The 71,832-nt window shown below is 34.0% G+C and overlaps 6 protein-coding genes across 12 annotated transcripts; 1 reads left to right on the forward strand and 5 right to left on the reverse strand.

The window, feature by feature from the left end:
• The first annotated feature begins 10,975 nt into the window (after positions 1–10,975).
• On the forward strand, positions 10,976–14,371 carry LOC100254098 (phospholipase A1-IIgamma). Its single transcript, XM_059741270.1, has 2 exons — positions 10,976–12,011; positions 13,745–14,371. Exons 1-2 carry the CDS (start codon positions 11,378–11,380, stop codon positions 14,344–14,346), a joined length of 1,236 nt encoding a protein of 411 aa, XP_059597253.1. The 5' UTR covers positions 10,976–11,377; the 3' UTR covers positions 14,347–14,371.
• Positions 14,372–17,138: 2,767 nt separating this feature from the next.
• Positions 17,139–19,165, reverse strand: LOC100259214 (GDSL esterase/lipase At5g45910). The gene is made up of 5 exons (XM_003633205.4): positions 18,873–19,165; positions 18,564–18,785; positions 18,261–18,409; positions 17,872–18,148; positions 17,139–17,482 (listed from the first exon to the last, which is right to left on the reverse strand). The coding sequence occupies exons 1-5, from the start codon at positions 19,117–19,119 to the stop codon at positions 17,376–17,378; spliced, it is 1,002 nt and encodes a 333-aa protein (XP_003633253.3). The 5' UTR covers positions 19,120–19,165; the 3' UTR covers positions 17,139–17,375.
• A 6,719-nt stretch (positions 19,166–25,884) lies between these two features.
• Positions 25,885–26,771, reverse strand: LOC100260766 (signaling peptide TAXIMIN 1). The gene is made up of 2 exons (XM_002279545.5): positions 26,316–26,771; positions 25,885–26,230 (listed from the first exon to the last, which is right to left on the reverse strand). The coding sequence occupies exons 1-2, from the start codon at positions 26,420–26,422 to the stop codon at positions 26,107–26,109; spliced, it is 231 nt and encodes a 76-aa protein (XP_002279581.1). The 5' UTR covers positions 26,423–26,771; the 3' UTR covers positions 25,885–26,106.
• A 222-nt stretch (positions 26,772–26,993) lies between these two features.
• Positions 26,994–36,796, reverse strand: LOC100265975 (uncharacterized). Of its 4 annotated transcripts, none has more exons than XR_009467144.1 (9): positions 36,265–36,734; positions 35,402–35,643; positions 35,223–35,319; positions 28,085–28,268; positions 27,907–27,988; positions 27,688–27,745; positions 27,460–27,587; positions 27,297–27,349; positions 26,994–27,167 (listed from the first exon to the last, which is right to left on the reverse strand). XR_009467144.1 is itself a non-coding variant. In XM_002279501.5 (7 exons), the coding sequence occupies exons 1-7, from the start codon at positions 36,703–36,705 to the stop codon at positions 27,516–27,518; spliced, it is 1,176 nt and encodes a 391-aa protein (XP_002279537.2). In that variant the 5' UTR covers positions 36,706–36,796; the 3' UTR covers positions 26,994–27,515. The 4 variants fall into 4 exon arrangements, 1 of the variants encoding a protein (XP_002279537.2); XR_002031285.2 differs by having other exon boundaries at positions 26,994–27,170; XR_002031284.2 differs by having other exon boundaries at positions 26,994–27,349.
• Positions 36,797–37,459: 663 nt separating this feature from the next.
• LOC100264393 (transcription factor GTE4) lies at positions 37,460–44,323 on the reverse strand. Of its 4 annotated transcripts, XR_786952.3 has the most exons (6): positions 42,181–44,242; positions 42,041–42,086; positions 41,830–41,943; positions 41,595–41,671; positions 38,058–38,135; positions 37,460–37,867 (listed from the first exon to the last, which is right to left on the reverse strand). XR_786952.3 is itself a non-coding variant. In XM_002276159.5 (5 exons), exons 1-4 carry the CDS (start codon positions 43,921–43,923, stop codon positions 41,610–41,612), a joined length of 1,965 nt encoding a protein of 654 aa, XP_002276195.1. In that variant the 5' UTR covers positions 43,924–44,323; the 3' UTR covers positions 37,460–37,867; positions 41,595–41,609. The 4 variants fall into 4 exon arrangements, 3 of the variants coding, with proteins under 3 accessions (XP_002276195.1, XP_059597242.1, XP_010657026.1); XM_002276159.5 differs by lacking the exon at positions 38,058–38,135 and having other exon boundaries at positions 42,181–44,323; XM_059741259.1 differs by lacking the exon at positions 38,058–38,135 and having other exon boundaries at positions 37,460–37,886.
• Positions 44,324–58,972: 14,649 nt separating this feature from the next.
• On the reverse strand, positions 58,973–62,469 carry LOC100247242 (pentatricopeptide repeat-containing protein At3g58590). The gene is made up of 2 exons (XM_059741317.1): positions 59,401–62,469; positions 58,973–59,353 (listed from the first exon to the last, which is right to left on the reverse strand). Exon 1 carries the CDS (start codon positions 62,386–62,388, stop codon positions 60,019–60,021), a length of 2,370 nt encoding a protein of 789 aa, XP_059597300.1. The 5' UTR covers positions 62,389–62,469; the 3' UTR covers positions 58,973–59,353; positions 59,401–60,018.
• Between the last annotated feature and the right edge of the window lie 9,363 nt (positions 62,470–71,832).

Consider the following 71,832-nt stretch of genomic DNA (forward strand, 5'->3'; position numbering starts at 1 on the left):
TAATTATACAAGAAATTAATTGTATAATTATTAAACCTAAAAGAAATACATATTATAGGATATTTTCTTTATGATAATATATAGGAAAGATCTAACTTACAAGAATATATCTTAAAATATTCTTTTATAATAATAAGAAAGTTTTTTTTATATAAATATATCTTATTAGGAAAATGTAATGACTCACATATTAACTCAAAATAGAATTTTAGATACTTTCCGATGATCTTCATTTTTGCCCAAATTTCTAGATTCAAACGAACTCAAAAAGTTTTCTATGTTATTTTGTTCTTCACTTTTAAGGAACCTTCAAATTCCATTGTACCAATTAAGCTCATACAATCTTAAATTTAAAATATAGGAATAAATTGGGTAGTCACACCTATTGGACTCTCTAGTACAATGATATTTTTTTATTAGTATTTGTCATGTTAAGTGTGTAAGCAACAAAATTATTAGTCGCATACCCTTGAGGTGGTTCAATTTGCCTCCTCATTTTGTCCTTAATCAAATTGTATTTTTGCTCCAATGACACATTTTCTTTATCATGCGGTTGTTGTATCGTTTCCTTTTTTTATTTTATTGAAAACTTTTTTCTATGATTTTCAAAGTTTTAGGCTCAAACTCCACATTTTCTCTCACTAGTTTTTTTTTTTAATCAAAATAAATTAGCAAGAGAACCAAGTCATATTTCTTTAGGAGTCTTATAACTCATAAAAATTAAAGGAGATTTTCACAAGATAACAAAATGAATTAATTGCTTTAGCCCAAAATTCCTTTGAGAACTTTGGAAAACATCCACCATGTCCTCTCTAGAAAAGTCTTATTCATTCATTTTTTAATACTTCTGTTGTGGAATATGCCTACCTATGCAATGTCTCATTATACCTTAATTCTTTCAAGACTTATTGAACTTTTTCCCTTAAAACTCAATGTCATTGTTAGTTCTTGAGTGTTTGATCTGTTTCTTTGCCTACTTCTCAATCATAGCTTTCCATTCCAAAAATTATATGTATATATATATTATGTGACATAATTGGAGAAGCACCCCAAAGATATGAATGAATGTAATTCAAAGTACCTTTAATCTTATGAATCGTTGTAGTGAATTTAACCCTGCATTGTAGTAGTTATGTGTTATACAATGTTTTGTTATTATTATTTTAATTATTTTAATGTAAAACTGTCATTAAAATAATGATGATTAATAAAAAATCATAAAAAATAATTTAGTTCAAAGAAAATATAAGAACCAAATTATTACAACATTTAAAGACAAAAGAGTCTTACCACCAATGATATTTAGGGATAAAATCTCAATATTGAATATTTTTAATGACAAATTCATCAAAAAAAAGAAAAAAAAGAAAAAACACTTTTAGTGATGACATATTGTTGTGAAAACAAAAGTGATGAATTTTTGGTTTATTTGCTAATCAACAACATAAATTTTATATATTTAGCAACTTAATGTTTAGTCCTTAAAAGTTTGTGTTACCTTGATGATAAAAACAAAAGTATTATCAAGAAACATGTATTATTGATGATGATGTTTTCACTATTAGATTGTAATAAAAAATTTCTCATCATAAAATATATATAGGAATTAAATATTTAATCATTTTGGAAACAATATATTTTGTCCCTTATACTAGATTCCTTATGGAAAAATGACTCATCTATCTTGCATGAAGTAGAGTTTCGCACAATTTTTGGAAATTTGACATGTTACTCATACTTTATTTTCACTTAATTTGTTTGTGGAATAAACTATTAGGTTTAATCTATGAACTCATATAGTGAAACCAAGTACATTTTTAAATGGAAGCTTTAGGCCGATCTTGAGGCATCTCAATGTGATCTTGCCCTAGCAATGGAGGAGGCCATGGGGTTACAATCCAAGGTGTTGATTGTTGAGAAAGAGCTAACTAACCTTACACCTAAGTACATAGAAGAGGTTGATTGAATCTTTGAGATAACCTATGAAAATTGCATGAAGAAACACAAGATTGAAAACGATTGAGTTACAAGTGAAAAAAGTTACAAAGGTTGTTGAGGATGGCACAACTACTAGTGATAACGCTAAAGGGGTTACCCAACCCTATGTTATGGGCTTTTCTACTTTTTGGATAACTTGAGACTATTTTTTACGTTTTTGACTTTGTTGTTGCTTAGATGATTTGTTGTTTAAATTATCTATTCAAATTACCTGTCAAGTATTGTAAGGACATACCTTAGTTGAATGGGCTAAATGACCTTATAGGATGTTACGAGGGTACACCTTGGTTGGATAGGCTAAATAGCTTTGGCCAAGTACAAGAGCACACCTTGGTAGGATGCTACAAGGGCATACCTTGGCTAAATGGATTGAATGACCTTGTTGGGCACTATGGGAGCTTACTTAGCTAAATAAGCTAAATAGCCTAGGTTGAGTACTACAAGAACACACCTTGGCTAAATTGGTTGAATAGCCTTGGCCAAGTGCTACAAGGGCACAACTTGTCTAAATGGGCTAGAGAGCGTTACTTGGTGCTATTAGGGCATAACTTGAATAGGTTGAACCTTGGTTGAATGGATTGAATAGGCTTTGTTGAGTGTAGGGCATAACTTGGCAGAATGGGTTAGATAGCCTTGTTGGGTGCTAAAAAAACACACCTTGGCTGAATGGGTTTACCTTGGTCGAGTGCTACAAGGGCACAACTTGGTTGAATGGGTTGGAGAGCCTTGCTAGGTGCTATGAGGGCACACTTTGGTTGAATGGGCTTTATAGCCTTGATTGAGTGCTATGAGGTTACACCTTGGCTAAATGGGTTGAACCTTGCCAAGTGCTATGAGGGCATGCCTTGGTTGAATGGTTGAATAACCTTGTTGGGTGCTAAAAGGGTACATCTTGGCTGAATTGATTGAATAACCTAGGCTAAATGGGTTGGATAGCCTTATCAAGTGCTACAAAGGCACACCTTCACTAAATAGGCTAAATAGCCTTAGAAGGCACAACATGGTTGAATGTGTTGGCTAACCTTAGTTTTGAATATATTCAAGTTACCATGCAGTTTGGTTGCAAGAGATATATTATAGGTAAAATTTCTTTATGTGAAGTAGTTGAGCAAATTTGAGGCTAAGCTCCATGAACTGTGGGATTAATTAGTCATTCAGTTCGATCTTAGCCATTCAATTCGAGGTGTGACACTGGAGAAGTTGTTACTATTTGTTGTAATGTCACGTGCAAATCATCTTCAAGCATCGCATACTTATTGGCCCTATGGAAAAGGTCATCCATGATTTCCAAAGGTTTCTTAGAGATAGATTCAAAAAATGGAGTTCTTAAGATGATATTTCATTTGAAGGCTTGCATTATTGTGTCCATGGTACACAAATTCATTTAAATTGCCACCTTCTTGAATATTTTTGTAAAGTCGTAAGGAGATTTTGATTCCATCATCTTGAGATTGGTAAGGCTACTCATGTCTTGCTTTTGTTGAGTCAAGTAGATAGGTGATTATGTTGTTGTACATTGAGAACTTAGTAAAACTTGATAGGTGATTTTGTTACCTGAAGTGTATTGTTAATAGGGTGGAAAACATGTCATCTAATATCTAAGAGGCAATTCCAAATGGTGTTTGAATAGGGTGGTTGGGGAAGAATGCTCTAGTTGGCTTAGTGAATGTGTATGTTTGGACTATATATCTTAATTAGGCGACAATGCTTTGGTTTCTCCTAGGTGAGGCTAGTGCCTTCACTTAGTTTGCACACTTCTCACAAGGAGTTTGGGGCTTCCCTAGTTTCCCAAGGTTATGCAACATCGCATCTTGCACCGAGACCCTTAGAGTTGGGTCAACATGGCCTGCTCGAGATATTAGTGTACTAATGTTTCTTAACCAGCTTGTGTGATGCCCTGTCACCAACCGAGTGTGTCTGTGCTATTGCATTAAGTTAGATGACCATGATTTTATTCTCTCATCTAAGCTTATCAACGGTCCTTTTCATTTTGTCCAAGAGCTTAAGAACCTCCATACACCAATCATGAGCAGGCCGCAATAAAGCCTGTTTAAGGCCGTTGGGAATAGCGAAAATCCGCACCTTCCCAGCTGATCGTAGACCAACCTAAGGAGGACTAGAGAGCTTCTTTTATAAAGTGCTTACAGGTTTTTATTACTATATCAGACTGCTTTCACTCGCCTTAGAGAACTAACAGGGCATTAAGGGGAACCTCTTCCTACAGGAAAGAGAGTGCTAGATCTAAAAGATTCTAATGCATTCTATATTGTTAGAAAGCAGAGGACTATGTAAGAGGTAGATAGATTGATAGTACGATAGAGGAGAGTCTGGAAATCAAGAAATAACACCAGATAAGCAGCAGCGGCAACAGAATCTCCTCCAATTTCATTGTTATGTTGGATGCTAATTGGATTCAGGTTGGCTTCCTAGCTCTAAATCAAGGGAAGAAAGAAGCCGCGAACTCCTAATTCTCTTGCTTTAGCGCGAAAGAACGGCAGGGGAGTCAAAATAAGACTCAATTGTCAAGTTTGCCAACTGAAGGGAGGATTTAGAACAACAGGACGAGGGAAGAACCTTAGAGAACTGAAAAGGACTTAAGGAAGATCAAGGGAAGTCCTAAAGGAAAGACATTCTCTATCATAGCTTCATGCGCCTAGCAGCAAGATCGAATCTATTCTTAGGTGTCCTATCTTGATATAGTGCAACAGGATGATAGAATGATATTAACATTACCATTACTAGAATCGTCCGGTATAACCTTCAAAAGAACAACGGCAACTGATTCCCCTAGATATGCATTGACGATGCAGATGTTAGGTATTGTAATTCAATAGTTTGGAATCCTTACTATTGAATATAGGGGAGAAATCCAAGAGCAAGAAGGCTAACTCCTAGTAATGCTATAAGAGAAAGGACTGAATCTTTGACCTCCTAAAGAAAGGAGGACGGGAATGAACCAAATGATAAATTTATCTACTACCAACCTTGCTTCTTGCTTTCGAGCCGGAGTTTGCTTGTTTTAGTCCATACAACGCCTTCCTGAGTCGACTAACTAGATGTGAAGAAACTGATCACCCTGGCGAAGGTGGCATGTAAACCTCCTCATGTAGTTTTCCATTCAGAAAAGCATTCCCCACATCTCACTGGAACGAAGGCTACTTTATCACTGTGGCAACTGCAATCAAAGCCCGTACAAAAGTCACCTTTGGATTCTTAAGTAGGGGGAGGCAAAAGTCTTCTCAGAATCGATACCAATCTGAATTCCCTCAATAGTGGTCTTTCCGTCAGGAAGAGGTTTGGAACCCCTCTCTATCTGATAAGGTAATGAACGACGTCTTCTGTAAGACTGGAAATTCCTCAGACATGGCCTACTGCCCCATCCTAATAAAACGTGTTTATCAACCACCCCTGTCGACTTTGCACAAGCCAACACTGGCTCCTGCCCTATAATCTAAATCCATTAGGGAGGGGAGTCGAAACTCCCGGTAGATCCTCCGCATGAATGGGCACGTTCTCCTTTTATATGTAATAACCAAAGCTATCGTGGCTACTATGTTTGGGGCTATCGTGCTGACTATGATGCTCTGTGAGGCCAGTTCCCTGCAGTAAGATGGAATAGAAAGAAAGGGGCTGTTGCAAGAAACGAATACGAGCATGGAGTGAGCAAAGGTGCGATGTATTCCACCAGTTCAATGGGCAATTAGGAAAGTGGTCTAGTAGGAGGGCAAGAAGAATTTCTTGTTGTTGCTGACTCTTTTCTCCCGGTAAATTCTCTATATCTTCTCAGGCTTTTTCCTAAGAAGTGCAGCTATCTCCGCCTCACAGCATCAGGGAAGTTTTCCACACAACATTTTCTGTTAACTTCTAGGCACTCTCGATCAAAATAAAAAGGATATGGTTCAACCCCGGTCCACAGGCTCTCGATCTTTATCTACAGAGTGCTTTGGACTCTCCCTTTGCCTCTTTTGAATGCCTGGGATGGAAAAGCAAAGATCATATCTTGATGCGTGTACCGTACTGCTATCCAAACAAAGATGAATTACCTACCAACCATGTTCTCTGTCTTGGGCTATATTACGACGTTATCGATAGAGGAACTTGATATGCGAGATGCGATGCCACTGGTTGCAAAAGGAAGGGCCTGCTGATAGAGCAGGGCCGGGGAGAACCATTCAAGCGCAGAGATGGAAATGGCTCTGCTGCAATAGATGATGAAGGAGAATCCGTAGGCAACTGGTCGTTACTATAAGATGATAAAGATGTAGGCTGCTCTTTATTATTAGAAGAGGGAGGCTGGTTTCCAGCTGCTCAATAGAGGGCTGCGACCCTGATTCCCTTGGGATTCTGACTCCCCTGATGCACGGAAGGCGCAAGAAAAACCACTGGTGAAGAAAATCCAGAAGATGCTGATCCAATAGGCGTGCCTACTAAAATAAGGGGGAGTAGAAGAACTCGTGCTCATGGAAGGTAACATGTTGGGCCGGCGAGAACGAGAAGAAGGATCAAAACATCGAAAGCCTTTCTGAGCCAAGGCATGCCCCTTTAAAAAACATCTGTTTGCACAAGGTGAAGCTTTGGAATACAGATCGTCGAGCCGCCGACAACTCCCAGGGTTCACTAAAACAGGGGTACTCCGCGAAAGACTATTGAGTGACCCGTCGAGCTGGTCCGACACCAAGTGGGCCGCACCTCTGAGAACTCAATATGAAAGAGAAAGGTGTTCCTTTAACCCCGAAAGTCGTCCTGTAGATAGGTTTCTCACCGGTCGCAGAAAGTCTTTTAAGAAAAAGGCTTCCCGAGACGCCTAAAGTCAACCATCTGATGGTCTGAGAAGTGTCGGTTCCATAAAGTCTTTATACTCCAGGACGCACGACACCTTTCCCAGCTCTAGGTTGTTATAAACCACGAGCTGCTACCAAGTATTCTGTACCAGATGCACTACCAAGATCTTTCATGGCGAAGTGTGTACCCAGTCGCTGAATGAAAGATGCGGCTGCTTGAGAAGCTCTTGGGAGTTAGGAGGAATGCGCTCTTAAAGAAATGCCACTAGTAGTAATAAAGAGGCTTAGCAATCATTCGAAAGTTGGGATGGAGCGTGAACTAATAGACAGATGGGATTGTTTGCTTCAAAGTGTCTATATACCAAGGGCTCTTGAAACTATATCGAATAGAATAGGGGATGTAGACCCCAGAAACTCTTGTTTTAATGCCCAAAGATAGGCCTTATCGAGCCTTTGAGCGAACATCTAAGAAGATGCATAGAATTAGGGAGAAGCCTGAATATGCAACAGCAATCCAAGGGCGCATACCCAGACGGAAACTAAGTTCCCACTCACGACCCATGTAACAAGCTACACCAAGTAAGAAGTGTAGAACAATTAGCTCATAAGGACCACCATTGTATAACCATTCATCAACGGATGCTGCTTCCCATATTGTTAATTTTTTTTATCATTTAGGGATAATTTATATTTACATGGTTTCATAACCAATTATTCATGATTGGCTAGATCATTGATACAAATAATATCAAATACCAAAAACGTCCCCTATATAAGCTTCGTGAAGTAGAAGAAACTCTTGGTAAGATTAAAGAAAGAGCTTGTTCTTCCTCTGTAAGGAATTCTTCCAAAAATTCCGACCCTAATCTTTTCAAAAAAGCATGTACAGTACTTTTGTGTTTACGAGCCAAAGTTCGAGCACAAGAAAGTCGAAGTATATATTTGATTCGATACAAATTCTTTTTTTTTGAGGATCCACTATGATAATGAGAAATATTTCTACATATATGCACAAATCGGTCGATAATATCATAATCTGATGAATCGGCCCAGGACGGCTTACTAATGGGATGCCCTAAGGCATTACAAAATCTCGCTTTAGCCAACGATCCAATCATAGGAATAATTGGAACTATAGTATCGAACTTCTTAGTAGCATTATCTATTATAAATGCATTTTATAGCATTTGACTCCGTACCACTGAAGGATTTAGTCGCACACTTGAAAGATAGCCCAGAAAGTCGAGGGAATGCTTGGATAATTGGTTTATATGGATCCTTACTGGTTGAGACCACGGGTATCAACGTCTAAGCCCACAGTAAACATATGATGAGCCCAAACAAGAGATCCAAGAACACCTGTACTGATCATGGCATAAACCATGCCTAGATACCCGAAGACCGGTTTTCCCGAAAAAGTCGAAACGATATGACTTATGATACCAGATCCAAGCAGAATGGGAATATAAACCTCTGGATGACCGAAGAACCGAAAGAGATGCTGGTATAATATGGGGTCTCCCCCTCCAGCGGGATCAGAAAAGGTTGTATTAAAGTTTCGATCGGTTAATAACATGGTAATTGCCCCTGCCAGTACCGGAAGTGATAATAAAAGTGGGAATGCTGTCACTGGAACAGACCACACAAAAAGGGGTGATCTATGCATAGTCATTCCAGGTCCAACATGCTGATCCCTGAAAGGGAATGAATGGAAAAAACAGCATGTCGTATCAATTATCAATGGAGAATTCTGAGAATATATCATTGTTACCAGATCAGCACAAAACCTTGTTTGAATTGTTAGAGCAGAACAAAAAGAATTCAAAGTTGGGTTGAGTGAATAAATGGATAGAGCCTTAATTTAATGGCTCTAATTAAATTATAGGGAAACAAAAAAAGCAACGAGCTTCTGTTCTTAATGTGAATGATTACCCGATCTAATTAGACGTTAAAAAAATATTAGTGCCTGATGCGGGAAAGGCTTCTCCCATGAGTCATTATAGATTTTTTTATGAATCCTAACTATTAGCTATAGCTATTCTTCATTATGGAGTGGAGATGAATGTGTAGAAAAAGCAGTATATTGATAAAGATAATTTTTTCCAAAATCAAAAGAGCGATTGGATTAAAGAAAAGGACAATCTTTCCCTTGGGAAAGAACAAACAAGTGGGTGAGACGTTGGAAACCTCACCAAGCTTGTTATTGGTTTATTAGGTCTATGTTATAGAGAAATAAAATATGGCATACTATTCTTATTGATAATGATGGATATTTATATACAAATACATTTGAGTTCTACTATAATTCTAACTCTATCTCCTATTGTAATTCAAACTAATAGTAAACTTCTCTATTTCAAATTCTATATTCTATTCTAATTCAAACTAATATATAATAAATAAATAAATACTAATATGTAAATTAAGGATAACATTAACTTTCTCTAATATGCCCTCGCAAGATGGAGTTCCGATTGGAGGTTCCAATCTTGGTCTTAAAAGAAAGAAAATAAATCCGCTTTGGTGGAAGGCAGTTAGGCATTCTCCCTATTTTTGTGGGGAGTCAATCTCCCTGTTTCTGTGGGGAGTCAATATCCTTGTTTCTGTGGAGGGCGGTCTCCCTAGATCCAAACGACAAGTAGATTCGACTTGATAACTAAAAGATCAGGCAAGAGTAGTGGGATCTTTCTAAGCCGAATTTCCAAAAACTTTGAAGAACTTGTAGAAAGAAAGTTCGTTGAAGGAATAAAAGGATTAAGAGCCTTATTTGGCATCAAACTAAAGAATATTTTAGAAGCTAATGTAGATGATATAGAAGGTAAATGAGAAGGTAGAGTATAAGGCAGATCTCAAGTAGAGGTAACAAAACATGAGCATGTTTGTTTTCCCAAAACATACAAGAAAGCAATCAAATCTCTGTGAAAGCTTTTAGAGAAAGAATATATATATAAATTAAGGGAACTAATATTGGTAGGAAGCAAAGTACAAGAAAATTATGTTAGATTTGAATCAAGAAAATTTGGAGCTCTTAGCTATGAAGAGGTATTGAAATCAAGATATTGCATTGAAGACCGTAAGAAAAATGACATTGAAACCAAGATATTACATTGGAGACCATAGGGAAGAAGGCATTGTCAACACATAGACATAGTAAGGTCACTACCATTTGCGGTAGGGTTAGGAGGAGACCTGTAGGGCCTAAGCTCTACATTCTAAATTTGAGACTAGGTTTTAGGATTTGAAGACTCTGATACCATATAGAGAAATAAAATATGACATACTATTCTCATTAATAATGATGAATATTTATATATAAATACATTTGTGTTCTACTATTATTTCCTACTATAATTCAAACTAATAGTAAACTTCTCCAATTCAAATTCAAATTCTAACTTAAACTAATTCCAATATGTAAATTAAGAATAACATTAACTTTCTCTAATATATGTCAGGCAGTACGTGATAGATTTGTAGGAATGTTCTCTGTTAATGGGATGAGTCCTAGCCTCAAATTCAGCCCTCAGTATATGGTCATAGGTAGAGAGACCCTTGGTAATTGTGTCCCATGAGTCTAGCATCATCTGAATGCTTGCTGGATAACTCTTGTTTGTCAATCCATCTGTGGAATCTGCGACCACTTTGCTGTCCAAGAGTTATCTTCCGGCACAGTTAAAAGCATTCGGGCCAGACACATACGACAAGCATTTGATCCGGATGTAAATGACACTGTTTGGGTTTGGGGGTCGGATGTGCACGGCAAGCATTTGGTCCAGATGCATATGACACCGTTCGGGTATGGGTACCTCCACATTCTATAATTTTTGAAGCTAGGGTAACGTCATTATACATAATTGCAAGGGAAAAGATGCAAAATTGAGTACTGCGTTATTTTCCTGTATCATCTCCATGATGTTGCAGGAGCAACTTCATTGAGCCAATTGATGGATGTGACCCAGTCCGATAAGAAAAGTAATCCAATCTAGCAACTTATAATTAGCTTCTTAGAAGTTAAATCCCCCCAAAAGATCGCGTGACCTACCCGCTGCTGTCCACTGATATCATGTTACTGCTACGGGGCCTAACTAAAATTGTAGGTACACATTTAAAAGTGATGGAAATTGAAGGTAAGTAGAAGTACGGCATGGCAATGCAAGAGCCATTTCTGAACCCCTAAACCTAAAAATGTTAGATATTCATTGGACACTGTAAATGAAGGTAATTATAAGTCTGGTATAGCAAGCAAACTCCATTCCTCAGGTTGGTTCATACAGCTTTCTTACTGGTAACATCATGTTAATGTAGGTTCTTTTTCTTTAGGTCTATGCTAATCTTTTATTCACATTGGAGGTTGTTGGGGTTGGACACGAAGGGAACTCCTGAAGCCGGCTAATCTGGGAAGCCCTTATCATCAAAGCTTGATGGTTTCGGATCATAATTCTATGTTTTCCGTCTTTGACCCAGATGATGGATATGGAGTACTGACTCAGGTTTGCAAGGTTCACAAGGTGAAAAGAAACCTAGAACTGCAGTTTTAAAGAACTGCCCCAACTGATAAGGAGCAGCTGAACCTTGACTAGGTAGGTTTGTTGGCGGAAATGATAAGAAGCATAGCAAAAAGATGGCGGACTCTAAGCGGACAGGATGACTGGAAGACCCTCCTGGACCCTCTTGATATTGATCTCCGACAATACATTATTCACTATGGTGAAATGGCTCAGGCAACCTACGACACTTTCAATAGAGAGCCGAAGTCAAAATTTGCTGGAAGTAGCATATATTCAAGGCGGAACCTATTCTCACAAGTTGGTTTAGCTAAACCCAACCCTTATACATACACGCCTACCAAGTATTTATATGCCACATCTGAAATCAAGGTTCCAACAGCATTTATTTTGAAACCAATTCCAATTGACGCTTGGAGCAAGCAATCGAACTGGATAGGGTTCGTTGCGGTGGCCACAGATGAGGGAAAGACTGCATTAGGAAGGAGGGATATTGTGGTTGCATGGAGAGGATCCGTCCAGATAGTGGAATGGCTTAAAGATTTTGATTTCCCCTTGGCATCAGCTTCCATGATAGTTGGGGAGAAGGGTAATCCTTATGCGCATAGATGTTGGGTTTCTATCTACACTTCTCATGATCCCAAGTCACGGTTTAACAAACAAAGTGCGAGGGATCAGGTATATATATATATTCCAACAGTCCTCATTCCTAGTATTTGTCAGGTAAAATGAATGGCAATTTTGTTTGAAGATGTATAATAATCAATTTCACCAGGTTATTGTTGGAATATGTGCCCATAAACAAATGAGATGTTTTTTATTTTGCTGATTATTAATATTTTTTTAAGGAATTATTTCAATATTATTGTTGCATGCATGTTATAGATGCTTTATAAATATCAAAAACCCTAGATTATTTAATTGAAACTTTAAATATTGTATATAAGTGTTATATACAAGAGGATAATATTTAAAGTAAAATAATCTAATATGTTCGTAATTAAAAATTAAAGTTGGGATCTTTAATTTAAAATTACTAGCGCGGTTCATTACATTCTGAATGAAATGATCTTATCCGGATTGTTAATAATGAGATTATTGGAATGAAAGCGCTTTATATAATTTGATTATATAGGACTGGAACACGATTAATTATGAATCTCTGATAAATTCCGTTATAATATAGAGCATTCAATATTAATCAATGATGGTCATATATGCATTGATCTTAATTCTGAGTGATTAATAGACTCCTATTTATTCTATTTGTATTTTTTGACATACCGGGTAATGACACAAATACATAGTGTCAAATTCTTGGTGTATTGGAAGTATAATAAAATAAATAGCCGGGAATATTAATATACAAGATGAAATCCATTCCTTCGTTAAGAAGTCAGATGGACGGTTCCCATAAGTATTGGTTCGGGCCTTGAATGATAAGAGCGCTCAATTTATGATTAGACCATAAATATATTATTCATTAGAGAACCAATGGCACTTAAGGAGAAAGATATAATTAAAGAGGTTAACGGAAAAACCTAGCTTTAATTATGAACCGTTTATGGAGGATTGACTCATATGTAGTGACTATATCAATGGGCAATTCAAATCCTTTGAATATATTTAATTTTATAATTTTAAGAGTGCAATTCCAAATTTTTAGTGGAGTAATTTTGGAATTAATAATTTTGATTTTTTAATTAAGTTGTTAATTAATTGTCAAAATTATTGGAGCTTAAAATTATAATGTCCATAGTTCCTCTCAACGGCTCCATTAAAATTATATGAACATTTTTTTTATGTTGGGTTGATTTTATTAGTTTGGAATTTTGAATTCTAAATTAATTTCACACAATCTTAATTTGATTTATTTTATAATTTGATTATTTAAAATATTTTTTGATACAATGTGGTGAAGACCACACTTACTTGTATTCCGTAAGAAACACTTTTTAAGTGGGGATCATGGGGAGAGATATTCTCTCCCATGTTTTTCAAAATTCAAAGAAACACTTTTTAAGTGGGGATCATGGAGAGAGATATTCTCTCCCATGTTTTTCAAAATTCAAAATATGTCAGTTATTTTATTCTTCGTGGTATTAAAAAGTTTTTTTTCTCTCAATGTTTTTCGGATGATGGGATGAGAATACAAGTTTTCAATATATATTAAGTTGTGTGAGAAAAAAACCGAAGGATAAAAAAACGCCCACTCGTTTTGAGTTCATCATAATTTGGAGAACGTTAGAGAAAGATCCATGGTGCTTTAGAGGATTTGGAATTCTAAGATCTTTTTGGTGGAGTTCAAATTTATCAGCCTAATAACAAGGTACAATTCTAATTTACCTATATTTTGTTATTTCATTAAATTAATACAAGTATTGATCATTGAGAAAAAATTTTGAGAAAATTTTTCCGGCTTTCGTTTTTCTTTTATTTATATGGTTTCAAAACCAACAGTTTTGTCCGAGGTGAAGCGGCTGGTGGACAAGTACAAGGATGAAGAAATCAGCATAACTATTACTGGACACAGCTTGGGTGCAGCGCTTGGAACACTATGTGCAGCTGACATTGTTGCAAACAAATTTAACAAGCCCAAAAACAAGCCCCAAAAGTCCTGCCCGGTAACCGCCTTTCTGTTTGGCAGTCCCCGTGTTGGAGACTTGAACTTCCGAAATATGTTGTTGTCTCTGGAAAATCTTCACCTTATACGAGTGACCAATGTGCCAGATATAGTTACTACCTTGCCACCGGAGGGATATTACTCAGAAGTTGGACAAGAGCTAGTCATTGACACACGATTTTCAAACTTCTTGAAGTTTCCTGGATGTTATGATACCTGGCATAGCTTAGAGGCCCATCTGCATGGAGTTGCAGGAACACAAGGGAGCAAAGGAGGATTCCATTTGGAAGTAGATCGCAGTATTGCACTTGTGAACAAAATGTTAGATGCTCTGAAGGATGAATATCCAGTGCCTGCTTCTTGGTGGTGTATGAGGAATAAAGGGATGAAAGGTTCTTGGGAGTTGAAGGATCATGAGAAAGATGATAATAAGCCTTGATCATAACTCATTTGGCTAATTGGTTAAATAATACTCCCAATTTTCTTTTTAGGTTGTTTCAGTCCAGTATAAACTTCCAAGTAAATGTTTTTCCCCTTGTTGCTTTGTGGTTATTGCAATAGCCCTAAAATCCCCTCAGGAATGTGAGGTCTAAGAAAAATCCTAATTAGTGCGATCACTTCTTTCCATTGGCATAGTTCTTATTTAATTTTTTTAATTAAAAAAAAAAAAGAAGAAGACCCAATGAGATAAGCCTATTTGGTAACTGTTTTTTAAAACTGTTTTGTAATGTTTTGTAAAACAAAAGTCTATTTGAAAACTTAAAATATTTTTAACCTATTTTTAATATTTTTAAATATATTTTAAGAATAATTTTATTTTTAATCATTCTACATATTTGTATAATTATTTTTTAAAATAACTATAAAAAACAAGTAAAAACAACATAAAACAACTAAAAGATATTTTCTAAAAATATAATATTTTTTGTTCTTAAAAACATAAAACAGTTTTTGATTGTTAAACATGTTTTCTAGTTAAAAGCAACAAAGAGAAAATAATTTTTTGTTGTTAAAAATGTTTTCCTTGGTTTTTTGTTCTAAAAAACAAAATCTATCCTCAAAAACAATTACTAAAACAGAACTTAATGATAAGTAAATTTTTTGTCATGCTGAATTGTTGACCTATGCTTGAGAACAAAGTTCAACTAAAACCAATTAAAAGTCATCATATATTCTACCAATAAAATAATATTATGTGTATCATAGTCCTTGCATAAATAGATGATAAGTTGTCTTCCATTTAAATAAAAATATATATAAATTTTGACAATTACAATATAATGATTAGATTAAACAAAAATGGTAAATTTTACATTAAAAAAAAGCCATTATCAACTCTTACTAAAAAAAATTAATTGAAGATTATCAAATATAGTGTTCTAAATCTTCTGCTAAAAGTACTAAATATAATTTTTTAAATTTCCTTAAATAGGAAAAATATTTATAAGGAATTACAAAACTATCCATATGATGTTTTCAATCCCTATAAATAAGGCTAATTTCAAAGCTTTTAGAATACAAATCACAAGAAAATTCAAAAGACAAGTATTAGAAGCCATGCCGATTCTTCAAAGGAGATCCAATGGCATCTTTAAAGTATCTTTGAATTGTTAAGATTTTCAAAACTTCCAAGTTTCAAGCTTTAAAATAAAAATACACCAAAACCTTATCGATCTAATACGACATTCCTTAAACTCTTAATTAATATTGTTCAAGTCAAGCGAAGGCCCAAGTCATTCCAAGTCTCTAAGTCATGCCAAGGTTGAAGTTACATAGTTGAAACTCAAGTCACACCATGACTCAAGTCATATCAAGGCCTAAGTTAAGGCAAGATCCAAATCATGCTAAGATCTAAGTTTAAAAGAGGCGTAAGTCAAGTAAAGACTTCAAACTCAAGTTAAAGTCCAAATTAAACTCAAGTCATTCAAGATTAAACTTGCTCAAGCTCTCAATGGACAACTAGAGAAGAAAAAAATTAGAGGATAAAATAAAAATTGTACCTACTTCATTCTTTAAGTCAACAAAAATCTAACTTAATCGTTTGCCTTGTGATTAGTTGTTTTACCTAGTGTTACTACCTCTTGAGACTTATAATATTTATACCTACACTTTGGTGGTGTTTTTTTTTTTTTTAATTGTAAATAGAATTTTAATGTTTAATAATATTAGGAATTAGACTGTTTGTTTTTTAATATTTTATTTCTATGAAATATTAAAAAGTAAATAAAAATCAATATGTTACTTTTTTCATTTAGAAAAAATAAAATATTTTAACTTTTTCTATCTAGTAAAAAATTTATAATAAGTAATGAAAAAATAAAAAACCAAACAACTTGAAGTCTGAAAGCAAATCACTTTTAGAAAAAAAACTAAAAAAACAAACACCCTCTTACTCACATTCACAACCTAGCACTTCTAAGCTAACTCCTTAATAAACTCCTCAATATCTTGAGGGGATGTGATCCTCTACCACAAACTCAATAAACAATGATGAATTCCTTGTGAGAATGTTAGGTTAAGTTGAGAGAGTGGCAAAGTAAAGATTAGGCACATAAAGAGTAAATTGCACAATATTAGACATATATATATATATATATATATATATATATATATATATATATGACCAACCCTAATGGACCTGGACACAATTTAAAAACATTATTTTACCCAAAAAAAAATCAATTTAAAAATCTTAGAAGAACTTGGAAACTAGGCAAATCCATGTCGAACGCTCAAGCACCTTTTAAGGCTTCTTAAGAGCCAAGAGTGCTTGAGCAATCCTAAATGGAAATCAAGCACTCTTATAAAAATTTCTATTTTTTCAAAAATTTCAACGCTTAGTTTCCTTTTTCCCAAGGTATATAATTAAAATTTGTTTCCAAAATAATTACATTGATGATTTCTAAGTCCACTTTATATCATTTATGTCATTATTCATAATTAACTCTATCACGCTTATCTATGTTATTTTGAGTTGATTCTATAGCAACTTTAAGCCTTTAAAGATAATATAAATCACAAAAACATACATACGCAAAATTCCAAATCATGATGAATGGGATAAAATTGTCAACTTAACTAAATAATCTAATAATTTCCAATATTACCGTTGTCATACTCATAGCACAAGTATATGAAAAATATTATATAAATCCCAAAATAACCGATTAAATTTTTTACATTAGCATGTATACTATAATATTTAATATCTTCTACTTTAGTCAAATGGAATTCATCCAATGACGGATAGGTTAATTAATTAAATTCAAAAATAAAATCAGTTGAACAATAAATGGGCCACCGATCCTGTGATTATGCCCTGATTTTATTTAAGAAAATGGTGGAGGTCATTAATCCATGCACCATGATCACTTATTAGAGGTTAAGAATCACTTTCTTGGCAATGAAAGCATATGCGGCCTCTGTTAAATGGATGCCATATCCCAATTCACATATGTTGAAGGATCATCACATGCAGGCTTTGGACCCAGGTTTCCCACACATGGCAGAGAGATTGAGATTGTATGCCTCACCTCCTCCACAGCAAGCTAATAGCACATGATCCTTTATAAATCCTGCCAATAAATACATGCTTCACAATGTTATATATAGATCATAGACTTTGATGTTAGATCCCCTAATTAAAAAGGCATTGTTTTGAAGTTAGAGATAAGGAAATTTCTATAGTTTATATATCTTTGGTACCATACCCAAATTTTAATTAGGGAGATACAAATCAAGAAGTAAAATATCAAAATATATAGAAATAAGACCTAAAAGAAAAAAAAATGTAACATAGGAGTTGAGAAAAGGGAGACTATATTACTAACATACAAAGAGATGAATATGTGACCAGGTGGCCATTTCCAATGTGTTAATATGAGTTACCCAAGTTTTTTGGAACTCAGTTAAATGAAAATGTCAGTAAGATCCAATGGAGTACCACCATTAATGGAGAGCTCACCAAACTTTTCTGGAGAATTGAAGAAAGGCATTGCAATATTGTAATAATCCACATAGATGATGTTGGCATGGGTGAGCTGTCTTTGCAACTTGATCAAAGCAGCTTTGAGACGCCTATTGTGATATTGAGAGAAGTGGTTGTAAGCCACCAGACATTTGTTATGTGAGTCATAGTCCTCTTTGTTTCTACTCTGAAACAAACTTTGATAAACTGTTAAACAACCAACCGGAAAATTCCCCGGTATAACCAGATTCACCGCGCCTTCCTTGATCAGTGTCTTGCATAGAAAAAATGCCTATTTTGTTAGTGTCCAGGATACAACTATACCTCACCAATACGAATTAATATGATCGAAGAAATCGGGTTGTAGTTCTGTTCAGCTGGCATACCTTGGTAGCTTCAACAATGGCTCTGACAACTCTGTGGACAATTTTTTTCACATCTTCTATGGTTTGTCCCATTAAGAAGGCGAAGTTATAGTCATTGCCTCCAATCTCTCCCACGAGGAAAAGAGACTTTCTGAGAAATTTGGTGCAATCTGTTGAAGAAAGGATGAAGAAACAATTAGTTATAAGAAAAACATTTTCTTTAACATTTTTTTTTTTTTCCTTTTTTAAAACTTCCCGAGAACCAAACAAGAGAAGATCCACAGTTGAGCTGCAGTGGCAAATTAATGGGATTATATACTAAACCTGTTGCTTGTTTGCATATAGAGGGTTTCAACTTCTTGAACCAACCAAGCTGAATACTTAGTGAACTATTTGTCCATAGAAATGCATCAAGGCCCCGTTCATAGAAGAAGGACGTATCCAGCGCTGTGGCGCCTGCTACTGCAAAATTTACCCCATGCCTGAGATTTTGCCCTTCTACAGTTGCCAGGTATGGTGGCAATTCAGGAACTCCAAAAGCCTCAGCTACGTACAATGAAGTAACAGAAATAAGCAGTCATTTGATTATATGAATAATGAATGTAGGTCATTCAAAATTATAAAATGGGTTACCAATGAAGTCAACAACCAAGCGGCCATCGGAGCATCGCCCTGTTGGTCTGTGAAAGTAGGTTATACCATAAGGAGACTTGTCAATGGCCAAAATGGCTTCCCTGCCATACGTGAGATGGTTCCCGGTATCCGCTAGCGAGTCACCGAAACTGAAAATAGTCTTGTAGTTAGAGGAGGTGGAGATGTTCATGAAGATACAGAGGGTGGAAGGAAGAGAAATGAGGAGGAAGAGAAGATGAATCCTCATTGTAATTGGAGTAAGAAAGAATGGACATTGCTTCGTTTGTGTGTTATACTTCACTCATTTATGAGAGAATATAGAGGTACACGCGTGGCTGTGGATATGGCGGTCCACGGATGAAAATAAATGACGACATGACCAAAAGGATGAAAATAATTCTCTTGGTAACTGATGACACGACCTAAAGGATGAAAATAATTCTCTTGGTTTGGACTTTGGATATGAATTGGAATTTATATCGTGCCGTAAACTAGCAAATCATAAAGAAAGTTATCATTGCTTTTAACCTAAAATTGGTGATGAGATACACTATGAGAAGAGCTATTTTCCACTATCCAAGTAAAGAAAGAGGTGTTTCTAATGTCTGAATTCACGACCGGATACAAAATTTAGGTTATGTTTACTTCTTGGAAAGTATTAAAGAAAGAAAAGAAAATATTGAAAAAAATGATTTTCTTATATTTGATTGTGAAAAATTTCAATATATATATATATATATATATATATATATATACATATAATTAAAATTAGTTAGAAACTTTTAATTTTTATATTGAAGAATTAAAATAAATAATTTAAGTTTGAAATAACAAATAAAAATAATTTATTAATTTTAATTCTATTTTTTCTCTTTATTTTCTTTCCCTTACATTTTTCCTCAAATTTTCAAAAACCAAACATAACCTAAAGGGTATTTGGTAAATCAATTTAATCAAGTAATATGATTTGAGATTTAAAAGTAATTATATTTGTAAAATGAATAATGTCACATAAAATTGAAATTATTAAAAGCAATCATCTTTTTCAAATCCAAAGTAGTTTCATATCCTACTTCTCTCGATAGTCCCGATTTAATTGTCGTGAACTTTTAATTATAAGCATCAACTCTTTCTCTACTTTTTCTTATAAGGCTACAACTTGGATAATTTTGACCACCCAAGATGTTCGAGTTGGCATTATGGACTAGCGCAAATTGAAGGTCTCAGCAACCCATTGAAGGCCCAAGCAATCTACTTCAGTATTTTCCTTTTTGTAAAGTAAAAGGTGAGCTCCTTTGTTTAAATGCTAATTTTACAAAATGGTAGTCACCATCTTGGGATGCTTAGATCCACACCAACTTGACAACTATGATGAGCATCAAAAGCCAGCCCCCACGTTAAGCTGGAGGACAGGGATGGTTCCTTAAGAGGTCTGGACGTAAATAAATATGCCGAGCTGGATGTTGTACCAGCCATGATTTTAAAATTTGCAATTAGTATGCAGTACTATCCTGTGAGTTCCATGATAACTTTTCAAAATTGGTGAACCGCCACACAATAAGTGCACCCCCATGCCTACACGGAGTTGATCTCCTTCAAGCCTCAAGGCTTCATGTATATGTTAATTTGATCCACAATTTCAATCTTTAAGCCTCTGCTAAAATGAATAAATAAAATCCAGAAACCTCGTGACAGAGACGACGTACAGAAGGCTCTTTGCGGCAAGAGACTGTTGAGTTTTAACATATCAGACGATGAAGTGGTTGTGGAATTATTGTTTTTCCTATTTTTGGATAAAAACATCAAAATATATATATATATATATATGTATGTTTGTATGTATGTATTTTGGGCTGATGGATTGTTAAATGAGAAGCAACGCAACTATGCTCAAGGTGAGGATCAACTCTGGCTGCTATAAGGCCACTGGTTTTCTTCTGTCTTTTTCTTTCTGTACATTTTTTTATAGGAGACAATATCGGCCAAAAAGAACAATTGTTGAAGAGGAACTTACACATCTCTAGGTGTAAAAACAATGGTAGATGTAAAATTGGTGTTCGATTTATGTATTTACGTTACGCTTGGTTCTCGGAAAATACGAGGAAAAATGTGAGGGAAAAAATAGAGAAGAAAAATAGAAAGAAGAAAAAGTGAAGAAAAATAAAAAATAGATTTAAAATCAATAAATTATTTTATATGCTATTTCAAATTTATTTCACTTATTTTTTTCTTTTTTATGTAAAGTTTAAATAATTTAAATATATATAAATTTTTGTCTAATTTTAATTATATTTGATTTTCTTTCTTATTTTCTAGATTGAAACCAAACATGAGAAAATCATTTTCCCCAATTTTTTTTTTCTTTCCTTAGTATTTTCCGAGAACCAAACATAGCATTAGTTGTGACAAAAAATTAGAAAAAGAATATAACAAAAATGAGAAACATTTTATGATTCCTTTCTAGTGAAAATGAGAACTCCATACCATTAATTTATTTGGCTAGGATTTTTTCCATGCTACTCAATTTGTGGGTAGCTTTTTCATTTTGGAAGGTAAAGTGGGATCTTAAATGCATTTTCAATAAAAATATCTAATTGAAAATGAAAATAAAAATGTCTAGTTGCATGAAACCATCTAGTTTCATCATATAGATGTTTTCATCAAGATAACCATTCAAGAAAGCTATGTCAACATCCATTTGTCATATCTCATAATCGAGATGCACCACAATGGATAAGAGCACTCTAATGAATTTAAGCATGACTACTAACAAGAAGGTTTCCTATAGTTGACTATTTAAAAAAAAAGGTTTTCAAAGTTGAAACCAAGTTTTGATCGGTAAACCTTTAGCTACAAGCTTAGCTACATAAGTCTCAATCTTTCCATGTACTCATCTCTTCCTCTTATAAACCTACTCACATCCCATAGGTTCTATCCCTTCATCTGCTTCTATAAGATCCCAAACTTTGTTAGAATACTAATATTCTAACTTTCCCCATAACTCCTTGTCATAAATAAGCATCAAAGTCGCTCATTACTTTATTGTAATATGTGGGATACAATTCTCCCACTATGACGATGCTCTTGCGTGCTGGAATTGTCAAAAATAGTATATGCTAGTACCCCCGAATCTACAGTATCCTATGCAAATGTGAGACTATTTTCCCATGTCATCCACTCTATATCACCCTTTGTTTTATTACTTATCAAATAATCTTTATCTAAAAATCTAGCATTTGTATTTACCTTCTAATAATCCTAACTATTAAACTAATAAACCCTAAGACTCTCTTGTATATCCTAAAAACTAATATACCTCTTATCTTGCTTCCATCTTGTCTATTTTTGGTTTCAACATGTATACAAAATACTCTCATTGACAAATATGTCATAAACTAAGTTTACAACCTATACACATCTTGATGAGAGTTAAAAGGTATTCACTTAGAAGTTAAGATTTAATTATATGTGTGCATAAGGGCATTTTGGTCAGAAGATAAGGTTGCAAAGGAGCTTAGAACGGTCTTTTTGAATTAGAATAATTAATTAATTGGAATCTAATAGAGTTAATTAATTAATTTATGGCCTAAGCCCAAAATGAATTTAAGCCACTTCAATCCACAAGAAAGTCTTTATAAATCCCCTAAAGGTTTAATGTTAGACATTAATTCATTCATTTCATCTCCTAGAGAAAGAGAAACCTAGCCTCCATCCACACCGAGAGAATTCCATCATTCTCTAATGTCAAGGTCAAGGAGAGAGCCATCAAATGATAAATTATTTCCTATAAAAATTTTCAATATACTTATTTTCCAAATTGGAAACTCTAATATAATAAGAAAACTTCTAATTTATGACTTAATTTTGATCTATTTACTCAAAATTGAATTTTAAATGAGTTAAATATGAATTAAATAAATTAGAGTTATAATCAAGTTAATTAACATAATTATTAAATAGGTTAATTTAGGTCAAATTTATGTTATGTAATTGATCCAAAAATATTCTATTTATTAACTGAACTATGCAAGTTGACAGAAATTTAACCCAAATATGATTATACTCAACCCAAATCCTTGAAAATATATTAAGTTTAAAATAGAGTTATAATCAAGTTAATTAACATAATTATTAAATATGTCAAATTTGTATTATGCAAATTGACCCAAAAATAACCTATTTATTATATGGACTATGCAAGTTGATAGAAATTTAACTCAAACATGATTATACTCAACCTAAAGCCTTGAAAAACATGTTAAGTTTAAATTGTGTTAATAAATTGTATCAAACTTTGTTATCCTTAGGCTTAAACTCCAAGCAAGGAACTCAAGTGACACAGCGAGAGACCAAAAATATGGCAAATGATATCACTAGTTACATTAGATAGCTTAACAAAATAATGAATTGGTTTAACAAAACTTCTAACAATTTCCTTAATATTTAGGAAGCTAACAATAATAGTTATAACCATTATTAATCTTCAAGTAGCTTAACTGTTAAAGATTGATATTAGCTCTAAGAACACATGGCAATTGAGGTGGAAACCTGCTATCTATCATCCTCCTACAAGATCATAGGTCTTGGGACAATGGAAAGCTTAGTTTGAAAACCTAAGGACCGAAAGCTTGGCAAATGCTTGGTGATGATATCTATGATCCGGTCAACAAATAGAACTTAGTGAATAATAAGATCTTTCTTTAAGACTATCTCAAATGAAGTGAAGATCAAACTCTATATGATTTGATTGAGTATGAAACATAGGTTTATCTGCTAAATAAGTAACACTTTTATCATCAAACCAAACAAGGGAGAGCAAATTGAGGAATGCAGAGTTTCTTGAGAACTGATTGAATATACACAATCTTAATTGTAACAAAGGCTAATCCACGATACTTAGAATCAACACTACTCCAAGAGACCATACCTTGTTTTGTAGATGTCTGAGAGGCTAAGTTAGATCCAAAAAACACACAATAACCACCCTTGCTCTTACAATCTTTAGGGTAAAAAACCCAATCAACATCAATATAGTCTTGAAGATTAAGAGAGAAAGATGATTGCAATTGGAAGCCATGAGACAAAATCTAGATTTGGCTCATATATTGTATCACCATGGAAGGATAGATCTTCAATCCTTCAATATGCTCTTCAAAGCCATTGGCAAAGATCACATTCTCTATCTATGTGCACCAAAGAGTATATATGCTTCTATCGAGCATGATCATGAGAGCATGATTGAACATCTACAATGGCTAAATCAAATCAAAGGATAGGAAAGAAGTGAAGTTTGTAGTGGCTTGAGAGGATTGCAAGCTAGAAGATTGAACTGAAGTTGCCATATAAATAGCAAAAGTGTTTGGAAAAAGAGAAAATGTAAGGAAACTCAAGAAAACTTAAAAAGAAAATCATAGAATTGAGAGTCTTTAGCGAGAGGTGCTCTCATACCAATAAAGTTTATGAAAAAACTTGAAAACAAAATTTAGAAATCAGTCGCTTAGTCACTTTTTGAGGTAAGATTTACTATATTTATAAAAGAGTTACATTAGATAGCTTAACAAAATTATTAACTAATTTAACAAAACTTTTAATAATTTCACGAACTTTTAGGAAGCTAACAATAATAGTTATCTTCATCACGTAGCTTGGCTATGGAAGATTGATAATGGCTGTGAGAACACATGGTAGCTTCTTGTCTATCACATTCATATGTCTAAGCTTAGAGTTTGTATTGGACATGATCAAAGGAAACTTGTTTCAAAGTTTTGCCCCAAATGGATCGGGCTTGTATACCAACTCAGCCCAATAAACTGGAGTAGGCCTGACCCAATCGGCCTGTTTATATCCCTAACTTTATATAACAAGGCTGTCCTCAAAATCAATACGCAGAATCCATCTAGGACAACTTGACCGCAAAAGAAGAGGATAATTATAATAATCACTGCAAGATAAAACTTATTTCTTAATTAGAAAATTTATTATTATATTATTTTTTTTAATTAAATTTTTTTTCAAGTATTAAAAATATTAAAAACACTTTTTAAAATCACTACTAAATAGACTCTTAGAGCACGTTTGGTAGTAATTTTAGGAAGAGTTTTTAGTATTTCTAATATTTGAAAAATTTTATCATTTAAGTATTAAAAATGTTAAAAACGTTTTCTAGAATTGTTTGACAATGATTTTAAGAAACGTACCCAATATTTTTAATACTTGAAAATTTTTATCATTCAAATGTTAATTAGAAAATTTATTATTATATTAATTTTTTTAATTAATTTTTTTTCAAGTATTAAAAATATTGAAAACCTTTTCTAAAATCACCACTAAATAAACTCTTAAAATCCGTTTGACAGTGATTTTATAAAACACTTCTAATATTTTTAACACTTGAAAACTTTTATCATTCAAGTGTTAAAAAAATTAAAAACGTTTTCTAAAATCGCATCATATTATCCAAGTTCCTTTAATTCACCAAAATTTAATTTAAAACTACCATTAATTCATTGGACAAATTGGCATGGTCCATTTTCCACCTAATGAAAGGAGACTAAGCTCCTTATCCCAATTAAAAGAATCAATCATAAAACCCCCAAGGGATGTTGTGGTTCGATTCCCCTATGACATCTTTCATTCTTCACAAATAAAATAATGCATTGAATCATTTTCTTGAGGGATGCTTCAAGAAGAGTGACTCTCAAGGCTCAAACCTTCATAATTAGGTATGTTGATTCATATTTAAATAACGATCTCATATCATGGTTTGAATCCACAGCCAAAAGAATTGTCGATAAAGCTTCCAATCTACTTTTTTCAAAAGTTAGAATCATGAAAGCCCAGTGGTCTGTACTACTTTAGTAAAAGTGATCCTCAGAAAGCAATCCTGATGGATCACAGAAAATTTCTTTATAGTATTCTGAAACCCACTTAAAAATGAAGAATAAATTCATTAATTTCAATTCAAATATAAGCTTAAATAAACCACCCAAAAATAATAATATTAACAATCAAATGAAACAAGCCCAATATTCATTCACACAGATCAGGAGATTGGAACAAATCAAATTCCATCTACTTTTCTTAGGATTTGAAATACAGGAGTGGAGATTTGAGGGAAATCATCCATACATACATAGATATAACGATTGTACAGGGGAGAATCAGAGAAACAGATGAAAATTAGGAGGAGGCAATATCAAAATGAAGAAGAGAAAAGAAGGGAGAAGGAAAAAGGCTAACAAGGGATCTGAGATGTGAACCACTCCATCACATGAATGGGGGCCTTGATCAGCTCCAGCGCAAGCTCTACTAGTACCGTCACGCACAAGCAACAGGGGCATATGCACGTCAACAACAACCTGAAAATCAAAACCCCGAAATCAGGAAAATCAAGAAAAATCAAAATCAAAAATCGGAAATCAGAGGGAAAGAAAGAGCACAGACCCGACGATCCAGATGACGACGCCGATGATGGAGATGAGGAGAGAGAGGAAAGCGAAGGGAAGGCCTAATAGAAACCCCAAGGGCCTGCAATCTCCGTCGCAGCACATCTTCAGTTATGTCAAGTTTTTTTCCCTTTTTTTTTGGGGGGTTTCTTGTTTGTTTTGCAGGGATTCGTTTTTTCTCTCCAAAGGGACACACGTTCTCAAGGCTTTTAGCCCCACGCGACGATAATGCTTGACCCAGGAATGGGAATGGGAAACGGGAAACGGGAAACGTAACCTCTTTATATTCCCATTCTTGGAAAGTTGCTTGCTTTTATCTCATCCCCTTCCCCCTTTCTCTTCACTTCTCTTTCACGTACTCTCTGTTGATTCAATTTTGCAAATAGGGAGTTCCAGAATTATAAAAACACTAAGAATGGGATTTTTCAAAACTATTTTTTGAGGACAATTTCAAAAAATATTTGCAAAAGTAACCCCTTATCACATATCAATTTTTTTTAAAGATAAATTTATCAAAAAGTCAAATTGGCATCCCTTTACTAACATGGCCGAATTATTTATCTACTTATTTATTAGTTGTCCTCATGTAACCCATGTTGCCATGACTCATGAGTTGGCACTAGGCACTATCGAATCGAAGGGAGACTGTGAGTCACAAAAACAATAAAAAATAAAGTGGCCAAAACGACAGCATCCACTGATAATCTTATCCTGAAGGGTCTTAAGAGGAAGAATTGTAGTAGCCTGTAGGCCCCCAGAGGGGCAGACGACTCCCAAGTTTCAATCAGGAGCAGATGCACATGTCTATATCGAATACTTCCAACTCAGATTTTTATCAGGGCATTAGTACCTACTGAAGAAGAAGGGTAAGTTTGAAAATTATCAATATTTACAGTAAAATAAACCCTGATTATGAATGGAAAAATGTCCAAAGAGAAGAAAATTGGAAAAAGAAAAGCAGTGGTCCCCCAGTTCACACCTTCCTGCAGGTCAGGTAGAATTGTTTGATATGTCTGATGTTGTGCTGAGACTCTGTGATGCACATAAAACAGATTCAGCAAACACCTGGCCTTGGATGTATTGGAGGTATGACATCAAACAACAGAATTCATATGAGTATAGGGGCAGAGCCTGCTTTGTACCAGCTGCCCACATGTGAGAGAATTTTCAAGCTTGAGCTGATTGTGTCAAACAAAACTTATCCAGGAGGCCTATTCAAACTTGAGTTCTCATTTTCCATAGAGATGATGCAAGCAAGCCTTTCATAAACCTGTCATGTATTTGGATTTTATGATTTCCTTTGTAAAGAAAGAGGAGATAAAACAGTCAATTTAATGGTATTAACAAGTGGAATTTTGAGGATTACTTACCTCGGACAGTGGCTCACTTTTATCCTGTTTAACCTCAGATGTAGATGATGTGTCATACCTACACAACATATGAGTCATGAAGGACAAAAAAAAATTCCAAGCTTTACAGATGTAGAAAGGAAAATTTGAGAATAATCAAACAGGGGAAAGAGAAGTAATTCTTGGAAATAGATTTCAACCTACAACCAAATTGATCATGAAAACATCCAATTTTCTCACCAATCACGAGGAATTCCAGCTTCATCTCGAGCTGAATAATTGAAGGGTCCTTTCAATTCCACATTGTATTCTTTTAACAAGTCTGCATGGTTACTCAAAATAAAATTCTGTATAAAAAGGCTGTACCCCTTAAAATGGAATTGATGCACTCGATCATAAGTTTGATGAGCTACTAGACCTTTGAAAGTGGAGCAAGGAGCACGGCCCATTTTCTGGCAGACCGAAACAAACCAGTGGACACCAACTGCAACATGTGCAACTTCCTCATCAGCAATTCTAGCTACAATGTTAGATGTCCTAGAATCCCCAAAGCCAATGAGTTTTTGCACCAGCCGTGGCCCAGCATCCAGTCCTCGAGCCTCCTACACCAATAACAGAAGAAAATTCTCATATATAAATAAACTAAAACATATCCAGAAACTTGATTAGATGTGCAACTCAAGGGCAGTGGTCCTATAGGAACTATATAGAACTTTCTTAGGCTGCTTCAGCCAGATGCTTCAGCCAGAATCTGACAGAGGAACTGTCGTTTCTCTTCTCTTCTCATACAGAATAACTTCTGTAACAGGGGGAAAATATTAAAGCAGTTTAGGAAATACATCAATTAATATAAGGAATCTCATGCTAAAACAGATGCCTCAACCTGCTACAGATACACATACAGATAGAGGCCTCGATTCTATAAGAACCCCCTCAAGTTATCCAAATATCTAAAAAGGATGGTTATGTAAACACCCCATCATTCACACAAATACAGAGAGTAAGTACAACAAAAAATCCAAAAGAGAGAAGGAAACACATTTAAATCAAATAAAAACATGGATGAGGAATTTGTATAAAACTTAACAAACTATATTGAAGGGCATGTTCAGAAGCAAGAGCAAACTCCAAATAACCTGCTTAATTTTATCTTAAAAAGTGACATTCAAATAGTAGGTGTAGGAATGCAGCTTCAGCAAGAATCCTAGCCCTTTCTCAACATCTACCAAAAGAACAGATCGTAGCCTGTTTTCCCTTTTTCCTTTTTCTTTCCCTTTTTTTTTTTAGGAAATCAACATAAAAATGGTTTTAGTCATAAAAATGATAAATGAAGTTTAAAGTTGTATATAACTGCAGCATTTGGGTTTCAGCAAAGGCTTAGAGAAACTCCTAATAAGCAATCTAGAAGTGCTTGCCTGCTCCCAAGCACCTGTAAACAAACTATACAGATTTATCCTATACCATCATCATCCAAAGACATTGATTTTTTAGGCTATAGCAATTTGTATTGTATGTTTCCAGCAGCACATTGTCTTTCGAATTCCACATTTTAATCAGCTTCTCCCATTTCTTAAAAGTGTAAGTGCAACCATCCATCCATCAGAAAAATAATATGGGGAAACAAAAGCAGAAAGCAAGCAACCAAAAAACAGTTAGAAGAAATTAGAGAGGTGATACTCATTAAAGTTTGCCTAAAGCATGATATGTCACTGTCCTTAAAGTAGTTCTATTATCCTTTAAGACATCCTAAGTGCAGCAAGATGATAGGTGTTCTACCTCTAAGATTCAACAGCCAACAATGCTAGTAGAGGTGCACTCCTTAGGAAAACAGTAAAGACAACTCTTTGAGTTTGTTCCTCCAAGATTAGTGATGAACAGCCAAGATGGAATGTAAAGGCAATTCTTTGGGTTTGTTCCTCCAGGACTTGAATGAACGACAGAGATGAAATGCTGTCAGTTATGAGTAGGAGAGAGCAATCACAACGGCACTCACAGAAAAACTCATAAAGGAGACTCTCAGGTAGAAGGCTGTAGAACTTAGAAGCTCTCAGAAGGAAGAATAAGAAACTCAAAGGAGCCTGGGTGTCCGTCGGCGAGGTGGGGGAAAAGGCCAGATAAATGAATCACTCAAGGGATTTAATTTCATCAATGAATGGTGATTGCACTTGGTTAAGTAATGAAATTGCACTGTATAACTGAAATTTGAAATTCAAATTTCATATATCCAAATCCAAAAAAATTAGTGTGGATGGGGTTCCCCTTTGTTCTTGCAATGAATCCCAGTTAAATGGTCTCTAGTCCAACCCCCTAAAAATCAGGTCTCATGAGCATGTGTGCCTTTCCATTATCTGGTCACAAGCCCTTGAGGCTTATAAAGCACTTTCTGACTCCTATTCCTTATCCAATGTGGGACAAGGAAATAAGCCTTTACTCATGTACTCTTTCTACACTGTTAACTTGCATCATCATTACCCAGAACATTTACCAACTACAATAAGCAGTTGCTAAATGCAAGCTTTTGAAGATATCATATCAATGCACCATTGATATGACATGAAGTTCTTTCAAGACAAGGAATCATAGAGTCACATAACATTTGATTCCAAATATAAACAATAATAAGACGAGGAAGAGGATGAATAAGAGGTCAAAGGAATGAAGATAGACTTAGGAAGATGAAGGGTATTAAAAAAAGAAGAAAAGAATTTAAGGATACAAATGGAGACCCTTAACAAGTGTTTTCCAACCTTGAGCAGCACCTTAAAGGAAGAAGCAATTATTTTAACTTACGACAAAAAAGCTTTATTAATAGAATCCATAATGAAGTCAAACTATTACTAGAATAAAAAGGTCAAAAAGTGTCTCAAATTCCTAATTTTTGGTTTAATTGTCAATTGCATGAGAGCTAATTTTAGTGTAAAATATTGTATATTTTTTTTTGTTTGATCAGTAAATGAAAAGAGTATTGAAAAGTGCTAAAAAGGGTTGCACCAAAGTACACACGATTTATACGACGGCCACCAAAAAGTGCCAAAAAAAGGAAGAGAAAACAAAAAACTACTCCCTCCCTCAAACTAAACTCGACCAATTAATGAAATCAATTATAGACATTGAGCTTTCACCTATAAATAGTTTGGTCTAGGTTAACAAGTTATATAAAAATAAGAATTTCAGCCTTTGAATAGAGAGCTCCACAAGTTATGAAAAGAGGTTTCTTTATTGGACAAAGAAAAGGATTTAGGCAATTTTTGTTAAAAGGCTAAAGGTGGTCATGGGCATTTTACCCAAAAATGGTGAAGCATAAGACTCAAGGTGGAATAAGGAAAATAATAAATAAATAATAAAGAAAAAAATCTTAAAATTTTTGAAAAAAAATACTAATAAAATGACAAAATTTGGATAATAAGAAAATTATGAAATTCATAACAACCAAATTAGTCGTTTTTCATTATCAAAAGTTTCTAATTTAATTCCTCTTCCTCTCTTTGAAAATCCAACCATCTCTTATGGCTTCATAAAAAAAAATTCAATAATACCATAACTATCTCTAGTAGTGCCCTTCAATGAATCATAATCATATCTAATTTTCTATTAGCCTGAATGCTTACTCATTCTTCTTCATCCGTCAACTAGGTGGTTTTTTTCCTATATCTATTAATAATTTTTTTTTGATAAGTAAAGAAAATTCATTTAAAAAGAGACGCCTAAAGAGCGACTCAAGGTATACAGCCTATGTAAGGTATACAAACCTATACACCCGCCACCAAAAGAGACCAAAAACATATAAAGACCCACCCACCAAAAGGCCCAACATCTTACAATGATCCCACCCAATCTATAAAATTCACCAAAGTTTGAGGGCATTCTACTATAAACAGCTTTGCCTCAGACCAAAGCGAGCATAAAAAGGAATATTTCAACCTCTGTATTGATATAACATCATCCTTGAAGGCTAAACGATTTCTCGCCTTCCAAACCGTCCAAAAAATATGCAAGGGCGCCGCCCTCCACACTTTCCTGTGTTTCTTGCCCACAGAAGAAGTCTGCCAACTAAGCAAAGTCTCTCTAACTGAACACGGCATCACCCAAGACACCCCAAACAAAGAAAAAAGCAACTCCCATAAGACTCTTGTTTTGGAGCAGTGGAGCAACAGATGATCTATGGTCTCCTCCTTTTCCATACACATGTAACATCTATTAGCCAATGACCATCCTCTTCTCTGAACAAGATCTAGGGTAAGCGCCTTGCCCCATGCGGCCTCCCACGCAAAAAAGCTGATTTTGGGTTGTACCCACACCTTCCAAATGCAGCTAGATGGGAAAGAACTAGGGCAGTCCGCTTCTAGAGCAAGGTATAGAGACTTAGCCGAAAAAATACCACTCTTTGTTTCAGTCCAAACTACCTTATCATCTTCGTCGCCAATGACTCTCTTCCCATGAAGACACCCCAAAAATAATTCCGCCTCCTCCATCTCCCAATCATTTAGGGCTCTTGAAAAACAAGGGTTCCAACCCCCTCTACCCCCTTGTACCAAGGGATCCCAAACATCCGCCACCCAAGCTTCCTTTTCAATCGATAAGGCATAGATGGAAGGAAACGAATCGCACAGAGGGGCATCCCCACACCATCTATCCCTCCAAAAGCTCACCCTCCTCCCATTGCCAACACTAAAAGAAATCCGCTCACCCACCAAATCCCAGTCCATCCTTATCGCTTTCCAAAGCCCCACGCCATGCGCCTCTCTCACTTCCCGCGTGCGCCAACCCCCTCTATCTTCCCCATACTTCCCTCTAATCACTTGATTCCACAAAGCCTCTCTCTCGTTTGCAAAACGCCAATTCCATTTAGAAAGGAGTGCCTTATTGAGATTGGAAAGGCATTTGATCCCTAAACCCCCTTTCTTCTTGCTTAAGCACACCACCTTCCATCTTACTAGATGTGGTTTACGCTCCAAACTGCCACCGCCCCAAAGATAAATATTAATAATAAGATAAATATTATACATAAGCTCAAATACTACAAAGGGTTAATTTGAAACCAACAAAGCCATGATTTTAAAAGGTTTAACCCTAGCATTGGACCCAAGTTAAAACATATAAAATCTATAACCAAACCTCACAAAAGCATAAAACCATTAAATATTAAGGCTTAAATCTCTTATAAAATATATATCAAAAGCTCACAAAGGTTCTAAAACCATTAAAATCCTTCAAATATTTGAGGCTTAAGACTTGAGTATCCCTATATCAAGGTTATAGCCTCAAGTATCCCAATGTTGAGTCTATAGCCTAGAGGCTAATTCATAGAGTCTCACCTTAAAGCGTAAGCCTCAATAGCCTTTTAAAACACCGGATTAAGGAATATCTCTATAAATATTCTTACAAAGAAAAACATTATTAGATAGAGATAGACATATAAAGTCATGGCTAAGGATGTAGAGATATTAGAAAGAGTAGGAGACATGCAATGGAGCATAGCTTGAATTTAATATATGGCTACTAGAAGCAATGAAGCATGGAATTGTCTCGGAACTTGGTCTTATATCTATGTTCTCTTTCCTCTGTAATTTTCTCTATGATTAGATTTGTTCTATCTCATTTATAAATTGAGGCGTAGTTGGTCAAATCATATTAAAACCATACATATATTAAGGAATGGATTTGTTGATCTTTATGTTATTACACAACAAAATGGTATCAAATCTTTTGTTGCCACAACAAAAAACATTCAACCATGAAAGAATTTTTATTTATTTTCTTCCTTCATATAATAATAATTGAAGATGTTTCCCTCATTTAAATTCTTAACATTAGTAACATTACCTACAATAAAACCTTTAGTTCTATTAAACTAAGGTTTGGCTAATTTTGATTTTGATGATAACAAAATAAGGTTTAAATCTAATGATTATATTTAAGCGTTATAGGCAAGAAGACCTCCTTGGAACCATCAAAAAGAAGATACATGAAGCAAAAGAGGATTTCAAGAAAATGTTTATCAAGTTTATCATTGGGATACTTTATGTAAGATGATGGATGCATTAAATTAGGAATGCATGTTTTTGTTAAAGCACCAAAACATTCATCCATAAGTTTCTAATTGGTTTTATACTTTTATAATTTGTATGAAAATAATTTTGAGTATAGAAAGACATAGCCTAGGAGACTACCTTGAACTTCAAGCTTTTCACGAAAATCTTTACGGTTTCTTTAAAACATTATCGACTTAACTAAAGTGCTTTACACTTGAAAAATTTCTCAAAACATCGGTTAAGACTTTGTTAGAAGGTGGTCTACATTCATATAAGTTAGTTTAAAAAGGTCTTAACCCCAAAACATGCATGAACTTTCAAAAAATATTGGGTTAGATGACATACGGATGGCTAGGCAATCATCCAATTATTATGCAGATGCCTAGGTGATTATCCAATTGTCATGCAGATGTCCAAACAGTCATCTAGTTGTCATATGGATATCTAGGTGGTCATCCACTTGCCTTGTTTTGGGACAAAATGGCTATTGGAAATTTCAAAGCAAAACAGGCGTTCACCTGAACAGCCACTTACCTTAAGAAGTGATTTTTGGCTACTGGAGGCCATGTGGGGACGTCCACCTAGACGATCACTTGGCAATGTGGATGACCAGGTGGACATGCACATCTTCTTTATGGCCTCCAATGGCTAATATGCGGATGACCACACGAACGTCTAGTCTTAGGAAACTTATTTCCAATGGCTAGTTTGACTTTTAACTCTTATATAAAAGCTTTATACTTCATTTATAAATAAGAGAAGATTTCCAAACAATTATTGAATCAACTTTTGAGCCTTCGGAAAATAGTTTTGAGTACATAGGGCTTAGACTTGCATTCTATTCTTAATGCACCTAATCAATTATAGTTTTCTTTGTATCCTTAAGCAAAATTTGTAAACAGTATTGAAAAATTCACTTCTTGTAAATCTTGTGAAGTGAGATCAAGTATGAGGTATCACTTAAGGGAAAAATCTAAATCTAAGGTATCACTTAGGGAATTCAAGAGTGAGGCATCTCTCGAGGAAAATTGTAAATGCTCATTAGAGCAAATCAATCCAACTATAAAGCTTGAAGGCTTGGTTTGGAAACCTTGGTATAGTGGAACCTCAAGCTTGGGATTGAAGCTAAAGGAGAGTATATATAGGCCGGGATTGAGCCGAACCACTATAAATTGGAGTTTGCAATCTCTTTTCTCGAATCTCTTTATTTATTGTCCTTTATTATTTTTATTATATAATTGCTTATATTGTCATTTGCATTCTCTAAGTTTAAATTTTTAAAAACTGATTATCACCTTATTCAACCCCCTCCCCCAGAGTGATTACCTTAAGTTGATATAGCTAGAATCCTAACAAGTTTTGTACTTGAATAAGAAAAAATTGTAGAGAAAAAAGGAAGATAAAGCAAGTAATGCTGCAAGTTATTATTTCCTTAAAGCATAAGCAATAAAGCATTGCATTATTGTGCCTTAAGTACTCTGCATTATCATGCCTTAGAATTGTGTTCCTAAAGCATGAGGTCACCTGGACCAGTGGGATTGCCACCAGACGTGCAGCAACATTGTTAGATGATTTTGCACATTCCCTCCAAAGAAGATTATGAGCAGGCATATCTCCATAACTGTTATCGAGAAGAAGAAAAATGAAAACCAGTTGAATCAACAGGACCCAATTATAAAACCCAAATTAACAGCCATGCTCACTTGAAACCTAGTTCAGCCAGTCTCTGTGAACACCAAGCAAAATGGCGACTCTCGTCATCAGCAACACGAGCAAAATCAGCAAAAAAGCCCTCTCCAAGAATCTTGCTGTAAGGTGAAAAGCGGACAACCGTGTCCCATGCCAAATCAATTGCATTTAGCTCCACATGAGCAAGATTATGGAGCATGTATGCATTTAGAGGCAAACCTGAGTTTTTGGGAGCTGGAATTTCCTTTGGAGAAACCTGAATTTCACAAAAACAGGCCTAAAATGAGTATACCCACATTTCTACCTACCCACTAATCAAGATATGAGTAACCAACACAATGCAAAATCAGGAAAAGCATCAAACACAGACGTTCAATAAAAAATATATAAGGAACAAAACCCATCAAAATAACAACCACTAATCAATAGATATCAAAATTATGGAAAAGAAAAACCCCAATTCAAAATGCTTATGCATTAGAGGAAATCAGCCCATAGCAAATCCATCCCCCCACCCTTCAAAAATTTTAATTTCAGATGTTTAAAAGATTAAAAGGGACAAATTGCATTGAAAATTAACCACCAATATAAATGAGCAATCCCCATATCTCAAAACCATTAATAACTTCAATTCTGGATGTTCAAGAAGGTAAAAAAGAAATCAAAACCTATTAAAATTGGCATTGCCACAATCCTCATAGACCATTTTGAATCCCAAAATGAAATTATCTGCGATTTCGTGGTCTTACCAATCAAATTTAAAATACAACAATAACAATTAAAAATATCAAAATTAATAAATTTTATAGTTGCCCATCAGAGAACAAAACGCAAAAAGTTGAAAACCAATAAGGGTTTTGTGAATGAGAAGAGAAACCAGCTGGGGTTTGGCAGGGCGAGCAGGCCGATCGGGCGCTTGGGAGTCCCCAATGGGGAGATGCTCTGTTCTCCACCTAGAGTAGGCGAGATGAGATAGTTTGGACTTGGTGAGAGGGTCACTGGTGGAGAGAACCAGAGAGCCCATTCCAGCCAGAGAAGAAGCCAAAGCCATGGGGCCCTCACAGACTTCAAGTGATGTGCAGGGCGATGGTGGTAAAGGTTCTGGACCATTGGGTCCCCAGAGCCGGTTTTTATTGAGTGGATTCTCTCTCCAGCTCTGGAGACCCGACCATGGAGAGTAGTGCAAAGAAGAAGAAGAAGAAGACGACGACGACAAGGGCTTTGTCCTGAAGCTAAGGGGTGGGAATAATGAAGAGCACCAAGCGCAGCGCAGGGTTGTGGAGAGCATGGGCCTGAGCTTCAGCAGTTGTATTGTCATTGCCTCTGCCCTTTCATCCACAGGACCTAATTTGTGGGGAAATTGGATTTTTTATTATTTTAATAATCATATTTCCAACGTAACTGTGAATAACTTAAAAATAATTTAAGAAAAATAAAAGGGATATAAATGACATGGTATTAATTCCCCCGAAAAAATTTGATAAATTACGTATGCTAATAAAAAAAAAAAGGTTATATTTGTTTCCCAATTTGGTTAAAGAATTCAATTCCATAAAAAAGTAATTGGAATTCCAAGGATTTATATTTTAGAGTTATAGGCCCTCTTTAAAAAGTGTTTTCAAAAACAATTTTTGAAAATCATTTTTTAATATTTTATAAAATAAAAATTTAAGATCCTCTTCACCTAATTTTTTATATTTTTAAATATATTTTAAAAATAATTTTATATGTAGTACCTTATTTTTAGTTATTCTTTAATGTTTTTAAACATTTATGAACCATGGACTGATGGACATGGCTGAGGCTGATAATGTTTAGGGAGCTCAAAAGCCATTCAATCCAGCAAATGAATACCTGGATTCCAGTCGTAACATTCCCTGCAACAATTCTTTGCCTTCATAATACAAGCCTACTCAATCATTTGATAAATCCAATGCACCTCATAAACCTACCATGGTAACAACGATTCCATTTATTACGCTCTCCAGAAGAGCATTTGCTTGGATCAGGAGTAAAATGTCATCCTGCCTTTAACAAAGACCACAGTTTTTTATCTGCCCAACAGCCAAAACTCAGTAAAAAATATTTCATGTGAAGCGATTATAACTACATGTACTAGGATTACAGACAATATTGTGTATGATGGCAAAGAATAGGGCCTGAATCTTCAAAGACAAGACCAATAAACAGCTGCAGCTTACATGAGTAGCAGTAGTTAGCAATGTACATGTGCTGAGATTAACTAATCAACCCACTGTATCTAATCAACACTACATCCTACCATTATCATACAAATTCCCAATGCTATTTGATGATGATTGCAAAGTTGATAAAATGATGAGAAACAAATTGCACTCTGCCAGCAAAGTGGGGGAGACCTCAATACTCTTTCCACTATACAACCACCAGATGTGAGTGCTCATCATTCTCCGAAAACTTCAGACAACAAAATGTGGATTCGTCGTCTAAACTTCTAACTTCTGCAAAAGCAAAAAACAACTAAATAAACAAATAAACAAAATTAAAAAAACCAAAAAAAATATAATTAATAATTTACTTAGCATTATATGGTTAACAAATCTAGCAACTTCAATCAAAGCTGTTTGATGACCAAATAGAAGTTTAGTGTGGTTGGTACAATGTTTCACCACACAAAGGGAGGAAAATAACCCGTCTAAAAGGCTTTCCTTGGGGGAGGGGGGGATTCCACATAGCAAACACAGTATAAAAAGATATACATCACCACACCTGCCACCAGCAAGAAAATACTTCAATCAAAGCTGTTTGGGGATGAAATAGAAGTTTAGTGTGGTTGGTACAATATTTCACCACACAATGGGAGGAAAATAACCCCTCTAAAATACTTTCCTAGGGGGATTTCACATAGCAAACACAGTATAAAAAGATATACAATCATTGCTCCTGCCACCCACAAGAAAATATGGGAAAATTTTTTCTTCCCTTATTCTAATGAGAAAAATCGCCAAAGTGTACTCTTCTTCTTTGCATTATATGATTAACAAACTTGGCAACTTCAATTAAAGCTATTAGGTGACAGAACTAGAGTTTAGTTTGATCGCCAAAATGTTTCATCACAGAATGTGAAGAAGACTTGGGGGAAAATCTTACATTACAAACACAATATAAAAAAGATGAACAATTACAGCTCCTGCCACCCACAAGAATACATGGGAAAATTTTACTCCCTTTTTACATAAGAAAAAACATTAGGAATCTCCTCCTCCTCACCCATTGGAGTTATGGTGCAAATGGGGTTAGGTGGGTAAGATTAGAAGGATATGGGAAGACGACTAGACATTAGCAAGCTAGTTTTCCTACAAAGGTGCCCTAGAGCTCATCATAAAATGGAAATGATTCTGTCCTATACATTGAAACTATCCAATTCAGAATCTCATTCTCCAAAATCTCCGGTTCTCCACCTGAGACTCTTCATGCAGGCTAATTTCATTCTCTCCAACCTTCTCACCTTTCACTTTGGCCAACACATTCTTGACAGGTGTTTTATCCCTCTAGAAGGCTGCTTAACTGTAGACTCATAAGAAAAAAGCATTATATAAACTAAATAGAATAGTAGACAAGATATGCTCAAAAAAGGGTATTTGTTCTCATCCAAGGATAAAAGTATCAGTTTTGACAAATATATTGATAACTCGGTTTTATGGATATATTGGAATATGTCAAGAAATATCAGTGGATATTCTGACACAAAATATCAGTAGGAAAAAAATTGTTCAAAAATCATAAATTTGGGAAAACTCCAAGAAAATTATAGAAGAAACAATAATATATGTATTAAAGTTGTTTTAATGAAAAAATTGATATACATGTATGATAAATTTGTAACATTAGGTAACTTATCAAAAAAAAATTTGTAACATTAGGTAATAATGTATTGAATTTTTTTTTTTTTTTTTTTTGATAACCGTGGATGTCCGGGCCAGCTTACGCATAATGTATTGAATTTGAAAACATATTAATGCTAAAATGATAATATATTAAGTTTGGATATATTAAAAAATATAAAAGAAATGATGATATACATAAGTATTTTTATTTAAATATATCAAAATTTTATTTATAAATTTATATTTAACTTATATTTAATTATCACACAAAATACATAATAAGATAATTAAACTTATTTAAAATAATTTTATTTTAATTTATTTATAATATAATATATATATAGATATATATATATATATATATTATAAATATCTTTTATAAGAATAAAACATATATGTGTGTGTGTGTGTGTGTGTGTGTGTGAAAATAAAACATATAAGAATGTTTGGAGCAGTGGCATGGACCTTCCATCACAAGCACAAGGTTCTTGGTTCAAACCTTGGTCATGTTATGCTTTAAAATGTTTTTTCTTTGTTCAATTTAAAACAATCCCACATCGGAAGGAGAGGGGAAAGCAATTGCCTATTTAATAAGATGGTGCCCCTTGATAAAATCACCTGTTGCTTGTGGGCCAGTGGGGCTGAGGCCCATCACTTGATCCAACTGGTCATTAGATTAGGATTTTTGTAAAAATTGGGGAAGATGTGGTGCTGATGTGGCACCGAAATAATCGGTGATATTACTGATTTTTTGGTAAAATATCTGTATATTGCCAATTTATCAGTGAAAATCAGGTAAATTTTCCAAAATTTTGGATGAAGGAGATATTGGCCCCACTTATCGTGTTAGGGCCATCTGATACCCGTCAAATCAACGATATTTCGCCGATTTATCCCAATGTTTTCTTCCTTGTTCACATCTAACTTGAACAATCCAAACAACCTAACTGAACACAAGATCAGGAAGAGTTGGGATTGGGTTGGTATTTAACATGACCAATGCACTCAAGATGCAGTTCTACCTAGTTCCTGCATCAAACCAATAGAGATAATAGTACTAGCCACCTCTGGTCCACAAAGCACATGCTTGTTGATTGAACAATTCAATTTAATGTTTAGTTCAACATAGGTTTTTTATGCACTCCAACTATACTTGGAAGATCTAAAGTAGCAAAGCAAAACCTATTCTCCCACTAAAAGCCTTAACCATATGTGACGAATTCTGTAGAGGAAAAAAAGAAGTAGAAAAATAAAAAAAGGAAAAAAAAGAAAAAGAAAAAGAAAGGGCTAAACAGTAGTCCAATGTTTGGCACATGATGGGAAACCATCCATCTGAGGACTCACCGTTACGCATCAGATTTTAAAACAACCACATGTCCAAACCATGTAAGCTATCAGTACTCAGTCTTAAAACAAGCAAAAAAATAAATCTCATGATTAGCACTTCTAGGTACTTAATCAAGGAAGCAATTTTCATTTTTATTTTTTTACTTTTACGTATCACATAAATTTTCCTTCCAACAATCCAAAGGTGTTACAAATGCCAGACCATGTGCACTAGAAAACTAAAACTCACCATCATTATTGGATCCTAAATTTGATCTTTTGCTCCAAGTAGGCATTATCAGGGTGCATCTTGCTTTTTAGTGAAAGAGACATCCATTATTTTTGTGCCATTTCAGCAGTAATGAAGATATCTCAACCAGCCTCTTGAAAAGATAGCCTCATCAAATAAGATCAAAATATCCTATCTCAATAACTTTTTACCACCGAACATATCAGAAATTTTTACTGTTCAAATTTTCAGAAATACTTGCTTGAGTTCATATATCAAAGTTACTAGAACAATATGGTATTTGGTACACAATTATTCAACTAAATGTAACCATCATAATATTGGTCCCTCCTTTTACACCAAATGTATAGAATATGTAGAAAACAAGAAATAATAGACCCTTCCATTAAATTTTAGTTAAGGAGAGGAGCCTCTCTCTCAGTCATCTAAAATAGAGATTAAGGGTCAAAATTAGGGGAACAGAACCCTGAACTTCAAATATATATATATGTTTAACGCCCCTGGAAGCTGAACTAGATCAATCAAATCCACCGTTAGTGCAAAGCATTGATCAAAAACCCAAATATGAAAGCAGGCTTGTGGGCATTATATCTATGCCTACAACCCATTATTGTCTCACAAAAACATGCTATCAGGCTGTTTATAGACCTTGCTTTCCACATAATAAAGGATAGTTTGTGAAGAAATCAAGTTCAAGGGCAGAAATAGGAAGGAAAAACCATACAAACTTTGCATCAAAATTCTCCAATAAGTACATGGTCATACCTTAACTGAATACAATCAAGTCCTAGGTGAAGGCCTAGCATCAGATCCATCAGCTGACGAAGTTTCACTATCGGAGTCTGAAATGATACACAGAGACAAGAATAATACACAGAGATGAGAAAAGAAAACCCAAACTTCATTTGAACATACATTAAATTGTCATTACCACAGGACCCAACAATATAAGATGGACAACATGATTCTGTATCAGCAAGTAAGAAATTTATCACATTACCACTTGAAGAGGATCCAGAGTCGCTGTCAGAGCTGCTTGAACTACTCGAACCACTTACATTCTCTCCTTGCTTTTCTCCTTGTACTGGAGATGAGGAGGAAATATTCCTTTCATCTGTTTGCAAGCAGAACACAATCAATTGATCATATTAAAAAACATCAGGCTATCACCAAAAGAGATTAACCAATTTGCATGGTATAAGAGTTTTTACCTATATTAGTTTCTCTTGCTGCCTCTGTCACAACTGGGACAGGATTCTGAAAAAATACAATGAATGATACATTAACACCCTAGTGATTCAGCATGAAAAAATATATATATTGGATTGGAAAATATAAACTCAAATCTTACCCTTTCCTGGATTTTCCGGGCAGCTTCTGCTCTGGCCTGAGCAAGTTCAGCTTTTCTCTTGTTCTTGCTCAGACTCTTTTTGTAATTCGTAACATACCTGTCCAACTCCCATAGAGTCTCTGCATCAACACTATCAATGTCCACTTCAATTTCATCATTGTCTTGGCAGAGGGCCGAATTATTCCTTTTGATAATATGTACAATATTGTCCAACTTTTCTGAAGGTAAATTCTGAAGGTTTGTGCTGAGTTTCTGCTTCTCCTCAAAAGTCATGTCCCTTTTATTGGGATCCTTGGCCTTGGGCTTCTTCAAAGAAGGAGTCCTGACTAATGGAGTATAATTCATGGGTTTAATTTTGGGGTCAACTGCATATGTCATTGATTCCGATCTATCCAACACCCTTCTCATTTCATGTGAGGGCAACATTGGTGGTGGGGCAGGTAGTTTCCTTGATGTAGGTGTAGGAAGACCCATTTCATATTCATATCCAAGCCTCAATTCCCGACTATACTCAGCCTCTATGACTGCCCATTTGTCCTCGAATATCTTTGATAACACCTCTGCCATTACATGAACATCTTGCCCTTTCGGATTATATGTCATAGCATTGTGAAAAGTAAGTCTTACATCCTCTGCAAACTCTCTCGGTGACTTGTACCAATTCTTGTTCAACCTAGATTTCACAGTACCTAAATCCATTGGATCCGTGATAATACTAAAATAGTCATGCAAACCAAGACCTTTTACATCAACTGGGCTATTAAAAACCCAACCATGTTTGTGCTTCATCAACCTCTCAAGCAAAGCACCACAATTCTTAAAACACTTGTTCATTGCAGACCCATATCCTGGTTCTACTCCCCCGTGCTTCTTTCCATTCAATTTCGTCTTCTTGTTACTCTCGGTGGGGAACTTCTCTTTACCAAGAAGAAACTCTGAATTCCGATAAAACTGATTCGCCTTGGGTGTTCTCTTCTCTTTCTCCACGACATCACTCCCACCCTGACTATTCTCTATGACAGATATACTTAGCTGGTGCAAAGGCCTCGACTGTGACAAAGATTTCGCCTGTGGGAAAGACCTCGATTGTTGCAAAGGTCTTGACTGTTGTAAAGGTCTAGACTCATTCACCGATGCCACTTCCGAACTAACTCTCTTCGCCACACTATCATCAACAACACCGCCCTCACTTCCCAACACATCCTTGGCTTCAATCTTCTTCACTAAAGACCTAACCAAATCAAGCTCAGTCTGCAGCTTCCTTCGAAGCTCCCGCGTCTCTTGCTTCGACCTTGTCGCCAGATTGATCTTTATTCGATTTTCCAATCTCGAAATACCAGGTTTAACGGCCCCGTTTCCAGCCGGAGGAGCCTCGATGGAACTGGGCTCTGCGAGATGTGCCCGGCTGAGGCTCGACGAATCGTCCGACACCGCAGTTTCTGCGTTGATCTCGCGCGGTTGCTGAGACGAGTTCGCGTGTTCGGAAGCTACGGCTTGAACGGGCTGTTGAGGGGTGCTGTTGTTATCGCTGTTGTTTGGGGCTGTGGTGGCGGCCGTGGCTGTGGCTGTGGCTGTGGCGAGCGCGGCGGTGGTGGCTGTGTCGGTGGGGGTGGGTGGAGCAGTAGCCTTGGGACCCTTGAAGGCTTTTCTGGTATAGACCTTGCTTTCTTGCCATCTTTTCTTCTCTCGAGAACCATCACCTCCGCCACCGCCACCACCATCGACTATAGGGCCCGAAGCCATACATGTAACTCCGAAACCCTAACCCGATCCTCACCGATTCTTCCCACAACACAGATCGATTCGAGCTAGAGTTCCAATACGCACAAAGAATCGACAAAGAATCCCAAAAAATTTTAAGAAAAACCCTAAATTTTGCGAGAAAATCGACGATCAGGATTTTCTCGAGAAACAAACGCTAGGGCTTCCAGCCAAAAGTAGGGTTTCGAAGACCAAACCCAATCCTCACCTACTCTCTCTCCAGAACTTTCTCTCTCTAAATCTAATCCCCTTATCTTACAAACTGTACGGCTCCAAATGACTTAAAAAGAACCGCAGAGTTTTGGTGCGCTAGGAAGACGTGAAGGCCAAGTTTCTTTTCCATATGCTCTCGATTCCGGTGGAAGTGGAGCGTGTTGTACACGACGCATTCACAAAGCAGGGAATTCATATATTCTCTCTTTGACGGCTGAGATTGGCTGTATGGTGGGGATTTCGATTCTTACGGTCTGACAAGTCCCCAGCGCGTTAACACGGCGCGTGAGATGGTCGACCGCTAAGTAACAAGCTGGAGGGTAGTTGATTCCACTTCATGTTTCTTGGTTGGAATATTCCATGAGTTGGGATCCAAATTTCTCATGTTGTTTTCATTATAAAAAATAAATCATAAAAATTAACATAAATCACACGCTTGTTTGTAATACTATTTATTTGGAGCTTAGTCATGTCATTAAACTTATGTGACATTAATTTAAGCTATATTAATGACTTTCGCAAATTTGGAAGCACATAATCTCATAAATTCTTTAGGATGAAGGCAAACTTAAACCTAATCTAATGATTCAATAAAATAGGACAAGTGTTTTTATTGTTTCATGACAAACGACAATCGCGTATTTTTTAATAAAGATAAATTTATCGGTAAAGATTATACTGTCGTAGGTGAATGTGAAACTTCTTTAAAGCTTTGGTTATGGAAAGAAATCCAAAAATGGTTATTGGTGCAATTAATAGAATCTTAAAGTTTTATGATGTTTCATTATTACTTCAATACATGATATTCTATCTCTTACAAGATAGATTATATTTCTAATGTTTAAATTTATTTTTGTGAATTTAGTGGAGTTCTTTACACGCCTTGGTCATGATAATGATAGCAATTTATCATCTCTATCCTTTGATGGATTTCCTATCATTTTTCAATACATGGTGCTTCCAACACAATCAAAGCTATGGTAAAATCTAATTACATCATATCCACTTAGATTTCAACAAATCCAACTTATCGAGTCCATTAGTTGATATGAATTAATGAATCTAAATCTAGATCATTCACATCCATGGGAATTAACCAATTATTTGGAATAAGAAGATTGCACTAGTTGTATCACACATACACTTGGATATGATTAGGAAATATATTCACCAATACCTCACTATTCTAAGAGAGAATGAGATATGGGAGAAACTCTAAAACTTGAGAAAAAAAAAACTTTGGGTGGAGCTTAATTAGGTAGATAACATGATGCAAGGCATGACAAGAGCAATCAATTAGCTGAATAATTCAAATAATCTCAAATAGTAGATATTCATGATGTATGGGTTCAAAATGCATCCCTAAATAGAATTAGTCGATTTGTAATTCAATTCCATTTGATCTACATGCATTGTGCCTAGATCGGAAGAGATATTGAATTGTATATTTATAATAATAGAAATAGTTCATTTATGTAATGAATAGTTTCCTACTTAAAGGTTTAGGTCAGATTGTAAGAAATTGGTGATACATTCATGCGTCTCATAAGCTAATTCCTTATAGCATTAACCTTAACAAATCGAACAACTAATTGATTAAGTCAATAAAGGGTTAAATAATTAGCTGATTAAAACTTTAAGTATTAAGTTTATACGTTGGACAATTAGAGTAGAGTCAAATGTGGTCAATGATTTGTAGAAAATAAAGTATGGTTTAACTCATTGTAAAGTGAACAAAGTTTTAAAAATGTAAAATGTGATTCTAATCAATGTTGGAAGAGGGCCCCCTCCACATGAGATGAACATGAATAATGTGTCATGTTAAATGGTTGAGCATCTCAAAATCCCTTTAGGTGGGCTTGGTCCGAAGTTGCTCTTAGCCTTCCACTTACTTCTTCACAAGCCTATTAGGATAGGTAGTGGACTATAATATATGCCACATAAAGTTCTCCTTTTCTAATATGGGATTTAGATGAACAATTGACATATGCAGTCTTCCAACAACCCCCCGTAGAGTGCATGAGCAAAGGAAAAAATAAAGAAGCTCTTTGGTCAAGATTTTTAGTGTGAGACAAAGAACTTACCCCCTAAATTGATTTTTCAACTCAAAACTATATATAGTGAGCTAGCATAAATAGGTCATACACCCCACTTGGATACCAGTGAAAGCTTTAGGATTTTTTTTTGTGTGAGACAAAGAACTTGCCTCCTAAAGTGATTTTTCAACTCAAACTATATATAGTGAGCTAGCATGAATAGGCCATACACCCTATTTAGATATTAGTGAAAGCTTTAGAGAACCTATTTAGGTTCTCAAAAGGAAAAGACCCCACCTCCACTATGGTTATTTGGTTAAGATGGTTGAAATTACACTTATATTTGTAAAGTAACCCATACCCTTCAAAAGCATAAAATATGACCCTCATAGCACAAAAATACCCCTTATTTTCCCCTAACTCAAGTTTTCCCTCCATTTTCATCTTACCCTTTTTTTATTTCCTTTTTTTTTCTTTTTCTTTTTCTTTGTTTCTTTCAACAAAGAAAGTTGAGCTCTCACTATTCTCTCCTTAGCTCTTAATTAATGATCATAAGAATGAGTTAAGAGATTCAAATAATCAACATTATTTTTTTTCTTTATTTTATTTTTTTTCTTTTTCTTCCATGATAAATAAATCTAAAAACCTTATTTTACCATTGCAAACCAAAAAAAAAGGAACTCTTTACTACTAGCTATGAAAATGATGTGGAAAAAAAATGATAAGGTCAAATGATGGTAAACAATGAATTTTGTGTAGAGAAAATTATGTTGATTTCAATATTATTGGTTGGTTCTCTATCAAAATATTTATTTAAACTCAAATATGATTGAGTTTCATTTATAAATAACTTAATTAGAGTCAAAATTTCAATTAAAATATTCACTTGGACTTAGCTATGGTTAAATTCTATTTGTGAATAACTTAATTAAGATTAGGTTTTCAATCAAAATATTTACCTGAACTTAACTAAGATTTAGTTTCATTAATTTACAAATAACTTAAGTAGGGTTAAGTTCGATCTCAACTAGATTTATCTATAATTGGCTTATAATTTATGATGAACTTAAAAGGTTGAGTTCTCAATTAAAATATTCACACTTGAAACTATGATTGGTTAAATTTCATTTGCAAATAACTATTAGGTTAAGTTCTCTCAAATTAGAGTGTTTACACTTAAATTTAAATTCTCAATTAAAATTTTTTATGTGGGCTTACTTACAATTGTCATTTACAAAGAACTACCTATTAAGTTTTCAAAATCAAAATATTCACGTAGACTTGACTATAGTTACATTTTACATATAAATTTTCACCTCAAGTTAAGTATTATAGTTCATATTCACTTACGAAAGTACTAAGTTAAATTTTGTAAACTAAACTATTCACTTAAATTTTGATTATGTATTTATCAACAACATATAAAGTGCTAAAAATAAAATGTATGATACTCCAATTAAAATGTTCACTTGGATCGAAAATATGTTTTACACATCAAACTACACTAAAAAAATTAAAATTTTGAATACCAAGTAAAATTCTTCCAAATTAAGATTCAACTTTTAACAAAATATGAACTTATTATATGGGCAAAATTTGAAAGCAACACAATTAATTATGTTGTCATTTTCTCTTAAAACTAGCCTATATGAACATTGATTGGTGACTTGGATAAATAATGTAAATAATGTAATTTATCCATGAGTTTTTAATTTTTTTTTAAATCTAGCTCATAATTATTATAGTATAGATTGATGATTTAAATCTTGTTGGAACTCTTGAAGAGCTCTAAGTTCCTTCATGGATGCTCATTCACTTAAATTGAAGATAACTTATTTTATTCCTTTCAAATACAATTGGTGACCTAATTTAACCTATAAACTTATACAACTACATATTAGGTTGTTCGTCAATTTTCTAATAAAATACAATTCTACATCAACTTGAAAACTTGTAATGAGGTCAAGTATGTTTTGAGACATCTTCTTAAAGTTACAAGTATGGGTTTAATATTTTATTTAAGAGGATTAAATTGTAGTTGCTTGGATGCATAGATTAATTACCATTATCTTTCGCATCCTTATAAAGCTCAATATCAAATAGGGTATGTATTTATTTGTGGTAATACTACAATACCATGAAAATCAATAAAAGCAAATAATAGTTGCACTAGAGATGTAAATTCGACCTATTGACTTGACGCCTAACTCAAGTTTGTCCAAAAATTTCAAGCAAGGCATGTTTGGTTTAGCAAATGACGAATCAAGCCTGTTAGTACTATTACTAAGATGACCCAAACTCATCTCATTTACATACTTATTCGAAAATCATATAAACCATCTTCTATCAAAGACAAGCTAATAATATTACATGAATACCGAGTTGTATATATTGCACGTGTTCAATGAAAAGATGTTAAAGGTAAGAGTCAAATATATTTCATTAAAGTTCTTTTCTACGCACATGTTTTAGAAGAGAAATTAGTTCACATTCAATAGGTAAAATTAAGTAATGATCTACTTGACATTTTTATAGTCATTATCAACCATAACATTCAAGAAGCCCATATTCAATTCAAAGATATTTATGCTAAATTATGAAAGACAATATCATCATATCTATATGAGGAGATTATTCTAATAAAAATGTTAGCATGTTGTACTTTTCTTCCTACTCATCGAAAATTTGTCCCATCAATGTTGGGAATAAAGGTTTAGCTATAGTTTATTAAAAATACATTTTTTTTTCCTTCAAAAAAAAAATAAAATTCCATATGGTTATTTTCTAATCAGCTCTTAACCAGATATATGTTTTGGATACCATTTTGATAGCAAGGAAGTGTTATAATTTGCTAACAAATTTGTAAATTATCATACTATTACCAATAGTAGCTTTTGGTTTATCATTGAAGAATTTAATATGAAGATTTATACCCCATCGTTAAGAATAGGACACTAAGTTGATATAACTTTCATTCAAATAGAAGTATTTTTTTTTCCTTATTTATTATTTTATTTTCCTTTTCTGCTTCTCTTTATGTTTGCTTCACATAACATTATTCTCCTTAACACAATTCTTTCAACAATTTTTTGAGGTTTTCCGGTGCCTAGCTATGAACATCTGAACCTGGTTCAGAACATACCCACGTGCCAAGAAAAAGAAAATGCAAATTACATAGGATTTCGATTCACTTTAGTTTGTTTTATCCAACCTCTCTTTTGTTGTTCTCTTTGTTAAAGGCTATACATGGGTTAAGAGGAAAATGGCAGTTGTGACCATTTAGATTCTGAAGGGTCAAAGTTCACTTTTATAGATTTATTGTCAGCCAGTTGGGATGTGTATATATATAAATGCCCCCCTAACCACCCAACCAGGCCCTTTTAATGCTGACCGGGGCCGTGTCCTTTTAAAGTTTTATGATGCATTAAGTTGTTTGGTTTGCAGGAAAGTAGTAAGAAAATTTTTCGAATCTAACCAAAAATTAATGGATGTATATTGAAATAAAAATTCCAACCACACTGAAAAAGGAAGATTGAAAGAATATATTCTTCCCTTACGTGGTTCTGGGGTTTTGTTAACTATCCCAGGTGATCTGCAGATCAGATATATAAATATATATATATTTCCACTGTAAGCCCAAAGATTATGGTTGGTCCAATATGGCATGAGTGCCTTCTCCTGATATATATATATACGTGAATGGACACTAAATGTTAGACACGTACTAAGAGTTACTTTACTTTAGCTAGGTGCCCAAGTGAGGTTCCACTGTAGCATGAAAACCTCATATGGAAATCAGTTGAAGTCATTCGGATGTTATACAAAATTAATTAATATTTACTTGTCCATGGGACTACAAGTTTTTTAACTATGAGTATGTGGGATAACTTAAAAATATTATGATGTAGTTCCATCTATTTATTGACATAACAATAAATTAGGATATTTTGTGGGCTTTTATAATATTTACAAAATTTATATATTGGTGACTTTACACCTAGTATAACATTATAATTTATTTATGAATTTAATTACAATTTTTGCAACTTCATAATATTGGCAACTTTATAATTTTTATTTTTAATTTTACAATTTATTGTAAATTTTTAACTTTTATAATTTTACAATTTATTTGTGAATTTATAATTTTTTTCTTTACAACTTTTTTTATTTATTATAATCTTATGCTTTATTTTAAACTTATAATCGCTTACAACTTTACATTTTATTTTATATTTACGATATTTTAACTCTTAAAGTAAATGAATAAAGTAGTTGCAACTTATTTATATATTATGAAACTTTTCATATTTCAAATTTAATTACCTCGTCTCAATAACTATGGTGAGGATATGTGGCATGGGCCTTTGTGAGAATGCTATATTTCTAGTAAGTTTATTCCAAATGAATTAGTAATTATAATTACATTTAAAATAAATTATAATTTCACTAAAAAAATACAAATATATAAAAGCAAGTAGCATATTAACCATTCTATTAATATGTATATATATTGATGAAAAAAAAAGTTTTGAGTTATCTTCTCAAATGTCTAAGAATCTCAATTGGTTGTTTTAATAACCAATTTTCTTATTCCAAATTATAAATGAAATTACAAATATGAAAATCACTTTTATTTTCAACACACAAGTGTTTTGACTCTTATTTTCACAAAGAAATAAAAGAAAAAATTCGACAGAGGACTTTTGTTCTAAAATGAAGCATCGTTTTCTTTTTGGTTTTTATACGAAGAGAGATGACTTGAGAGAGAGAGAGAGAGAGAGAGAGAGAGAGAGAACACACATTTTTTTAATGATAGCAATTTCTAGATAGTTTTAATATTCCTAAAAACTGCACGCTTCCTCTCATTTATAATTTATTGGGTTGAGTCAGCTTATCCCACTTTGGGTACCCAAACCTTTTATATATATATATATATTCAATTGGTATTTCAATCTAATTTATAGGTGAAACAATCTTGAATATTTAATGAATCTTTTATAAAATATCCACTAATTTTTATATATTATTTATAAAGTCAATTTATACCCATGTAACTCATTATTAAATATCAACAATTGACAATATCAAAACTACATAATCAAATATAAAACATAGTAACATCTTTAAGCCAAAAGACTTTATATACCATTAAACAAAACAAATACTAACATGGCAATAAGTTACCTTATAACGAGTCCTAAAGTTTAATAAGAGTGTCCACTATCTAGTGATTGAGATCCATCATTTTATCACATATAGTAGTACGACCTATAATTACTTTTAATAAGCATATTTTTTTATGATAAATTTAAAAGTTATAAACATATTTTAAAATTATAAGAAAATTAGAACATGTTTATTTATTAATAATCTCTATTATTAAGATGATTTTTATACAATATAAATTGAAAACAAATACTATCAGTTCTAACATATATAATTTGAACTCATACGAAATTTTATTTTATTTTATTTTTGTCTATTGGCTTTATAGGATAAACGATTCTTTTAGAGGCAAATAGAATAAATGGTAAATTAAAAATAAAAATAGTGTTGGTATGTTATTGTATTTAATGTGTTTTATGCCTTGTTACAATGGTCATCTTTTTCACTGTTAATAAGGTTACTCATTGTTTAATGTGTCAAGATTTATAAAATGATCAAATATTTTTTAGAAATTCAGAGAACAAGCAATTTTTTTTCCTCCTCTCTTACTTTGTAAATTATACTCATCTCTATACAACCTGAGCTTTACATGGGTTAGGTAATTGGTTCGATTTTAATAGACACTGAGAAAAAGATAACCATTCATAGATTGGATTGATGCTCTAGTGCTATGTTATAAAATGATATTGGTTTCTTGTAAGTATCCTATGCATCATTTTTTAGAGGAATATATTCAAAAGATCATAAATGGAAGGAAAAGATTTTTATTATGTTGTTATGTTTGTAAGAGATCCCTAATTGATTAACTGTCAAGGATCAAAACAAAGTGACCCATTTGCAACTAATATCCATTGAAACATACATGGATTGTAACAAGGATTCTGAGCTGAACTTTTGCCAATTTATAGCCTGGATTTAGAGAAACTAGCAGAAAGGAAGTGCATGCTATAGAATAGATTATCAGAGAAGAAAGACAGGAGTTAAAGATGACATTTCATTGCTTTTGAAACCACAATTTCAATCTCATCTCATTCCTTACACACATGGGATTGATTTATTTAGTTGCAGGGTCTTTATTGAGAAGTACAGATAGAAGTTTTTATCCAGAAAACATGCAGAAAGACATGCATGTTCCTTTGAATTACCATACTTGCATATCAACTCAAAACCAGGAAAAAAATAAGGCAGAACTAGTAGTAATACTCCTGCAATCAAACAAAACCTGCTTGATGATCAGCAGCTACGGAGCTGTTGGTGGGTCATGAGAGTTATGCTGAGGGTCTGGTCCTCCAGGTGAGACTCTATCAGACCCTACACCTCCTGTCGTTCCTACTTTGATAGAATTAAGTTTGGCAAGATCATAGCCTAACTCCAGCAAAATAAGCCGGCTGTTAATATTCTTCTTCATCACTGGGGGGCCATGAAGAATACGCCCATGGGAGCCCTTGAATAGCACTGGGTATACAACCAAGAACAGTATCCACACCCGTACAGCATTTGAGCTAGCCATTCAGTGATGGATGAGAAACCAGAATTGCTGCTAGGTGGAAACTAGAAGCTTGAACTGTGAAAAGAAGAATGTAGTATGTTGAATGATAACAAGCCTTCTATTTATAGAATGACATGAATGGGAACAAAAGGTAGTGCTAGTGGAGAGAAGATGCATGCAAATTTTGTCTGATTCCATAAACAGACAAATAGGCTTCATCGCAGGCTGTCTTCTAGTCCATATAATATGGTGGAGTCCATCCTCCTACCCATCAAGTGGAGGAGCAATGGCTGGTTTGCAGATTATATTTGAGTTTCATGAAAAAGTTCAAGAGAATGATACATAAACAAAATTCGATACAGACATAAGCCCTCCAATCAACCCCAGGTGCCAAATTGTTAGTGGGGGCGTTGTAGCCCAGTCTTTAGTTATTTACTCAATGGAACTATCTAGTGATCATCTATTTGTCTTTATTTGCTGCATTTGAACACCAGGATTTAAATTATAAACTACCCACTTAAGAAGAGATTCACATTTAGCAGAAGCACAAAGAATCATTGACACAAACAGTGTAAGTAATGCCAAAGTTGATATGTGATGCATATGCTTTTTGTTTTTCCTTTCATATTCTATATTTCCTTAATGATTCACCAGGCATAACCCTCGTGGGATCTTGGATGAGTCTGCAACAAATTACATATATAAACAAGCATATCCTAATTAATGGTCTTGGTTTTTTTCTTTTGTCTGGACTCATGCTAGTTAATAATTTGATTATCTAATTAACCTTTGCCTTCGGTTGCCTGTCATGATAGAAGTGGAGCGAATCTGCATAGATGAACAAGACACAGATTGATAAAGGCCTTAATCATATCTTCTGATCCGCGTCAAAAGGTATAAAAAGGACGATGCATGCCACACTAAATCTGACCAGATTTCAGTCCTTGTCCTTCAAAAACTCCTCTCTCTATATTCTTTACCATTACTGTCCATGCATGCTTGGAGAATTTTTTAATAGAACTTCATATTTCTGATTATATTGACAAAACTTCCTATCTTTCTACACAAAAACAACTATGAAATACTTCAATATTTTGAGCCAAAAACTACAGAAATTTTGGTAAAACTGTTGTATTCATGTGAGTGTGCCTTTCAGAGGAAATCCTAAATACTTTGAATGGTATAATTTGGTTCAACTGTATTATATTCATTCTATTATTTAATCTGTTATGCTGCATTTATTGCTTGGAACTTGCCCTAGTCCCCAACTCCAATTACCCTGAATCCACAGGAAAAGCAATTTGATCATGTGTGCTAATATGTGATAATAAATTGTCAGTACTTGGAGTTTTCCAGGGAAAACAAACTAAGCTCATATGCATGTTTCTCGCGGAAGCTGTTAGGTGACATGACCCTGTCCTTGTTCAAATTCTAGTCATCATAACCAGTTGCCACAGTATAGTAAAAAACCAATGTGGAAACCCTTATACCAAAATCTCCTAATTTTTAGTTGTTTTTTCACAGTTGGCCAATCATCACCTTCAGAGCAGTTGCAAATGAACAGCAGACCTTTCAACCTCAAAGCAATATCAATTCTCTTTGTAGTATTTATTATAAAAGAGTAAAATTCCCAACCACTGTTTTCCTTTTTTTAACAGTTGTATGTGGTAGCCAATTATACAAGAGAAATGGGAATTCTCTCTGGAAAAGCTTAATTGTATCATCTGTTTTTCGAAGCCTAATGGAAGATTTTATGTTGGCTAAAGCAATATTTAATATAAGAACACTCTATAATGCAGTGGTGGCTTAAATTTTAAATTTCCATGGATCTTGTATCTACTTTCAACAATTGAAAGCTACTCCTCTTTCACGATTCAAAGTTGCTCCTTTTATAAGTGAAAAAGAGGCAGCTCCACCTTATGTGGTCCTGTATAGATATGCTTTCTACCGAGAGATTCATGTTGTGGGAAAGTTAATTGGGTGAACTTGTGTATAAATGCAACAGAAGAAAAGGCAAAATGGAAACATGCCACGAGCAATGATATGTAACTTGTTTGTGTGGAGACCTAACTCTGGGGCCAAAGGATTGGTCCCTTGTTAATAAACTACAATACCTACCAGCAGCATTGCAATAAAATTGATCTTTTAGTGTTCCTAAAGTTCACTGTTTAATTGTAACCTTTTTATCAGAACAGATGAAACAAATTTATCATCTATGTTTCAGTTAGCTTGTGAATCATTACTGGATTCCTGAAGAGTATAGACAAGTTTCAAATTACTCCCATAACATCTTAAGCTCTTTAATTTGGATGTTTATAGGACACTTAAACACCCCCCTTTTCTTAAGGTGCATGCATGGCTTTTCTTCTTCACACGTTCATTCTTTGGTCCCTTTCCAGATCATTTCCAACAGTTTTGCAGCTATATACTCATATCAACATGGCTTTAAGTTTATAGGACACTTAAATATTCCTTGTTAAGTTGCATGCATGGTTTTTCTTCTTCTCAAGTTCATTCTTTGGTCCTTTCCAGATCATTCCCAGCAGTTTTGCAGCTACATCCTCATCTCAAAATCCTTAAAGTTGACTATTTACACAGGATAAGACCATCCAAGAACCAGGCCATAAACCAAAGCCATCTGAGAAGAATGAAAATTACTAATTACGAACAAATTCATCTGGTAAGTCTTATTTTATTGCATAGATAGGACAAATAGAGGAGGAAGACGACTAATCAAGTGTCAGTGGTATGAACATCACACTTGCATTTGTTGTTTTGTCCTAATTGATGCTTTTGTTTCTGATGTATATGGCAATGCAAGCCTCAGAAGGAGACAAATTCTTCTGACACATTCTCTTTGTCCTCTCTGATGTGGAATTATCCGCAATTTTATGGATTTCCCATCACTTCAAATGAGATAAATTGTGCATATTCTTCATTAGAGTGGTCCTTCGATGTACACCTCTTTCACTCTTTCGTTACATTTGGAGAGTACTCCACTTCAGGAATAGGATAATTTTAAAAAACGAGTGGATAAAACTTACAATGATTTGGATTTTGGAGCCAGCCTTTAATCTGTATCCATTCAATATTAAAACATCAGCAAATATGTCAGATTTCCTATGAATCTCCTATATAATTAAGCTACTTTTCCAACCCAATGGCCTTGCACGAGTGGCTCTTTGCCAGCTATTACATTTAAGAGTAAGAAAATTCTAACCTGGAAGAGTGAATGCAACATTAATTTATTATTAGCATCTTGGATCCAGCAATGAAGGCCTTAATCAAAATCTTATCCACAACAAAGTTTCCGATAATACCAAATTAAATCTCACCAATTACCATATATCTGCGACTCCACGTACGTCCTTTAAGAATGTTCGACTTTAAGAAGTCTTATAACTAAAGCTATGGTGGTTGACAAGTTCTTTGAGTGTTGAATTGTGAAAAGAATTTCAATTTACTTGTATGGCTTATGTTCTTTTGGAGGTCATGCAGAACTTAAATCTCACGAAGCCAAAGCTCTTATACCATATTAAACGACTAACTTAAATCAAAAGTACTTTATCTTATCAGGGGATGGACCAACAACACGTCAGACCAACATATCCCAACTTTGAGTTCCTCTAAAACCAAATTAGTTGACTGAATAAACATCTGTTTATAGTGAAATAGGATGCAATTATGGGATAATTCTTTGGTTAATCTGAATCAGAGGCGATGGAGTAATAGACATCAAATGTACTCTTTGTCTAATCCATTAGCTTCCTCTCTTCCCAAGAAGATGCAGGAAAATAATTTTAGAACAATTGAGTTTGGATATTATTTGGAAATCTTCGTCTTCTTTTCTCTCCCTCTCATCAAGTAACTAATATGGCATCGGGAGAACTGCTAAGAAGAAAAACTGTAAGTGACACCAAGATCTCAACTATGAAGCATGCATGAAAACTGTTAAAGAGATTTCACTTCTCCCAGGAAGGAGAGAGAGAGATCTAACCTACATGATACCCGGTAAAGAAGGTGAACAAAGAAGACAAATGATAAAATTCTTATGCCAAAAAAAAAAGGTTCTTCTATTACAACATGATAGGCCCCCCACATTCAAGCGAAAACCAAGCTTGCACAGTGGGCTGGGCTGGGCTTGATACACAAGGAGAAAAATGATAAAAAGAAAAAAAGAAAAAAAGGAAAAAAAAAAAAAGAAAAAAGAAGAAGGGAGATACATCTGCAACCAAATACCCTCAATAGTCAATAGGGCAATATCTAAGGCAGTGCTGGTGGTTTTGAGTGATGCTGAGGATCTGGTCCTCCAGGTGACACTCTATTGGCTCCTGCATCCAGTGTTGACATCCGCTGAAGATGATGTAATTTAGACTCATCGTAGCCCAAGTCACGTAAAAGAATTTGGCTGTCAATCCTCATCCGCATGCGGATGCGCGCCTGCAAACTCATGAAGAAGGTTGAGAAGACTACCAAGAACAGTATCAACACTCGCACTCCAGTATGGTTGGCCATGCATGCAAAGGTTGATGAACTAGTGACCAAACTAGGTTCCAATATATAGCTCAAGCTGCAAGGAATATACGAATTAAAATTATACAACTAAATGCAAGTATGAGTGATCAATGCTAGTGGAGATAACATGACTCTGAATTATGCTTTGTCTTCTCTCAAAGCTTATGTCTTTTAACCATATAATAATAGAATCAAACAAATACTTCCAAGGCAGAGTGTTGTATTCGACAAAAAATGGTGTTTAAACATAAAATGACTCCCAACCATTCCCATTTTCTCTCTCTCCCAACTCCCATATCTAGTCATCTTTTGTTTTAATCGACATACTTGGACGGTGGTGAGACATTAAATTTAAGGGGAAGTGATCCATATGAATCATGTCTACACAAAACGACTGATCCTCATAAAAACATCAACACATGTAGTAGAATTTCTTTTGATTTTCTTTTGTCCACTCATGTTTCCTTTCATACCGATTCGCCACGCACAAGATGACCGTCCTGAAGGGAATATTCAGAGTCACTTTCATATGACCCTAAGGAATAAAGAAAGAACAAAATGAATCCTATCTTGGTATTCTGATTCCTGTGAATTTTCTCATCCAATCAGCTTTAACCTGCATTAAATAATAGAGGTGGAGGATCCTTAAACAGATATCTGTGTCAACGACAACTAATTAGCAGCAGTACAGGGTCATGATATTAGATAAGAACTACTAAATATGACCATTTCTGTTCATTGAAAGTCAGGAATATTTAAACTCTGAAGAGTCAAAAGTTTACTATTGATCTTATCAATATCCACGTCAAAAGATGAACCTTAATGCTAAACTAAATGATCTGAATGATGTATCCATGTGTTTTTAAAAGTAATAATCCTAATGATAATTATAATAATAATAAAGGAAGAATATCAGTTTTCTCCTTGTCTGCACTGGCTGGATTTTTCTATGTTTGCAGCAGATGGAGTTGAATTTTTTCCCCCCTACATAACATGTCCTGCAGCAGTTATTCTTGAAATTTACATTTGCAATTCCTAAGCCTTTTAGCCAATTCAAATTTATTGGGAAGTCAACCAGACCCAGGAGAGAACCTGGCTAAAAAATAAAGTTAAAAAAAAAATTGATGAAAATGTAACAATTCATACCATTCTCAGAAATGCAGAACCAACCTTACATGCATGTAGCAACTTCACTCAGGCATTCCACATACCTGCAGAAGCACCAAAGACTACTCTTATCAACATCATTAGAAAATGAAGGAAATCCTAAGAGGTAAAATTTCCAGTAATTTCTAGGTCACTTTGCTAGGTTCAATGCTTCAACAACATTAAGGGAGAAAGAGAAAAATCAGAAGCAACTTAAAAATAAGGTCAAAATCAAAATAGAAGTACCATAAAACAACTTTCTATTCATTCTCAGGCAAGGCCACAATATGTGCAAAAGGAGGCAGAAATGGATTAGAATAGATTATAGTAGAACTTCAAAGCCAAAAACTCAAGTATTAAGGGAGTGAGGAACAAATAGATTCTCCTGAATCATATTCCAAACAGTAAGATTATCAATGTGTCGAATATGAAAATTTCATTCTACTTCCCTACAGAATCTATACAACAAATAGATGTTAATCACATCTCATGAACATAAAGCTTTTACATCAAGGATATAATGAATCAGCGAATGCTCTATCAATTTTCTTGTGCATTGCTTGTGCCTGATGGCAAGATAATTCAAAGAATATAATTCTACTTAGTTTGTGTATCCACAACATCCGATTCAAAAAGTAAATGGAAACATTTAACTTTTGATTTTAACAATTATCTATTGAATAAATACAAATCTCTTTTCAATTTCCATTTGCAAGTGAGAGAGAAAGCTGTTGCCAATTGTCATCTGTCTCATAACTTCTTTCAAATGCTGCACCCAAATCTTTCTTCATAACTTCTTTCAATCACTTCTTCCAAGTTCCAAACATGAAGGATTCCCCTAAGCCTTCAGAAACATTCTTGATACAATGAACCTTATAGGCCAAAAGATACACACACACCATGTGCTGAGGTGATATGGTTGGAGGATGATAATGTGATGGCTCCCATGTGACCTGAAATGACTCTTCAAGGCAAGCAAGAGTGACATGGACAACTCCATAGTATGTGTAAGATCCACTGCACCCCTGGTGGCTCAGGGTCAGACCAGGGACACACTTTTAGCTTGAGCCTCAGGGAGGCCCAGGCTCAGCTTGTGACTCTGTGAATTGAATAAAGGTGACATAAGGCCTGGTGAGATTTGCTTTGGTAGCAAGATGTTGCAGACTTTCAAAGGCAAGGTTGCACGGATATTGATCCCCCAAAGACAAGAATGGAACCTAGATAGGCTATGATTGGTTACTTCCATTTCACCACACATGATGGTTAGCCATCTAAAAAACCAAGAGTGAAGATGCACTTGAAAGTTCTGCCTGACATCAAAAACAGAGAAAGAGGAGAAGAAATACATCCTTGGAATCATATCTCTGCTCTGTCACCATCATCATCAAACTGCCTCAGAATATATTATTATAAGTGCATTCTCTCTTCACCTGGAAACAGGTGGGCCTAGGACCACATGGACCCCCAAAGTTGGTATGCTCAGGCAACCTGCCCGCAAGAAATATCTGGTCACAAAGCAATATGAAATTGTTGTTCTGATTTCAAGTTTACATCTACTGATTCTTGATTCTCTGCTGTTTTCCATCTCTTGCAGCCTTCAAGGAAACTACGCCATATAAGCGCATTTGGTGGGAAAGGCATGTTAGAAATCACTTGTTCTGCTTCCTGAAGATGTCCACATCTAGCCAGTAAATCCACCACACAATGATAATGATCTATGTTTGGTTCAATCCCGCAACTCTTTTTCATTTGCCAAAACAACTCCATTCCTTCTTTCACCAAGCCACCATGTCTGCAAGCTGAAAACACTGCAACAAGAGCGACTCCATCTGGCTTAAACCCAAGTGACTCCATTTCCCTGAAGAGCTTTAATGCCTCATTTGCATAACCATTAACTCCTAGGGCTGAGATTAGAGCTGTCCATGTGATAATGTTTCTCTCAATAATTTTGTTGAAGATTTTCAATGAACTCTCAATACACCCACACTTTCCATACATGTCTATTAAGACATTGAATACAAAGGTGTCACAGAACTTAAAATCAGTCTTTATAATAAATCCATGAATAGAACTACCCAAAGCCAGGTTACAAAGTTTTGTGCAGACACTTAAGAGGCTCACTACAGTGTAATTGTCAGGATAAATTTGAGCCATCTGCATGTGTTTGAAAAGTTCAAAAACTTCTTTGTAATCACCATTTCTGGCACAAGCTGCAATCAAAATGTTCCAGGACACTATGTCAGGTTCTTCAAGTAGAGAAAACAAGTCCTGAGTTCTATGGTATTGGCCAATTTTGTTATAAACTCCAGCAATGGCATTAGATGGACCAACAAGGAGTGGTTTGTTAGAAGCAGCATCAAAGATCAAGGCATCAGATATGATACCATTTTTGGCATATGAGGTGATAAGAGCACTTGAGACATACTCATTTTGCTGATAACCCATTCTCATTATCAAACAGTGCAGCTGCTGCAGCTCAAAAACCAAGGATGACTTCAGAGCAGCTGAAAATGAAAATTCATTTGGGCAATAGCCTAATTGAAGCATTCTTTTCAATAACGAAACAGAGGAAAAGCACTTATTTGAGTAACCCAGAATCAATGCATTCCAACAAACCACATTCTTTTCATCTATCTCATCAAAACAGCAATGTGCAGATTCCAAGTTATCACATTTAGCATAGAAGTCAACCAATGCACTGCCCACAAAAACATTGGATTCAATTTTATTCCTGATTACTTTGGCATGGATGTATTCACCAAACACCAGAATCTGCAAGTTTGTACAGGAGTTAATAACACTAACAAATGTAGTCTCATTAGGCAAAACTCCATCAAGAGACATTTTTAAGAAAAGCTCTAGCACTTTGCTCGGTCTCTCACTTTTTGCCAATGCCCCAATCATTGTGTTCCATGACACAACATCCCGAACACATCCCAGCTCAAACATTTTCTCCGCCAAACAAATGCAGGAGCATTTCACATACATATTAATAAGAGAATTGAGAACCGAAACTTCACAATCAAACCCATTTTTAATTAACAAATCATGTACTTGTTCTCCCAATTCCAAATCTTGTTCTGATGCAAATCCAGATAAAACACCCATGAAAGAACATTCAGATAAACCAGCTCCCGTCCTCATAAGCTCACGAAATAAAAACATAGATTCTTCAGAAAACCCATAATTCCCAAACAAGGATATCACTGTATTCCATGTTACCAAGTTCTTCTGCGGCATTTCTTCAAACGCACAAACCACCTCATCTATGCATCCATTCCTCCCAAATAAACTCAGCAAAGCTGTCCCGGCATAAGGATCAGCATGAAACAATCCACTCTTTACCATCTGTGCCTGCAATTGAAACCCCTGAGAAAGCTTCAACGAAGCACACGACAACAGACCCGCAAAGGTGTGCTGGGTTGGCTCGAACCCATAACGCCTCATCTCAGAAAACAAATTCCAAGCCTCCTCCACGCTTCCATTACGACTATAACCACCAATGATTGTATTGTACGATACCACGTTTCTTTGTGTCATTTCACCAAACACCTTACGCGCAGTCGATAACTCGCCCTGCAATACGTAGAGAGAAATGAGATTGTTGTAGAGAAAGATGGGTTGGGTTGAATTTGAGGCCATGGTGACGGTAAGTGCATGGAGAGGCTTGGTTTCTTTGAGAGTTGGAGCCTTTTTACATGCTTGTAGGAGCAGGAGGAGGCGTTGTTGCTGCATGAATTGGCCATGCAAGGACTGAGGGAGGACTTGGACTTCATTATAGGCATGGTTTCGAAAGGAGATTGAAGAGAAGAATTTGGAAAACGAAGAGGGGTCGTTGGGGTTGAGGATTTGTACGGATCTTGAAGCGGCCTTTCTCATGCGGTCCCAATCTCTATTGTCAATTTCGCTGGAATAATGATTTCTATTTTATTTCTTCAAATGTGAATGATAAATAGTTTTCAAAGTGTTTGTATCATTAAAAACAATAACTTAGTTGGCATTTGGTTATAAAAACGTATTTTATTTTTTCTTTTTCGAAAATGCTTTTGATTAAGAAAAAGAAAATAAAAACTATTTTTAAAAAATAAAGAGCTTGTTGAGTTATATGATTTAAAAATAGTTTTTTGTTTTTAAAAATAAAAAATTATTTTTAAAATTTTTTAACATTGTTTGAATAACAATTTTTTAAAAATAAAGTGAAATAAAAAATCATTTTTTAAAAATAAGTATAAATTATTTTAACTGATTTTTAAAAATAAAAGAAAAATATTAACTCGTTTGACCATATTTTTTAAAATTTGTTTTTAAAAACTATTTTTCATTCTTAAAAATTGTTTTTAAGTTAAAAAAGAAAAAGAAAAAAAAACAGTTTTTAAAGGTTTAAAAAAAAAAGTTCTAACGGACCAAAAATTTGTTAAAATGTTATTTGATTTTATTTTTTTATAATAAAATTATAAAAATAAAAATAATTATAATTTTATATAATAAATATAATTTTTTAAAATTTTCTTAATTTTATATAATGAAATTATATTTTATTCATATTAATATTTCTTTCATATTTGTAATATTCATTCTTTATATTGTTGGTCTCACGATATTATTTATATGATTTTATTTCCTTTTTTATTTTTAATTTTTTAGAAAAATATTTTCATTTTTAATTTTTAACAAAAATTTGAAATTTTTTAATAATGATCAAATTGACCTTTTCAAAATTTTTAAATAGTTTGAACTCATTTTTAAAAAAAAACATAAAAAAAAAATATATTATTCAAACTTGTTTTCATACATATTTTTTATTTTCTTTGAAAATGAATATAAAAATTTATATAAACAAAGGGTGCCTAATATTTTCCCCTTATGTACAACTTTAGCAATTTTTATTTGAAGAAATAATTATAGTTTTTAAACTGCTTTTGAAAAATAAATCAAAAAATTATTTAGGACAGTCTTTTTAACTTCTACTTCTACAAATAGCATAAATAGTCATCAATTTTATGTTTGAAAATAAAAAGGTTATATAAAACATATTCTTAAAAAGAAAAGAAAAAGAGTTAAATTTTCTTGTCTTTAAAGAAATTATTTTATCTAAAAGATTTAAAAAATAATACTCCTCAATGTCCATTACGTCCTTTGTATTTAAAAACCAATTAGGGACTCCTCAAAGCTATGGTTTAGAGGGAGGTCAGAAATCATTGTCAATTGTTCTTTGGTTCAAACAAGAGTACAAGTTTTTGTTTAAAATATTATAACGATAAAATATATATATATATATATATATATATATATATATATATATATATATATATATATGTTTTTCAAAATATAGTACTTTCAAAACTATTTCTAAATCTATGACACATTGAATCAATAAAATGTCACATGAATAACATGTCTTGAAGACATGATTTTAGTGCATTTTATTGAAATTGTGTCTTGGAAACACGACTTTAATGTAAAAGTATTGAAACCATGTCTTCAAGTCATGACTCTAGAATAAAATAATGTAAACTAATAAAATCATGTTTTGAAGACATTGAATATACAATTTTAATATATAATTGTTGGAAATCATATCTTGAAATCAAACTTGTGTTTTTCAAAACACAACTCTAGTTTAAAAGTATTGAAATTATGTCTTCAAGGTACAACTTTAGTTTACAAGACATGATTTCAATGTTAAAAATGAAATCATGTTTTCAAGACACGACTTTAATAAAAATTTTGCAAACTGCTTTTTTTAAACACTAAATTACATAAATACATCAACAATTTTTTGTGTTTGATCATCCAATAATAATTTATAATAATAAAGATCAACCAATATCATTTTAACTTGAAGTTAATTTGATTCACCTCTTCTAAGATTTAACTAAATACATTTAGCTCTCGTATGTTTGAACTTTCATCAAATACCTCCTTTATTTTGAATGAGATGAGAGGTGATTTAAAATTAGAAATAAAAACAATAAGGGAAGTATTTCATGAAATATCAAACCAATAGGAGTTAAACGCATTTAACCAAAATCTTAGGGAGCTGAATGAAATTAACCATTTTAACTTAATAGCTAGAAAATACATATCACTAACTATACTTACAATATTATATGTTCATATATTATAATCTTCAAAACATCTATAAGAATACATGTTATACGTGATAATCTCCAAAATAGCTCCAACTAGAAATTATGTTGCAAATAGTTTATATGCATGACACAATATATAAAATCATCAATATGTGCCACATAAAGGAACCTTCTTCTTTCGCCACGATTGTCTATGAAATGTTTTCAACTTTGATGGATCAAAGGACCCTCACATGCTATTTAATGTCCTCATACTTCTCTTCACCCAAGTCCATGTCTCTGAGATTGTTCTCACTCTCTATTCTAAACTACAAGAATGACCTGTGTACGAGTAATCCTCTCATCATTAAACATATGATATAATGGTTATGGTGAGACACAATCAAAGGTGTTGGTACTAGAGTGGATGGCTCCTTGGTGTTAGATGGTAACTTTGAAAATGTATGTATAATAAGAGGTACTTTACGATGCACGGAGGACCCTTCTTGAGGTGGTGGGTTGACATGTAGTTGTGTCACCCCCTTGTCACAAAAATAAAGGTTCCGATTGAGGTTGTGATTGTGTATCTATTTGTTGATGTGATCTACATGCATGTGATGTATAAAAAGATGGTATGTCAACACTACAAACCCTTTGAAAGGCTCTACCTCCCCCCATCTATACCCTTTCTCCACTCATTTGTACCTTCTCTTACCTTAAGACAGTAAGTGTGTCATAACAATAGTGGAGGATTCTTGAAGTCCATCAATCTCATGTATTACTAATGAAGAAATGCATACTTGATGAATATCATGATCATTTGGATGTGCTAGACGGTACATTTGTTGTAAGTTGCTATTCTATAAATTAATTAAAAGAAGATAAAGTCAAGTATTTATTAACATTAAATAAAATTTTCCAAAAAAAAAAAAGATTGTTTTATATAAAAAGTACTAAATTTTTTGAAGTTTATGCTAATGACAATATATGAATGTTGTCATCTATATCTATGTTAAAGTTATTATGTATTTGATATTTATGTTTTTAATGATAGTGATTATATTGTTAACCCCCTACCCTAAACTGTCCTTAGCGCTACATTCCAAGCTTTAGACAAGGTAAAATTGAACTTAAGGCTAAACTTTTATCCTTAATCCTTAAACCCAAAATGTCTATATGGTGACAAACATAATTTTGAAAATGATGAAATATCAACTCATTTGAATCGGTACATCCTTAGTAATTACCCTAGAGGGTTGACAACATTTGGTACATATTCTTTATGTGTCTGTGAAAAATCTATAACTAAATGTGAATGATTTGAAAATGCAAACATTTTATTTTATAGCATAACATGAAAAATCCTAATAACAACAAACTTATTATTCTAAAGAATGAATTACCTATAGAATGTAGTGATGAAAAATTTTAAAAGATAATATCTAACTCATTACAATGTCTAACCTAGAAAAAAAATCATCTTTATGGTTTACTTGTCCTGTAGTCATGTTACTTTGTGGAGTTTTGATGGAAAGGAGTACTTTGTGACTTTGAAAGTTAATTATATTTGTATTATTAATTACATTAGAAATATTAATTTCCTAATAAATTTAGAATATATTAGTATCATGATTTAATTTGCCAATATTAAAAATAAAAAGATGAAATATATTTTAAATTTTTAATTATTTATATATTTTCTAACTTTTTATAATTATATATTTGTAATATTATGGTTGACCATGGTTCAACTATTAGTTTGATCAGTAAACTATGACTTCAATGATTGATTGGTTAGATTTTGGAAATATTGTAATAAATTATTTTTTAAATTCATTTTAATTGTAAAAGTATCTATATTATTTAACATGTGAAAAATAATGATTTTTTTAACGAGTTTTAAAAATAAATTACAAGCTTATTTGAGATACATTTTTTAACTTCTATTGCTAAAAATAGAAGTAGCTATTTCTACCATGTAATTGACTCTAATGTCTAAAAATTTTATTTAAAATGCAAATTGTAATGATTTTGATGATATATAATTTTATAGTTAAATAGAAATCTCATTTCCATCTTCACACTTTTTTTTTAAAGAAAAAATGTGATCAAATAAAGATTGTGTTGAAGATTTGATTTTATTGAACCTTGACTCATGCAACTTAAGTTGAGTTGACATCCTGGCTCTAGTGACACTATTGGGTTCTCGGCTTCTTGTATTTAAAGTGATTCGTGTATGGTTGTGCACTCCCTATTTTAGCTGACCCACCACCAATGCCCATATTGAGTCGAGCTCAGTTCTCTCCTACACATTCTTTATGGGAGTAAGGGCTTTCAAATAGAGAGTTATTGGAAAAGGACATTTGTCAATGGTTGAACTTCCGTATTACTCCTCTATAGTGAGTTGTTGGGATGTCTTAATCGAAACCAAACTTTAGTGCCACCCAACTCTGATTCTATGCACCAGTTGGGAATACCATTTTATACTTCTTGAATTCAATTTCTTCATGCTGCACTCCCAATCTTCTCATTTGGATTTCAAATTCTTTTGAAATCACCAACAATCATCCAAGGAATAGAAAGTGAGTGAGCATAAGAACGCATTTCCTCCTAAAGCAACCTCTTTTCTACTCTGTTGCATTTAGCATATATAAATGATGCACATAAAATAGAAATTAATGCTTTAATTAACTTGACTTGGATTTTAGCTAAAAAAAAGTGGGTTTTGACTCATTGATATGAAAATATATGGAAAAAAAAAGAACCCCAAAATTTTTAAATCAATATTATCTTCATCCATTTAAAAATAATTTGAAATACATGCACTTTTTTACTAGTCATATAATTATTCCTTAAATTACCATTTTTACAAAAATTTTAAAACAATAATATATTTTTTTTTTATCTGTATCTCTATCTCTTGAATTGAAGATGAAGCCAAAAAAAACTCTAAACAACCAGTCTTTGAAATTAACCTCAACTTGTCCTAATAACAAAAAAAATCTTAAAGAGACCGTGGAAAAAAACCATAAACCTCATTCCCAACAAACTCAAACTCAAACTCAAACTCATCTACAGTCTTATAAGGTTTCATTTACTTCTAATGTCTATACTCTTCAAACTATCTCACTTTTACTATAGGATGTTTGTTTATGGAACAAAAAAAAAAAGTCTCAACTTTTCGTATAGGGTGTTTGTTTCTGAAGAAAAAAAAACCTCAAATAAAATAATAATAATAATAATAAATATATAAAAGGATAGGAAATAATTACTTTGAGCAGTCTAATTGGTAATTGATATTGATGACATGAAAAGTAAAATGGATATTTTAAGGAATAATTAGATAATTTATTAAAAAATGTATGTATTTCAAATTATTTTAAAATAAATAAATATAATATCAATTTAAAAAATTTAGGGTGCTTTTTTCCATATATTTTCATATCACTTGATCAAAACCCACTTTTCTCATTTTAGCTTAACTTGAGCTTCGTCGTTATTCAAGTATGATGTAACTTAAGTTTTGACATGACTTGTGCACTGGTGTAATTGGGCCTTGATCGGACTTTAGTCTTAATTTGAATGACATTCATCAAGGCTTTAAATAACTTGATCATTAGAGGAGTCTTTTCATATATTTGGATCTTAAAGCTGAAAACTTGAAAGTTGGAAAAACTTAGACACTTAGGAGACACTTCGAAGAAATTCACGATCTGTTGAAACATGGATAGCTCTGGATCACAAAGAGGGACGGAGGAAGATTACAACGAAAAACTGGACGTGGCTGACATATGCATCAATTATCAAAAGTAAACTTTCAGAACTACAAACCTAACAGTTTCCTTCTATTTTAATCCTTTTAGCCTTTTTCTCTTGTCTCTTTGGGCCTTTTAGGATCATGTTTGGCTTCTTCTATTTTGTACTCGCACGGAAGCATTCACTAAAATGATTATTTTTGGAGACTAAAGCTGAAATGCTTACGTGTTAATACATTTTTGGTTTCTGACCTCATTAGCATGAATGAATATTCAGTAACTTTTAAGGTCTTGATGATGACTTCAACTGTGAATATTGTCTTAGCAGTACTAGGGAAGACTGCCATTATTGTAAGAAAACCCAACAAAAGAAAGTGATGATGATGTTCTCATCTTCAATATTGATTGCTGAGGGTGCCGAAGTACCACTTAATATACTGTTTTTTCTTTTCTCCTTTGCAATCATCATATGGGAGTTCCTTGAATAAATATCAGCATATAAGGCTTTCAAGTCATTGTCATGAGTGCATATAATCTATCTTTTACGCAGAAGTGGTGTTCTTAAAGTGCCTTTCTTACCCCATTATATCAAAAGCCATTCTCAAAGTATCAAAGTCATTGATACATATATAGTTACAAAGGGAGAAAAGCAACAAAATGATCCACATTAGGAGCTAATAGTACAGGTTAAATATATGTATCTCCTCATGCTTGGATCATTGATCAGCTTGGCATGAACTTGCTTACTTAGACAGGGTCTTGGAGTGATGCTTGGGGTCGGGTCCTCCAGGGCTCACTCGCTTGGAGTCATATTGGCCACCCACTCTACCTTGTCCGCCAGCCCCTTCCTTGAGTGCTTTGGTCCGTTCCATTAGGAATGCTCGAAGAGATTCAATTCGGTTGTTCCTATCCAGTAATTGATCAAGAGGCCGAGCTTCAGACCATACAGATACAAGCAAGAGCAGAACAAAGCATACTAAAAACTTTGAGCTGGCCATTATCCTCTCAAGCTTTGAAAACTAGTAGTGTAATGATTCAAAGCTCTAGCTAAGAGACTCGTTTATATAGCTTCATTCTTCCTTTTCTTTTCCCTTAAAAATGAAGTGGGGGTCAACTGGATCAACTTAGTTTTCTCCACTGTGTACCCGAATTCCCTTTGCCTTTTGTGACACTACAAATTCAATACCATAAAAAAACAAAACGTCTGCCAATATCTACTCAGATAAGAGCTGTCCATTTCAGCAATTTATCAAGAGAATATAATTTTTACCCAAGACCTTTCAAATCCTGGAAACTTTTTTCTATCTATCCTCCAATCTCAATGTCTCGAGTCATTAATAGCTACAATGAGTGTGTGCCTAGTCAGCGGCTCGTGGCATTATTTTATCACATTATGATTTTGAAAGGCTCAAAGGGCCGCATTGCAATATGGAGCTCGCTCTCTGAAGTTTCCCCTAGGAGGTTCTGAAAGGTCACCATCTTTTGGCTTCTTATTGAGCACTTTGCCAATGACAATCTACGTTGTGTGATATTAACTAATTTTAAGTGCAGAATGTTGTTTGCATTGGCCTTTACTATGGCTTCCAAGCAATCCTTTTGTATTGAGTTTTATGTTCTATGAGTGTCCACCATGGAGATGAATTCAGGTTATTGGAGCAACCCACTCAGCAATTGAATGAAATATTTCAAAGGGGGAGCAAGAAACAAGAGATTGTCTTAGTCCTAATGTTGGACAGTACGATAACTCCAATTTTCCTAGTCTGCATGACCATTATCAATTCTGAAACTCAGCCTAAAGAAGCTTTGAATCTAAACTACTTTGGACTGACTAGACACTGATGTTGTCTATATTACACCTATTCATGGCCATATATCATCTCTTTATATGCTTGTATTAATCATGTTTTTTTGCAGAGTAAAATAGCCTTAGCCAGCATAAAATGGCAAAAAAGAACAATAAGCAGGGAAACCCAACAATAAGCATTGCCAATGTTATGGTCAGCCCAAAAGGCAAAATGCCATGAATATAACATAAAGATAATGAAAAACCATTGTTGACCATAGAAATGTTCTCAACTTACATATGTACAATAAAGCAATGCTGAGGTAACGATGGAACACCCATCCTTCTCAACTCTGGATATACATTTAAAGGACAATGGATGCTGACTGTTTCCAAGATTTATCTTCAGGAATCTCAATGCATCGCCAAGTACCGAAATGGCCCTGGACAAACCAGAAATACAAATGTAAAAGACGACCCCTAATAGGTTGCAGCAAACAGAGAACGTACTGTTAGATAAGCATGGCTTCTTTTCGAGTAAGTTGATAAAGAGTAACGAGCATCGTATGGCAATCAAAGCCAGGCAGGCCTTTCAAGCTTCCAAAACCAAGAAAAAAACCCCTCTTTCCTTTCTCTTTTGAATAGCAGGTTCAGCTTCATAATGCAAATTCATCTCCACAAAACCAACTGCTTGTTTATTCTTACTGATTTCACAATATGTTCCTTCAGCAACCTAGGAGATCATTTCATCAATGGCAAGAAGCTGTGATATTGAAAAGCCATGTCAAGACAAGAAAAATGCATCTCTCTAATGAGAATCTTGCAAAGTGGTTGTTAAAGATATATATCAAATTCAACTTTCTCCTACTTTTCGCCGCACCAAACTATTAAATAAACATCAGAAATAATTGTCAAAGTCTGACATTCAAGTGGTGATGCGCAAAGATTTGTATATTCCAGTTTCCCTTCGGCGTGGTTTAACTGTTTAAGAATGGGCTCCTTTTAATTACTTTAAGCGCTTTCAATTAATAAAGCAAGATTATAATATAACAGTACGGACTTCTGGTAAGCCATTGAGACCAAGAGTCGGAGATCTGCTTACAAGGAATTCTGCTGTATCAGCCCATTACCATTTAAAATACATTTTTGCCACCATCAAATTGAGTCGGAAGCACCTTTCATCAAGCTTAAAATAACTCATTTTAGGTACTACAAGCCAAGAGGGCAAGAACGTTGGGAACTTAAGTTAATTTTGAAAATTTTTCAAAAATTAGGATTTTGATTTGTTTTCTAAAATTTAATTAGGATATTTTTAATTTAAGTGGTTGATTTCATTTCCCTTGGGCCATTTTCTGCTTTTAGTTGCATCTTGTAGAAAATAAATAAATAAATAAAAGATTTATCTTATATTTTTAAAAATTAATTTAAGAAATTTTCAAATTTGAAGGTGTAAAATTTTTTTAAATAGGACCTATTTGAGGATTGTTTTTTAAAATAATTTTCTATTCTCCATTACAAAAAACACAAAAAGCACGTTTAGCAATCACAAACTGGTTTTCTGTTCTTAAAATTAGAAAATTGAGTATTTTCATAAAACATCTTTCAGTTGTTTTATGTTGTTTTCACTTGTTTTCTGATAGTTGTTTTAAAAAATAATTATATAAGCATCTAGACCGATTAAAAATAAAATCTAGATATAAAAATTATTTATAAA

This window comes from Vitis vinifera, chromosome 12 (assembly GCF_030704535.1).
Source record: "Vitis vinifera cultivar Pinot Noir 40024 chromosome 12, ASM3070453v1".
NCBI lineage: Eukaryota > Viridiplantae > Streptophyta > Magnoliopsida > Vitales > Vitaceae > Vitis > Vitis vinifera.

Excerpts from the sequence above, each read along its gene's own strand:
- LOC100264393 (XM_002276159.5), bottom strand. The coding sequence starts at position 43,923 with ATGGCTTCGGGCCCTATAGTCGATGGTGGTGGCGGTGGCGGAGGTGAT. Across the intron at positions 41,944-42,040 it reads AGCAAGAGAAACTAATATAG|ATGAAAGGAATATTTCCTCC; the intron begins GTAAAAACTCTT and ends GCTTGCAAACAG. Across the intron at positions 41,672-41,829 it reads CTCTGGATCCTCTTCAAGTG|ACTCCGATAGTGAAACTTCG; the intron begins GTAATGTGATAA and ends GTATCATTTCAG.
- LOC100254098 (XM_059741270.1), top strand. The coding sequence starts at position 11,378 with ATGATAAGAAGCATAGCAAAAAGATGGCGGACTCTAAGCGGACAGGAT. Across the intron at positions 12,012-13,744 it reads TCCTAGTATTTGTCAGGTAA|TTTTGTCCGAGGTGAAGCGG; the intron begins AATGAATGGCAA and ends CAAAACCAACAG.
- LOC100265975 (XM_002279501.5), bottom strand. The coding sequence starts at position 36,705 with ATGACAATACAACTGCTGAAGCTCAGGCCCATGCTCTCCACAACCCTG. Across the intron at positions 28,269-35,222 it reads TGGCAATCCCACTGGTCCAG|GAGGCTCGAGGACTGGATGC; the intron begins GTGACCTCATGC and ends TTATTGGTGTAG. Across the intron at positions 27,588-27,687 it reads AAAGTGAGCCACTGTCCGAG|GTTTATGAAAGGCTTGCTTG; the intron begins GTAAGTAATCCT and ends AATACATGACAG.
- LOC100259214 (XM_003633205.4), bottom strand. The coding sequence starts at position 19,119 with ATGAGGATTCATCTTCTCTTCCTCCTCATTTCTCTTCCTTCCACCCTC. Across the intron at positions 18,149-18,260 it reads CCATTGTTGAAGCTACCAAG|ACACTGATCAAGGAAGGCGC; the intron begins GTATGCCAGCTG and ends TTTCTATGCAAG. Across the intron at positions 17,483-17,871 it reads CAATTCTCCAGAAAAGTTTG|GATTTATAAAGGATCATGTG; the intron begins GTGAGCTCTCCA and ends ATTTATTGGCAG.
- LOC100247242 (XM_059741317.1), bottom strand. The coding sequence starts at position 62,388 with ATGAGAAAGGCCGCTTCAAGATCCGTACAAATCCTCAACCCCAACGAC.
- LOC100260766 (XM_002279545.5), bottom strand. The coding sequence starts at position 26,422 with ATGTGCTGCGACGGAGATTGCAGGCCCTTGGGGTTTCTATTAGGCCTT. Across the intron at positions 26,231-26,315 it reads GTCGTCATCTGGATCGTCGG|GTTGTTGTTGACGTGCATAT; the intron begins GTCTGTGCTCTT and ends TTTGATTTTCAG.